The sequence below is a fragment of a genome, unplaced genomic scaffold (genome assembly GCF_019419815.1).
Source record: "Pyrus x bretschneideri cultivar Hongxiangsu unplaced genomic scaffold, Pyrus_bretschneideri_v1 Contig9, whole genome shotgun sequence".
Classification (NCBI taxonomy): domain Eukaryota; kingdom Viridiplantae; phylum Streptophyta; class Magnoliopsida; order Rosales; family Rosaceae; genus Pyrus; species Pyrus x bretschneideri.
The window spans coordinates 2,590,189-2,645,710 of record NW_025999831.1 but is presented as its reverse complement, the minus strand read 5'-3'; the positions used below and the strand labels follow the sequence as shown (position 1 = coordinate 2,645,710).

General features: G+C 36.7%; 6 protein-coding genes and 1 pseudogene across 8 annotated transcripts in view; 2 read left to right on the top strand and 5 right to left on the bottom strand.

The window, feature by feature from the left end:
- The window catches only part of LOC103940452 (nuclear transcription factor Y subunit A-10-like), a 5,080-nt gene extending 184 nt beyond the window's left edge, over positions 1 to 4,896 (top strand). Inside the window, 7 exon segments of the mRNA XM_048576374.1 lie at positions 1 to 96; positions 751 to 1,084; positions 2,952 to 3,034; positions 3,166 to 3,234; positions 3,801 to 3,941; positions 4,064 to 4,209; positions 4,211 to 4,896. The exon segment at positions 1 to 96 is cut by the window's left edge and continues 184 nt beyond it. Coding sequence (XP_048432331.1) covers positions 823 to 1,084; positions 2,952 to 3,034; positions 3,166 to 3,234; positions 3,801 to 3,941; positions 4,064 to 4,209; positions 4,211 to 4,469 — 960 coding nt within the window. The 5' untranslated portion in view covers positions 1 to 96; positions 751 to 822 and the 3' untranslated portion in view covers positions 4,470 to 4,896.
- A 5,043-nt stretch (positions 4,897 to 9,939) lies between these two features.
- On the top strand, positions 9,940 to 11,927 carry LOC103940462 (33 kDa ribonucleoprotein, chloroplastic-like). The gene is given in 5 exon segments (XM_048576467.1): positions 9,940 to 9,975; positions 9,977 to 10,507; positions 10,591 to 10,692; positions 10,888 to 11,199; positions 11,401 to 11,927. Coding segments are annotated over 5 exon segments (1,278 nt in total). The 3' UTR covers positions 11,698 to 11,927.
- Positions 11,854 to 15,694, bottom strand: LOC103941457 (annotated as a pseudogene).
- A 354-nt stretch (positions 15,695 to 16,048) lies between these two features.
- Positions 16,049 to 18,658, bottom strand: LOC103940471 (syntaxin-121). Its single transcript, XM_009350591.3, has 2 exons — positions 17,958 to 18,658; positions 16,049 to 16,609 (listed from the first exon to the last, which is right to left on the bottom strand). The coding sequence occupies exons 1-2, from the start codon at positions 18,481 to 18,483 to the stop codon at positions 16,248 to 16,250; spliced, it is 888 nt and encodes a 295-aa protein (XP_009348866.1). The 5' UTR covers positions 18,484 to 18,658; the 3' UTR covers positions 16,049 to 16,247.
- A 2,022-nt stretch (positions 18,659 to 20,680) lies between these two features.
- LOC103940481 (syntaxin-121-like) lies at positions 20,681 to 22,047 on the bottom strand. The gene is made up of 2 exons (XM_009350598.3): positions 21,303 to 22,047; positions 20,681 to 21,218 (listed from the first exon to the last, which is right to left on the bottom strand). Exons 1-2 carry the CDS (start codon positions 21,865 to 21,867, stop codon positions 20,803 to 20,805), a joined length of 981 nt encoding a protein of 326 aa, XP_009348873.2. The 5' UTR covers positions 21,868 to 22,047; the 3' UTR covers positions 20,681 to 20,802.
- Positions 22,048 to 23,258: 1,211 nt separating this feature from the next.
- LOC103940490 lies at positions 23,259 to 28,443 on the bottom strand. The gene is made up of 6 exons (XM_048576534.1): positions 28,289 to 28,443; positions 26,340 to 26,669; positions 25,217 to 25,868; positions 24,696 to 24,895; positions 24,364 to 24,608; positions 23,259 to 24,249 (listed from the first exon to the last, which is right to left on the bottom strand). The coding sequence occupies exons 2-6, from the start codon at positions 26,606 to 26,608 to the stop codon at positions 23,456 to 23,458; spliced, it is 2,160 nt and encodes a 719-aa protein (XP_048432491.1). The 5' UTR covers positions 26,609 to 26,669; positions 28,289 to 28,443; the 3' UTR covers positions 23,259 to 23,455.
- Positions 28,444 to 29,097: 654 nt separating this feature from the next.
- Positions 29,098 to 42,083, bottom strand: LOC103940501 (trafficking protein particle complex subunit 8). 3 transcript variants are annotated; one of them, XM_009350618.3, is made up of 28 exons: positions 41,694 to 42,083; positions 41,470 to 41,564; positions 40,723 to 40,822; positions 40,387 to 40,491; positions 40,043 to 40,205; positions 38,518 to 38,635; positions 38,334 to 38,396; positions 38,130 to 38,210; positions 37,890 to 37,984; positions 37,636 to 37,786; positions 37,388 to 37,474; positions 36,327 to 36,446; positions 36,014 to 36,142; positions 35,835 to 35,932; positions 35,605 to 35,728; positions 34,926 to 35,033; positions 34,012 to 34,153; positions 33,712 to 33,822; positions 33,560 to 33,632; positions 32,762 to 32,837; positions 31,977 to 32,162; positions 31,769 to 31,879; positions 31,248 to 31,409; positions 30,978 to 31,136; positions 30,626 to 30,859; positions 30,347 to 30,520; positions 30,006 to 30,118; positions 29,098 to 29,895 (listed from the first exon to the last, which is right to left on the bottom strand). In XM_009350618.3, the coding sequence occupies exons 1-28, from the start codon at positions 41,854 to 41,856 to the stop codon at positions 29,352 to 29,354; spliced, it is 3,885 nt and encodes a 1,294-aa protein (XP_009348893.2). In that variant the 5' UTR covers positions 41,857 to 42,083; the 3' UTR covers positions 29,098 to 29,351. The 3 variants fall into 3 exon arrangements, with proteins under 3 accessions (XP_009348893.2, XP_009348901.2, XP_009348908.2); XM_009350626.3 differs by having other exon boundaries at positions 33,560 to 33,617; positions 41,694 to 42,082; XM_009350633.2 differs by lacking the exons at positions 40,387 to 40,491; positions 40,723 to 40,822; positions 41,470 to 41,564; positions 41,694 to 42,083 and having other exon boundaries at positions 38,130 to 38,250; positions 40,043 to 40,183.
- Between the last annotated feature and the right edge of the window lie 13,439 nt (positions 42,084 to 55,522).

The window sequence follows — 55,522 nt, the reverse complement described above, 5'->3', positions numbered from 1 at the left end:
GCTTCTGCTTAGAACTCAAATTAAGCTGCTGTTTCCACTTATTCTACAAGCACTTCTGCAATTGGGTTCTTCTCCATCAACCACACTGTTAAAAGGGTCCGTTCAGAATCTTAGACCTGTTTCTATGCTTTCTTTCTTTTCTTGCAGTTATTTAGCTTCTACAGCTGCGATTTCCGGTTTTCGCTTACATGATTGTTCTCTCTTCTAAGTTATCATATTTTTGCTAATATCTTTCACAATTCTGTATCTTTTGTTGAGTTCAATTTAGTCTTTTGCTATTTCTCATTATTTTCTGTTATCTAGTTTTTATGAGTGCCTATTTTCTTCTCTCTCTTTTTTTTTCGAAATTTTCGTTTTATTTTTTCCCTAAATTCAGCTTGTTTTCAGCTTCTATGTACTAATTGGAAGCTCATGTGGTCAGTTAGACATTCTTTTCTCATCTCATAGAAACATGTAGTTGCATCTTGTTTTCAATTGTTTCATTAAAATCACATATAGTTGAGGCGTGTAATCTCATAGGAACATGTAGTTGCATCTTGTTTTCAATTGTTTCATTAAAATCACATATAGTCGAGGCATGTAACATGTTGTTACCAACTTTTCGCTCGAATAACAACACAACCGCATGTCTATGCAATTGGTATGTTACCAACATATAGTTTTTAACAACACAACATATAGTCCTTTTCTTTCATTAGCCGAAAGGTAGCATAATTGGTATGTTTTTAACATTCAACTTTGAATTTGCAGGCATTGTACGGAATATTTGAATTCGAATTAAGACTGATTCATTGCTGGCATCATTAATTTTGGGGGAACAACATGTCTATGCAAACTGTGTATTTCAAAGAACATGAAGGAATTGCCCCTAATCCCATAGGGCAGTTTTCATCAGCATTGTCAGGGCCTTGGTGGAGTGCCTTTGGATCTCAACCGGTGTATGGGGAATCCTGTGGCCAGTCGAAACCTTTTACGAGGGAACAGCCCAACACCGGGGACCATTTCACCGCCACTAAACTTGCCGGGCAGGGTACTGAACAAGAACTGGAAAAAGGGCACACAAATCTGTTCACAATCTTTCCTGGTAATAATATCCTCTTTACTTTTTATGTCTTTCCTTTTCTAAAAGATTTTTCTTTATGAAATCTCTTGGTCTATAACATTTACTTAGTGACTTTAAAAAGAAAAGGAAATACTTTACTAGCTTCTTTTTATCACTTAAATTTATGTATGAAGATAAGGTCCGTTTCCTTCGTCATGAAGATCCCTCGTTGTTTCCTTGTTCATCATATAGACTGATTGGAGATGGGCTAAAATGTGGGGTCAGGAAACGCGTTTTTTTTTTCGTATCAAGATGTTTAAGGATACCCTTTGGTGAAGAGATGAGTAAGTTAGTACTTGAGTAAGTTAGTACTTGAGGGATACTAGAGGGGGTATGAGAATCGTTCTATGTCATCCTCAAGGTTTTTTTTACTTCATGTGAGCTTGTTGACGAGTTTTCATAAATATCATAGCAGTTCTGCTGCAAAACATGAAGAAACTAAATATAAATTTTAGTAAAACTAGTTAACAGGGTTTGTGGAAGATGAGAACTAAGATAGTAAGAAGAAGGTTTATGAAAAAGACGCACCATTACATGTTCAAATAATGTCCTTTTTGGGATCATATGTCAGAACTAATGCTGCGATGATCATAGTATTAGAGGCTTTAGGAAGTTGAGGTGGACTTTCATTTGCTATAATCTCTTTCCCAATAAATTTGATTACGCTGATGCGATATCCTATAACTTTGAAGTATGATCTTCATCAAGTTTAGAAATAATAAACAGGGGGCTTATCTTTCCCCCAAAGATCGGATCCTGTTTGTCGAACCATCTAGATGCATTGATTGCTTATATATTGTAGGACACTACTAATTGTACCTTCATTGAGTATTCTCATGAATTCTGGGGAGAGTAAGAAAATTATGACACTGGTTGTAAAAGGTTTAGGTGATTCTCCATAACTTAATTTGCGTAGGAGATCAATGATAGCAATAACCATGTTCCTCCACTAAGAACCTCTCTATGCTCCTTCCTCACCACTCATTCGAGCACTTCTTTACCCTGAAGCCTGATCGTGTAGCCCACCCTTGTCCCAGCTTGATTATGACAAACAGGCAGTATCAGATCAAGGGAGAGTCGGAGCCTTGCTGCTGAGACATTATTAAATTGTAACAGTTTTTTTAGTAATCTGGGTGGGAGGAATATGAAGAATCCATGAGAGACTGGTGAGGCTTATGAATCATGAGCAGCCTTCAAAAGCGAGCTTTTATTCCTATTTTCGCATTCTATTCCAAACTGCCCTTCAAATGCTGCCTTGTAGGAATTAGGTGCAAAATTTGGTTGTTAATATCCGAAGCATTCTGAGGGTCATTTCCAATGCAATACTATTGGCTACAATTATAAAAAAAATGAAGTAGATGTGTGCGAGTGTAGTTTGCAGTATTATTACCGGGATTAAATGTAGACTGGGTAACATAAGCTTTTCTCCTGCTGAGTAGACATGCCAGTATGAAGGAAATTACTTGATAAAACAAAAAATGGTTACGTAACACAATAAATGAAACTAGTTTCTCCTTTTATGGACACAAAGTGTTAGTAGTTGATGTTGTCCACTCTACATGCTTTGAAAAATCGAGTTCTTACTCAACAACGAAACGGTTGTTGATAAGTTGACTTGGTTTTTCACTTTTTTTACCTTCTGTGGCAATAGATTGATAAACTGATTTGCCATTACTGAAAAACCTTCTGTTCTCCCTCACAATCCCTGGTTAACTAGAGGGGATACAACTCTTTCGCTTGTCTTTGTTTCACAACTTGTTCAAAATGATTTACTTCTCAAACAGCAGTTATATTAAATCATGGTTAACCAGCCAAGTAGTTTCTCATTCAGTTAGTTGTTAATTTTCAGGGGATGGTCAAAAGTCCCAGGCAGCAATTGGTCCGCCGGGAAAATACCGTGGTCATTTTGAGCTTGGATTCAGCCAGCCTATGGTGCATAACCCTATCTATTCTGATTACTTTCATTTGTTTATCTGTGAATCAATAACTTATTAGGAAGAAGGAATATTACTCTTGTTGCCATTGCTGATAAATCAATTCTTTGTGCGGAACTTGAACTATAGATCTGTGCAAAATATCCATATATGGATCAATGCTATGGACTCTTCTCAGCTTATGGACCTCAAATCTCGGTGAGCCTTCCATCGTTTCTCCTACCTTATAATATATGGAACTATTACATTTGCAATCATGTTAATTCCTTGAAAACAATATTTATGTTTCTCTGTAACCTGCTAATTTTGGAATATACCATCATTTCCTTGCTGATACATTACAATGGAAATATGAGAAATAGAACAGGTTTAAGAATAACTTTCATCCTATTAGTTTTGTTGTGAAGCATGCTAATCTCGATTTACGTTCTTGGTTGTCTACGATAATTTGTAGTTATGTGAACTAGAAACCATTAATGATTTAACTTGGAAAGTCTCTCTTAGCCCCCCTCTGTGTGTTTTCGTGAATAAGACTCAGCACGTCTCTGCTTGTTTTTGAGTTTTACGCTGGTTAAAAGTAGAACAAAGTCAAGACAAGTAGAGAACCGGTTTCTCTGCGAAAGAGGCGGCTGCCACTACTAATCCAGGGAAAATAATTCGGACAACATGAAAAGAATTGATTGTTGCTTTAGATTATTGAGGGTATGTCCTTTAAGCGTAGCAAATTTGCTGATGCACACACTTATCCGTTTGCAATGGATTAGGGACGCATTATGCTGCCGCTGAACTTGACTACGGATGAAGGACCAATCTATGTAAATGCCAAGCAGTACCATGGAATCATCCGTCGCCGACAATCCCGTGCCAAGGCTGTCATTGAGAACAGGGCAGCTAGACTCCGTAAGGTATGATATCCCAATTCGGTAGGATATTTCGGAAACAAAATGCACACCTGAGGAGAAAAATATTTCTCTTTTACAACGACATAGTCAGTTAGAATGACCTATGATCTTTTTTGTTTCTATAGCCGTACATGCATGAATCGCGCCATCGCCATGCAATGCGCCGACCAAGGGGCTGTGGCGGTCGTTTTCTGAACACCAAGACTATGAACAATGGGACCAAGGGAACTGAAGGGAAGCAAGGTAGTGATGGGCAGCTGTTTAGGCTTTCATGGTTCTCAGAGTCCTGAAGTCCTGCAATCCGACAGTGGAACTTTAAACTCGTCAAGGGAAACAAATGGCAGCAGTTCAAACATATCCGGGTCAGAGGTGTCAAGTATGTACTCTAGGGGAGATCTTGATCGCTTTTCAATCAATCATCTCGGTCACTCTTTGCACTCTCTGTCAAACATGATGGACAGTGCACGTGGTATGGTCATTCCGACCAAATGGGTTGCAGCAGGAGATAACCGCTGCAACCTCAAAGTTTGATAGCAAGGGAAAAGATGGGGTTGGTGCTAACTCCACTGCATCATCCCCATCTACTCCGCAACCAGATGGAGAAGGTTTGTTGCAGTTCTGTTACGGTTGTTGCAACAGGCTTTTGGGTCTACGATTGTCCTGCCCCCATTTGGTTGCTATCAAAAGGCAATTCATCCTTGGCTCATGCGGAAAGGTTTTCCTGCCATTCGATGCAGTCATCCTGTTCGGGCGGCTTGTGAAAACCTTGAAGCAGCATAAATTAATCAGTAAATTATTATATACGATTGTCTGGTGTGTGTTTGTGATCTAAAACTAGGAAAATTTGTTCTGTAATAATCTAATATCTGGATTTTTGACCTATTTGGGGTAATGTATAAGTGAATGTTTGTGTTGTATTCTGAATGTTTGGAAGAATAATGTATTATATCTTAAGACAGATTCTTGCACTATTGATATCAGGGAACATGCTCTCTTCGCTTGTAGCGACACCAGGCCAAACACGTAGACAACACATATCGGGTTACATTAATCAAGGCTCATTACAAAATTTACAAAGCAATACTTCACCCTGGAGTTGTGATTATCTTCACGTATGTGTGATTATATAAAGAGTACGGAGTGTCAGGATCATAAGCCTCTTTCGTCGCTCAGGTGTGAAGATAATCAAAACTCCTCTATGGAGAGTCGTCGAACCAAAGATCGATCAATCATGAAATGAGCTATAGACTCCCAGTAACTTATATAAGAACTTTGATTAGGCTTCGAGAGCATCTTAAGCATTTGTTGCAACCTTCGTTGCGACCACTGTTTAAGAAACATAAGCAAAAGTAATGAAGGATACCAAACACTTCCAAGGCTCTAGATCGGATATGGAGGAAAACGAAAAATTAACCTAAATCAATGAAAAACCAATATTTTCAGAAAAAAAAAAAACAATGTCAGATTCACTGTTAGGAGGGTTACCAAGTCAAGAGTTAAAAAAGTTAAGGCATGTTTGGTACTTTATTTGAATCCAAACTTTTTAAACTCAAAAATATTTTTCAAGTTTTAGGCATTAAAAACTTGTTTTTAAAAAGCTAAATTCAAGACTAACTTTAAAAATATAACTTATTCTCTAAAAACACTAAAAGTGAGTTTTTAGAGTTTTTAAACTTAAAACTCACTCATTTCGTTTTTCTCTCTCCTCCCCTCTCACTCTGAATCTCTCTCTTTTCTTCTCTCTCTCATTCTTCTCTTTTTTTTCTCTTCTTCATTCTCTCTTCATTCACTCTCTTCTCTCTTCATCATCCTCTCTGTCTCGTCTGATCTTTTCTCTTTTTTTCTCTCTCTTTCAATCATCTCTCTTCTCTCTCTCCTCTAATCCTCTCTCTTCTCTCTCTCTCTCTCTCTCTCTCTCTCTCTCTCCCTCCCCTTCTCTAGGGACTTCCTTTTTTTGGATCACTTTGTCCAGTTTAAATTTTAAGATTTAAAAATTTTAAATCTCATGCCAAACAAGTTTTTTAGTTTTTTTGTAAGAAAAAATATTTTGAGAAAATAAATTTTTTTGAATAGGATACCAAACGGACCCTAAGTAATTATAAGAAATTTAAAACACATTACATCACAAATGACAACCCGAAGAACCAAGGAGACTTGTACAAGTGCACTCTTGAGGCACAACACATGAGCATTCATTCCACGGGGGAGAGTGTAGGAATATGCACATACAAGGACTAATCCTGCACTGATCGTACCGGAAACAAACGGCAACAGACCCACCTCCTACGTTATGCGTGTGTCGTGCCGCGCAAATTATCAAGCAGAATTTAAATCTGTTGTTATATTTCTATATGTTGTTGTTATCGAATTTCTAATACTATCCTTAGTAGCCTCTTGGCTGTCTAATGTCTATGACTTGTTTACAAAGATGAGAGAAATTTAAATGACGTGTTTTAAAACTATAGGGCCACATAAGGGGTCAATGAAATTGTTCATAAATATAAGACACAGTTTGGGCCTAAAATAACCTTGGGTCGAGATAGGCTGATCCAAGGATCACGATTCTCAACGCAATATGCGTCCTTTAGGCCAATAGGATGTTAACCCATAAATAGGATCGACCGAGCCCTTATGAAAGAAGGATTGTGAAGAGATCAAGCATGGGTTGTTCGGTCAAGTCCCATATGAATAAAATTGCCAGGGATCAAATTGATCTTTGGATAAGTGAGAATTATTAGCATCAAAATGCATGCATGACCAAATAAAGATGAATACATCTCGTAACAGCGCTAGGTTCAGAGTCCTGGCGAGAATCAAAGAAGCTAGGACTGGATGAAGATGAAGTTTCGGCTTATAGGGATAAAGGAATATTCGAGCGAATGTTGAGCCAGCACAATCCCATCAAGATTCTGCCTTGACATGCTTGTTTATCACAGAGGCTTCATCTAGAGAAGGCTCTGCAACATTGAAATTCTCTTCAACTCAACACATTATGCACCAAAGCCCTCGCTCTACGCGAAACCCTTCTCACAACCCTGTGAAAAACATTATCCTAACTCTCTCGTCAACACATCTTCAGTTTTAACTAACAACACTGTGTTGACATCCAGAGACATCTTCAACTTGACTAACATCACTGGACCCGTAAAACCAAGCGATCAAGAAGCACCTTTGGTTTGGACTAACAGCAGTGCCTCTAGTCGGTTGGTTATCTATCCAATTATCGACTGGTGACGAGTTTTCAACTTATTCACCGAAAAAGTCACTTCATTAGCTTCCCAGTAATGAGTAATCTATGATTAATTACTTTCAAGTAGGATGTAATTAGCTCATAGCTACTTGGATTTACATGTCACGTAGGCATTTTTGTAATTTTTAAGGTCAACATATACTATGCAAGGGAAAGAACACAAAAGAAGTTCTAAGAACATCTTCAATGAAAATGTCAAATCATAAAAGTCAATTACAATTGATAGTTGATATGGCAATCTGAAGTTTTATGTCAAATTTGGTATTTCTTCAACCAAATTGTCAAATATTATTTTCTTATTATTGTAGAGCTTTAAATGGTTGTATTTATTAGAAAAATTATTGAAACAAAATTTTTAGAGAGAACTAATAAAATTCCCTCATAAAATTTTTATCGAAAAACACTTGGAAAACTTTTCTTATTATTAAGACATTTTTTGTATTATAACCGCAAAAAAAAAAAAAAAAAAAAAAAAAGAGACACTTTATGAGAATTTTGAATTAAAAAAATATCCTTAGTAATAATAAAAACGTGACCTCAATGTTAAAGAAAATTGTCTAAGAGTTTTTAATAAAATAAAAAAGTTTGGCAAGGTCTATTTAATTTCTATTTTTATTGTTTGAAATTCTAGTGGAATAAGAGACCCACCATTATACTAATAAAAATGAAAATGAAAACTGATGTTAAATTTAACTCCTAATCACAATACTTAGATTCAGTAAGCAAATAACACTTTTATATCAACTATGCATACTAATATCTCCACCTAGAATTTAACATTTACTTTAGAGATCCATTTTCTCTCTTTAGACTTTCTCTACAACACTTGTATAATTATTGACTTATTGTTTTATTAATATTGACCTAATAAGGCATCATGTATTTTCCTACACAAAAAAAATCTACTCAATTGTACATGAATGTAAACCACCATGGGTGGTTTAATGGTTGAGGTGAATTTCAGGCACGTATTTCACATTGTTCATTCTGGGTTCGATTATTAGCGCTGATAAATTACACGATGGTGGAAAGAAAGAGGCTGAAATGTCTCTGTGAGTTTTTCCAGCCCCATATGAGTGAAATGTCGTAGCTTAACCCTGATTCCATTTTAACAAAATAAATAAATAAAGAGAAATTTTATTTGAACCCATCTAACCTCTTGCTACACCCAACTTACTCTTTACATCCATATTGTTTTCAATTAAACTGTCAATATCTCTTTAAACCAAATTTACTACTTCAACTACCCTCAAACCCAATTCAATATGTAAATTTATTTTTATAACCATTTGAAAAATAAAAAACCCAAATCAAAGCATTCTCTCCTTTGCCATTCTCTCCTTCCAACAGTTGCTCTTGATGGCCACTTAGTACTACGGTCTAGTGGTATTCCTCTTCACTTGTAAGTGAGAGGTCTTAGGTTTGATTCTTGTCACGGGCAAATTTGAACCACATTATTACTAACTCATTGTGAGGCTAAGCTCACCCCCTCCCCGTATTATAGATAATATCGTTTGTTCAAAAAAAAAAAAAAAAAAAAAAAAGTTGCTTTTGATGCAGTCTTCATCACTCGCTACAGCGTTGCTCTCGTTAAATCTTAGGTTGCTTTGCGTGACCATGCCAAACCAGTCGTCCCCTCTAAACTACCCTCAGGCATGTATTTTGGCTTCTCCAACACACACGCTAGTGTGTGCCTATATTGAGTTGGAGTTCACTATGTTTGTACTGAAAGGCCTCATTGAATTTGAGTTTTATCCAAATGTTGTAATGTTCTTGGTAGGTCGCAGAAACAACACTAATGAACTTAAAAGTTTTCTAATATCTTTTCGATTTATCAATCTACATAGATTTTATATGAATTATATGTAAGTTGTAATTTTCAAAAGAAACTTGAAAGATTAGAAAGACGAAGAAACGAGAACTATTGTGATGTCAAAGAAAGAAGCATTAAAAAAATGATGAACAAGTACACAAATGTAAATTGAAAAACGGCATTTTCTTATAACATTATGAGTTTATGAACACCACATTAAGTTCAACCAAAAAATACCTTCGATATCATGTGATTTCTAACTAATCAAGGAATTGTCTACACAAAATTTAACCTCGTCAGATAATTAAAAGCATGTGACTATAATGTACTTGGTTTAAAATCATTACTGACGAGTCTAATCTCCACTGTTCTAGGCGGCGCTAAGCGGTTGGTCACCGCTCCAATTAATACCTAGGTATTTGAAAATTAAGAAATGACGCCTAAAACTGCTGGGGCGCCCGCCTAGACAAACTCATCCAGGGAACAAAGTGTTAATTAAATTAAAGAGGTATTAGCCAATTTATTGAGTTTTGTCAAAATAGAACGTAAAAGAAAAAGGGATGTGCTATCCACACACCTCTTTTTACTTCTCACACACTCCTTTTTAATTTCTGTCCGTTGGTATTCTTCAATACATTCGATCCGACGACCGAAAACCAAAAAGGTATGAGAGAAGTAAAAAGGGGTGTGTGGATATCACACCCTAAAGAAAAATTACATGATGATTAGGATTCAATTATTGGTTGTGGATTTATTGATAAATCTAATTTTTATTATTAATTTAATCTTATACTTGTTGTGTAATAGGTTAATAAAAATATTTCATATTTAAAATTTAAATTGGACATAGAAAAAAATTATATGAGTTCACATAAAAAATTTCATAAATAAATTTGTACATGAATGTAAACAAAATACATAAAAGGAAGGTTTATCAAATGAAAATCCAAAAATCCAGGAAACCTTATCCATGCCCCCACATCGGCTTTCGTCAAATGGGAAGCCCCTCCTCCCCGTCTTCTTCCACTTGAAGTGGAAGACCTTCCTTCCCCAAATACCATTTCCTCCCACACAATGCTATCCATGGCTTCCACAAGTACTTCTTGTTCTTCTCCCCTCTGCAACAAAATCTCCAATTTCTCAATCTCCCACTTACTCCCTCCAATCCCCACCCACTTACCACCACACATTAAACCCCTAAAACCCCTCAAGCTTAAAGCCCGTTTCCACAGCTTCCCCCACCCCTCTCCTCCCCCCAGTTTCCACCGCTCGTTGGCGGCGTTCGACGGCTTTGAAGCTGAAGAAGATAGTGAAAGCCAAGGCGAACAAGACCCAGAAGCACGGCGCCATGAAAAGCAAGAAGAAGAAGAAGAAGAAGAGCAAAGAGAGGAAGTGGCAAAGATATCAGACGCTGGGAGGCTATATGTGGGGAATTTGCCTTATAACTTGACTTCAACCCAATTGGCTGAGGTTTTCGGGGAGGCTGGCACGGTGGTTTTTTCAGAGGTTTGAGCTCTTTTTCTTCATGTTTCCATTGTTTGATTTGATGGCTTTGTAGAATTGTTGGTGATTGTGTTTGTGTGGTGTAGATTATTTATGACAGAGTCACAGATAGAAGCAGGGGATTTGGATTTGTTACAATGTCTACTGTTGAGGAAGCTCAGGATGCCATTAGGATGTTTGATGGCTCTGTAAGTATCAATCAAATTTTGGTTCTTGTGTCGATTCTTTTAACACGAAAAAACTCGGGAACTGCTATTGACGCTCCAAAAAGGTCTATCCTTCACTTCACTAAGTGCGGTATGACTTTTTTGGAATGTCAATAATAGCTCCCGGAAACTCAAACTTTCGGTTTTTTCAACTTTGATGGTGGCGATGTTTGACAGCAAGTAGGAGGTAGAACTGTGAAGGTGAACTTCCCAGAAGTGCCAAGAGGAGGTGAAAGGGAAATGTTAGGACCCAACAGACCAAGGACTGGGTTCAAGGTGTACATAGATAGCCCTCATAAGGTTTATGCAGGAAACCTTAGTTGGGGTTTAACTTCACAGGGTCTTAAGGATGCCTTTGAAGACCAGCCAGGGCTGTTGGGTGCCAAGGTCATATATGAGAGGGTTTCTGGAAGATCCAGAGGTTTCGGGTTTGTGACATTCGAAACTAATGAGGCTGCGGAATCAGCTGTCGTTGCCATGAATGGAGTGGTAAGACAAGTTTGTTAACAGCTCATTTGGTACACCGTATTGGACTTGACGGTCTTATGCTGCCAGACTCTGAATATGAACCTATTTGTGTGGCAACATAAGTCCGACAATACATTGTACCAAGTGACTTGTGTTGATCCTTGTGGATTGTATTGTGGTTCCGTAATAATCCGTTTGTTTGTGTGTGAAATTGCAAAACAGGAGGTTGATGGGCGGCCTTTGCGATTAAATATGGCGGCAGAGAGAGCAAGGACCGTTGTTTCCTCTCCAGCAGCATCAGAAACAACTGCACAAGACACAGACAGCAGTGACGTGGTTTCTCCACCAGCATCAGAAACAACTACAGACAACACGGACAACAGTGAATTGGTCTCTCGTCCTGCTTCCGATACAACCACTGACAACACAGACAACAGTGAATTGGTCTCCACTCCAGCGTCGGATACAACCACAGAAGACGCAGACAGCGGGGAATTGGTTTCCAGCGTTAGCATCTGATTTAACATTGCACTACAAGGGAGCCTAGAACAAGAAGTTTTGCCACACAAAGTGATGTTGAGGCTGTGTTGATTTTTCAGTTGCAGGGGCAAAGTGAGACTCGAGTTTTGTTTCCAAGGAGCGAGTAATTAGGCCTTAATCATGTATAAACGAATGGAAAACAATTTCAAAGTAATATTATTAAGTTGGTAAATTCTCAACTTCAGAATAAGATGAAACTTTGATTTTCAGAGCTGGATGCAGCTAGCAGATAAAATACAGAACGTCACGTTCACAAGATATGGCAAAGGGTGACACATTGCCATCACAATAGAAAAAGAGGACAGAACAACCTTCGACACGAAGGATCTTGGTTTTATAACCGAGGGTCATGACCATCAAGTAGACAATCGGCTTCAGAATCCAAATCCTGAGGAAAGAAAACCCTGCACAACAGCATGTTGTTATTACTCAAAGCTCATACCCTACAACGACCCATGAAATCAAGGACTATGGTGGTGATTGGTTCTGCTGGCAAATACGGCTTGGACAAACTGGCCTGATAGTGCTCAGCTTGCGCTAACAAAATTCACAAACGCTGTAATACACAGCAAGAGCTATGATTTACTTCATGAGGTCCACCGTCCACCACACATCTAAAGCAAACACAGACAAGTGCAAAATCCAACGGGTTCCAAGGATTTACCTGCAAGTGTTGTGGTACAATGTCTGGCTTAGCTGACCTATGTCATTGATACCTTTACAACCAGCCACCACCTCAAGAACTTGCCTGAGAAACCGTCACATTGAATGACGAAGTAGATAAATAAATTAGGAGCTAAAACATAATTCACTTCAGATAAACATGCACTTGTTAACAACGAAATTGTCATCATCACTATGTTCAACTTCAAACAAAATTCCATGTCCTTGTAACAAGTTTACGAGAAGATAGATCCACAATGTCTTGATGTCAAGTTGACTCAACCAATAATGTAACAGATTTACAATTCCCAACAAAGATAGATACATGTGTACTGCAGATATCAGAAGTCCAAGGATAGTCATTTCTCAACAAAAGCAGAATATAGTATATTCTCGATATAGCTTGAGAAAGCCATCCATTATAAAAACACTTGTGTCTGACAAATAAAGTTTCCCTACTTGACAAATCACACACATTAATTCTTACACGACACCTAGTAACATCAGCGAATTAGATATTGTAGTACAAAGTTATGCAGTAATAGCACTTCCCAGGCAGTAAATGGTTCAAATTAGGGGAAATAGTATTCACTGAACACTAATATGATGCTTTAAGAGTTTTCTTCATACACTATATAAGTTCATTATTCTTTTTGTCGACAAAGAAATAAATAAAAGAAATAAAGAAGTTCATGATATGGTGGTAAAAAAAATATTTCAACATACCGAACTAAACAAGGTTCATTGCGATCTTTAACGATGCACTCTTGATCATACTTCTCTTTCTTCTTAGAAGGCCAAATGGACTTTACAAACTTAATCCCAGCACTTGTACTCTTGATTCCACAATATGGAGAATCAGTCTCAATCATCCTCTCAATAGGAATGTCCCTCATAACATCAAGATTTTCAGTTGTCTTCAGAGAGCAACCATTTACACCTATTTAGGACCAAAAGGTATTCATGACCTCAATCTAAAGACCAAGATAAAGTGTTCAATATGTCCATTGTGACTAGCATTTAAAAATGAGCAATTTATATCTAAGATGTAAAAGAGGAACTTTGTTCTCTTCTTTCAAACTTTAGAAATAAAATAAAAAATCATAAAAATTATAAACACTGAGGCAAAATTTAGTCGTTCTATTTGCAAAGGTTGCAAGAAAGATATGAGGCCAATCTCTTTGTTTGGAAAATGATTTGTTAATTCAATGACAAACTCATTCTTATGGTGCTCAGTACTCAAGATTAAAATAACAAGTAACCGGAGGTGTTGTTTAATGAGGGAATAGAATCGGTCAATTATATAGGCACTGAGATAGGTTAGACAAAAAATACCCCATTCCTGACCCTAAAAAATTAAAATGTTCAAACCAAAATATCCTCTATGCAAAAGAATTAACTATCTGCTCAACCCCATAATTGCGATTGGGGTCATCTTATTCTCTCATAAAGCCACAATTTCCAAGTACCAAGGATGTAGGCTAATTTAGTCATAAATTCACTACACAATATTAGATAGAGGGTTATGAAATGACAATGCGCTTGGAGGGATTTTTAAATGACTACTTGAAAGAAGTCATTTTAAAAAGAAATCCTTTGTTTAGTGCTAATGCTTATGTAGGGTATTTTCAATCTTTCTAATCTAATGTTTCGTCGTGCATAACCATCAACCTTTAAATATTCATTTAGGCATATTAAATCTATGTTTCTTTTTCCACATTTTACAATGGATTCATACATTAAATTCAAAGAAATTCTACTTGTTAGAATGTTACAGAAAGCAACAGACATCATAAACTTTGCAGGGATTGACAGATTAGCATTAGAAACCATGCTATTTTGATAATATCTTCACCTATGTACATGTTGCTGATGGAAAGAAGTTTATCACCTGCCGCTATTTCTCTCTACAATTTCACAGAAATCTGGAGCAGCTGCACGCATATGCAGAAACATGGGAAGCTTAGTGGTGTGTGCCAATTCAAACTGCTTCTCAGAATACCTGGAGTTCACAATAGAGTATAAGATGGAAAAGACAGAATGTATCATGTAATAAAATGAAAAGTAGAAGCGTGCAAGCGGAAACAGAGAATAAGAAAAAAACTACTTTTTCACAAACGACGTAGTTCTTTTGAATCTCTGCTGGGCAAAACTGAAGCCCGTCATAGTCCAGTCCACATTCACCAATTGCAACCACCTTCCAAGCACAAGAGAGAACGAAATAAGCAATACAAAATATATGCTCCATGATATCAATATCTGAACAGACCATTCGTTCAAAGAAGTTTTAATGACTTGAAACCCTATAATGCACACCTCATGTTCCTCCTGACATAGAGATCTTGGGTACGGGGCACACCTTTCCTTTCTCAATGCCCTCTTTGGCCAATAACAGAAGCGCCTGAAAATGCTTATCTGGATCCCCACTCTCTTTAAATTCCTAAACAGAATAGACAATGACCCTACCTCTCAAGCATCTCTAAACAAAACCGAAAATCAACAATATCAACTTCTTCCGCGAATAAAAATAAGAAGTGAGGAACAAACCCCAATTTGTTGCACAAGTCGACATTTTTAAAACTTGGCAATGACTTATTCACAAAAATACAAAACAGTAACAGTAACAGTAACAAAACAGAGCAAGCGAAAAAAATCATCGGTTTCCGCAATTGTTAAAGCTTCCTTTGATTCCTCAAGTGATCCACCAGTGACCTACATTATCCATAAGCCTAATTCTAATTTCAGAGCGCATTAAACAACAACAATTACTTAACTTCTAATTGAAAAGGAAGGAGAGTTACGATAATCCGGTCGATGCCGGCAGTCCAAGCCCTGCTCAAAACCGTGGCTATATCCGAGACATGGCACTGCTTTCCATTGTAGATTCCTCTGAACACTCCATCTGTATGATCATATTCTTCAAGGTTTCAGGTCCCATAGTCGAATTTAAGAACAATGAAGTTTGGTTTTTGGTAAGATAAAAATGGCATGCCAAGTGTTGGATGAAATGCCTGAGAGACTGACCTGTGAAGTTGACGGCTACATCTGACTTGTTAACTGCGTGTAAGAAGAATGAATTGCTGCAGAAAGAAGGGATTTTGGAAGAGATACTTGCCCATCATGCGGACTGTTGCCATGCCCAAAGCGGACTGCGAGAGGGAAAGGATCAATGTAAATAGGCAAAAGAAATAAAAAAAGAGATCGAAGCGGAACAGGATCAATGTATCACTGTGAGTTTTTGTTGTTTGTAAGGGAAGAAGTGGAATGATTTTCAGTGCGTTTTTGTAGTCTTCACATGACTCCTTTATATAGGCAAAATTTACCGATAAACATCTTCAATCTTGGACAATCATAAACAAAGAATGTTGTAGCCAGATAGTGAGAACTATTTAGATTAACAGTGAAAACTTATCCAATCTATATGGGCATCCATACTTACAACACTCCGCCCACGCATCATTGACTATTTGACTCGTTAAAACCTTGTTAGGAAAAATTTAGTATGAATTTCATGTTTCTATACATTAAAATTTAAGTAGCAAGGTATGCAATTATTTTTGTCATAATTAGACCAACGAAGTTAAAACCTTGCTACTCATATGCTGTTTCGCATTTCTTTCTTTATTTTTTGACATAGATCCCTGTCAAAGGAATGAAACAACTGACCTAACCAAAACGAATCCAGTATATATGCTTACAATACAATATACATAGGCCTTCAAAAGCAAGGAAAAGAAATGGAGTGGAAAATAAGAACAAAAGTACACGTATTGACCGCAGACATAACCAAAAAATACATATCTCAAGCTCAAATGATAAAAACTAAAATCTAAAAATAATATGGTTATCAGACATGGCCTTGATTTCTAATTTAATATTTTAGGCAGTATTGAGGCCAATATAATCCCGATGATAATGAGCAGGATTATAATGCCATAACAGGTCCATTTACGTGTGTTTTTCTGTAAGAATCTGGCTTTCTGCAACTGCTGAGTGCCGGAATGCACAAATGAATTAGCTCTCTCCACGTGGCCCTGAATGTCGTCCAACTGTTCACCTTGAGCTTGCACGAGAACTGCCATGTCCATGAAAACCTGGTGCAACTCGTTCAGATTTCTCTCCATGGCCTTCACACCATCATGTCTCTCTTGAATTTCTTGTATGGTGTCTAAAACTCTCCCTCTTCCTTGCTCTTGGATTGCCTTCTGTAAAAATGTCTCGCTCTCACCTACAAGCATGTATAATTGCTAGTTACACAAATTAGCAATTGATTCTATGAGCATCGATCACTACACCAACTAATTTTGCTCATGTTATTAAGATACGTATGTAAGATTCAAGGATGCTCAAGCGCTAATTAGTAACTTAATTAATACACTTTTAACCACTTATATGAATCACACTACAATATTTCATATAATTTGAACCGATTAATTTTTAGGTCATTATTGAAATATCTCCATGCCAAATTTTATTTCAAGCGTTTGACAAACCAAACTGACCCATGACTTAAAACAGGAAATCTCATTCCAAACGGTCGTATGCTTTCATCAATCAAAAGTCTTGTAAGGATCACTTAAGTAAGTTTACTTGAGAGGTAGCTTTTATGATGACCCACTGTACATTTATTTCAACAATTCAAATTGTCTAGTTTTAAGTCTTGCCTTAAAGATCGTCATAATCAGAAATCATATATATGATCATTGAACTAAAGTGTAGTCATCATTTTAGTGTTTTTTTGTAGCACAATGTCTCAATGGTTTCGAAGTTGTCTTTTTGTGCATTGAAGTGAATACATGAATTAAAATATGCACAGTTCCGATCGTGGAAAAAATTATAAAATCAACTCCACAAAGTTCCCTCAAATAAATTTGTTTGAAGAATTCCTTAATGAAGAGGGTTATTTTCTTTCTTTGAAAAGTCGTATATCCGGTACGTCATGTGACATTGGTGTCCCAAAATACACCCGTATTGGAACATGTGTATCATTATTATGTCAATTCTAGATCAAAACCTCAAATGCATCCAACAACTAGTGTATTTATTATATAGGTATTTCAATCAAAATAATCGTTGATTGACATAATTTTTTATTTTGATCCTTGAGTTTTAAAATCGATAGAAGTTGTCCTTAAGATTGTCCATTATCAATTAATTGGTCATTTTGTGAAAAATTTCCGTTAAGTTGAAAAAACTACCAACTTAAGTAGAGGGCTTGATTTGACAAAAATAGTCTCAATTTAATGGAGATTTTCACGAGAATACCAAAATGATTGATAATAGACAATCTCAATGACAACTACTATTGATTTTAAATCTCAAAAACCAAAATGAGAAGTTATGTCAATTATATTTTAGCTAAAAAACTTATTATACGTGTCATAAATAATCGAATAGATCCCCCAATACCCTTTATCTTATCATTTTGGTATATATTTGTTGAGCTTAGTATTCAAACCTAGATTTACGCTGCACTCTAGGCCAAATCATTTGATTTCTTGATTATATTTGGCGAAGGTAACATTGCGGAACTACTATTTGTAATTCAAATATTTCACAGATGCTATATAAGTTACCTGTAGAGATGAGAAGGTCTAGGGTTTTGTCGTCGGGGTTCTCTCCGGTGACCGTGAAGTACCTACGCTGAACGGTCTCTCTGTGCTCCGATGAGATCTTGTTCCTCAAGTCATTAAAGCTATCCATGGAATCCTTTAGCTTCTTCCTCAGCCCGTTGACCACGGACGTCCTCGTCCGGTCAGATGAGGACCCTGGACCGCAACCAGGCAAGCTCCGGTTGGCAGCGTTGGACTTGTCCAACGCATCCAACTGTACCTTAAGAACCTTAGCGTTCTTGAGGGCGGTATGGACATCCGCGTCCATGCGGGTTCGGAGGTCCTTGACTGCCTTGGAGTTGTGGAGACTCTTGCTCTGCTCGTGTGCGCTTTGCAAGCTCTTATTGATCTTTTGGAGCTCATTGAGCTCGTTCTGGACCGACTCCACATCCTGGAAAAACTTGTTGAGTTCGTTGGACGTTGCAGTCATTTCGATGACATGGTGGTCCGGCGAGGCCTCAGAGAAGGAGCTAGAGAGCAGATCGTTCATTTTTTCGATACCTTAATTTGCTGTAAGATCATAAACTCAGAAGTCAGAAGTTAACCTTACCTCTCTGAGTTTCTGTGACTCAAAATTTATGGTTTAGATACATGTTATACACAGAGAAGTGCTTTGGCAGTCTTTCTTGACTTGTAGTTCAAGTCTTGGCCGCGTTTCAAGTTTTCAACTTCCAACTTTGAAAGGTTCAAACAAACATTATCCCTCAAGTACCAAGTAGATTCCCAACTCCTGTGTAGCAGCCAAGGACCATGTTTTTTTCCAACCTTCTGGTATCTATTTGGAGAAATGTAGGACCACTTTAATTTGTAGACTAGTGAGAATACAGGCTCTTTATTGGATCCATTACACATCGAACTTTAACGATCCGAACTGTTTATATGTGTTATGCGTACCAGTTGGGATGAATTATTTACTAATTCCATGTTTATAACTAGACCGGCCTCTTCTAATAATTTAAAGGTGTATCTTAGCAACTTTGGTTGACAAAGAACATAGTAGTAAAAATTGGTTTTAATATGGATGGTACATGCGTCCCCCTCTATATGGGAGAATAAGAAAGAAAATCGAGGTTTCACTACTAATTAATTAGCAATATGATAAGTAACTCAATTACTTATGACTGTTAGGCTTCACATATTGAACAACCTACTATGATACCATTAAAAATTTGAGGTTCCACCATAAAACTAATTGGCAATATGGAGAGTAGTCCAATCACTTATCCTCAAATAAATATACATAACATATTTTGACATTATTAATTTCATAATCGGTTTAGTTTCTTAATCATCATTCATCCCTAAAAAAAATTCATTCAAATTAAAAATCGTTTAGTCATCCTAGAACAAATTGATGGTTTAATTACTAAATAACATAGTCACTCAATACTACGGTCTAGTGATATTCATGTTTGCTTAAAGGTGAGAGGTCTTAGATTCGAATCTCGTGGATGGCGAATTCGATACCAAATTAGGTTACTCATTGTGTGGTTTAACTGAACTCCCTCCCCCTTAGTATAAAAGTATTGATGTACTAAAAAAAAAAAAAAAGTACTAAATAACATATAAACGGTATGAACCGTTCATTTATAAGCTTAAGTCGTTTTCTTGAAGCCCCTAGTAATAACCATTGCTGACGTCTAACATTTATTAATATTTGGCACCACAAATTATGAATTAAATCTCAAATCTCCTATGGGATCCCTTCTCCTATCCATCAGAGAAAAAAATGAAAAGAAATATAAAAAAAAGGTTATATGGGCTGAAGAGTATTTATATGGTTGATAATTGTCTAGTTGCTCTAGGACGTTTTATTATTGGTATTCAGAAATGTGTTGATCAATATCCAACTGCCCCTTCAATATTCATCTGCCCCTTGAGTCCTTGACCACCAGGCTTCTGTACAATATCTGTTCAGCTAAGAATATCCTTGAACCGGATTGAAATCCTCAGCTTTTTATCGAGACCCATTATGTACCCTCTCCGAAAAAAGAAAAAAAAATCATTATTTTTGGGACAATAAAAATAGTGCATGTCAATACTACGGATTAATAGCTAGTATTTATCTTTATTTATAAGTAAGTTGTCTTGTACTTAAATTTTGTAAAAGACGAACTTGAAAAATACTAGTTTATTTATCCAAAATTGAAGAGTGTGAAAACTGTAAACAGAACAATACGATGGCAAAAAGAAAATAAGGAGGTTAATAGAGCAATAGTCATTGAATGTTAGCTCAAATAGAGTTTTGGTCATGAACTAAGAATCTGTGAGTATTGATCTATAAACTAAAAATTCGTGAATAGTTCTTGAATGTGTTATAAGGTGGATCAGTGATACTTTTGACTAACTTCATTAGAATTTCTATCCAAAATAAAAGTATAAAAAAACAAAACATAGATGAAAAAATTTACGGAACTGGCAAAAAAAATCATTACACTACGTTATAACAAAGTCAAATACAAATGCTCACAAAATTTTGATTCAAAGACTGACACTCCAATTAAACCAAAATTCAAGGAGTATTATTCCAATTTTCTGACAAAACAATATTTTAATTTACTTAAAATAAAATTTAAACTCCACACGATAGTTTGTTTGTTTGTTTTTTTTTTTTTTCTGACAAAACAATATTTTAATTTACTTAAAATAAAATTTAAACTTAAGTGCGAGCAAGCGACACAATCTAATGAAATTGAATATACCTCTATTAAAAAATAAAATCAATGCACAAAAATGTAACACAAAAACAATAGGAATGTGGCGTATGAAGAAAATCACAATACTCTCTCTCTCTCTCTCTCCCCTCCTACTACGCTGGCGGCGGCGGAGAGGCGGGCGTCGGATTGTTGTTATTGCCACCGCCATTGCCCCAATTCCACGGCTTCAAGCTGAGGATCACGATCAGAATAATCACGAGCAGCAGAATAATGGCGTAGCAAGTCCACTTGCGGGTGTTCTTCTGGGAGGCCCTGGCCTTGGTGAGCTGCTGTGTGCCTCTGCTGACGAACGAGTTGGCTCTCATGACGTGGTTTTCGATGTCGTCGATCTGCTCCCCCTGCGCCTGCACCAGCACCGCCATGTCCAGGAACACCTGGTGCAGCTCCTGCAGGTTCCTCTCCATGTCCTTTACGGCGTCGTGTCGCTCCTGGATCTCCTGGATCGTGTCGAGGACTTGGCCCCTCCCTTGCTCCTGTATTGCCTTCTGCAGAAACGTTTCGCTCTCTCCTGCAACAATCATGCTTAATTTGATTAATCCATTACCTCATTAAGCACTAAAATTGGAGGGAGCATTAGGGTTTTCGCCATTACCGGTGGAGATGAGGAGGTCTAAGGTCTTCTCGTCGGGATTTTCGCCGGAGACGGTGTAGTACCTTCGCTGTACGGTCTCACGGTACTCGGATGAGATCTTCTGCCTGAGAGCGTTGAAGCTGTCCATGGAGTCCTTGAGCTTCTTCCGGAGGCCGTTGACGACTGAGATCCGAGTCCGGTCCGAGGACGAACCCGGCCCGCAGTTCGGAAGACTCCGGTTAGCGGCGTTGGACCTGTCGAGCGCCTCCAGGCGGACCTTGAGCACCTTGGCCTTCTTGAGGGCGAGGGTGACGTCAGCGTCCATGCGGGATCGGAGGTCCTTGACGGCGGTGGCGTTGTGGAGCGTCTTGCTCTGCTCGTGGGAGGACTGGAGGCTGAAGTAGACGCGCTCGAGCTCCTTGAGCTCGTCCTTGACGGACTCGACGTCGGCGAAGAACTTGTCGAGGTTGACTCCGGCGGCGCCCGACCCTGCCGTCGACCCCATCTCGATGACGTGATCGTCGCGCCGCGGCGACTGCTCCTCGCTCCGGAACCGCGAGAAGGAGCCGGAGAACAAATCGTTCATGATTTTTGCGAGTTCGTGTATTTGAAACCGAAATCGGAGCCAAAAACCGATCGGAATCGATAAGAAAAATGGGGAATTTGGGAGGAAATTGGAGATATGATATTTTGGAGAGGGGGTATGAAGTATGAAGGGGAAGGTGGGGGGGGTTTAATTAGTCAACGAGGACTCTGAGGCGGGATGTGGATTTTGGTGCGAAAAACGAAAGAGGCGGTTTCTTTCTGTTTTGTGAGTGGGCCAGCTGTCAATGTAGAGAGAGAAAGACGATGAGAGAGAGAGAGATTAATCCTTAATCCTCTGTGTGTTGGTTAATATGCAGCCATTTGGCCTAATTACGCGTGAGGGTAGAGGGGAAACTGGGAAAATTGGAAATTAGGAAATTTAATGATTGAATAATTAAGTTGGAAAACGAGTTAAAAGAAAAACATGGGACTTGGTCGCGTGTTATTCGGGGCTTTGTCTTCTTCTTCTAGCTGTTTCGCATTTTAATGTTGCCATATGGCTGCTAACAACGAAATGAATGAGATCGAATTTTCTGCACTCCACATGAGCGTGGTGTTTCTATGGGCTCGATAAGTAATTGACGAGTATTTAATATCTTAAATTTTTTAATTTGTCATCATAAAATAAACATGTGTTAAATACTTATTGGGGCTATAAAAAGATCGCACATATTTTGAATGCAAAAGATTTAATTTCGTCATGAATCGGATATGAGAGACTTGTTTACACACAAAAAATGGAAGATATCTCAAAAGAATCGAAAGCAATAATCCATTGTCATGTTTGAAATATTAAGAGCAATTAAAATTCTATTTTGAAGAGTAAACTTTTAAAAATGTACCTTCGAGAAATACTGTAAAAGACTCTTTATTATAAATATATAAAAAAATGAACATTTACTCTTTAAATTTAGAAAAGAAAGAGAGCGAATGAAGAAGGCGATGATGGCTTGATCTTGGTTGTCAAGCAAAACCCAGAAAAGAAACAAACGAGACAAAATACCCTAGAATTCGACGAATTAGATAAGTTGGGTCTTTGACTTGTTGATCGAACATTGTCTGAATTGTTAGATTGAATCAAGTAGAGTTGTATCTATTTGTCCGATTATCCGGTTCAAGTTTTCCGAACCAGGAAACTTTCCTCCACTTGTATAGTTCCATCCAACCTTTTGGAAATGTTCAGATTTCGAAATTTTCAAACATGAATTTCCATTCCAACTAGCACCCCACTAAAAATCCATTGTATAGTAATGACTCGTGAAAGCAAAAGAGTACATCATAAATCGGAATCTAATCCCTCAAGTATTTTGATTACGATTACGTAAACGTGCCACAAAAATTACATATTGCCAATTGAGTCTCAACCTGCAATGCGAGAAATTTTGACAAACATTTCAATGTGCTTAAAATTATCATTGCAATGTTAACTCAATTTACAATTTCCCGTGAACATAGAGATCATACTATATACTTGTCACAACTGAAATCAGATTTTCCTCTATAATTCTTCCATAAAGATTAAAGAATATGAAACAAAAGACAGTTGCAAGGCTAAGGAATCCTATATCTCTCTCTCCCAACCCTAACAATCATCTCAATCTCGACAATCTTTTTCGCTTACGGTTCTTTTTCCTTGCTGCGGTGCTCCTTGGATCGTTGGACGCGGAAGGAAGAGTCAGATTAGTCAATGGCTTTCCAAAACTGGTTCTGCCTTTCTTCGAAACCCACTGCAGCGGCAGATTGTTTACCACCATGCGAATGTCATTAGCACTACTCACTTCCACAAGATTTCGTATTTGATCAAGCATCTGCATTGTCCAGGCCATTGAGTGATCTAGAGCAATTGAATCATCCATTGGTTTCTTCAATAGGTTCATCAAGACATCTTTGAATGACTGAGAAGACATGGAAGGCTTGTAACCTTGGCGACTTTCGCAGATCATGTTGACTTTGATGACATGCTTGCAAAGGTTCCCTTGCATTGACCACGCACAATCGCAAAAGGAAAACTCTGATCCGGGATTCCACACTAGATGCATGGTGCCGCTGTCCTTCTGGCTCAAAACCTTGGCAAAGAGGTGGTCTTTATCACCTAAGGAAACTGCAGAATCTGGAATTTGCAGTGCCCTGTGCCATGACGTAGAAGCAATATATTCCTCCTTAACATTTTGGAAAGCATCACATTCATCTGCATAGCGGTCAAGCCAGTAGCTTGAATGCAGCTCGGTGGTTAGCTTGTGCACCAACCAATCAACTCTCTGGAGCGCTCCAAGATGTGAATCATCGAACAATTTCACTTTCATCTTGATGTGATATGCTTCAATGGCACCAGATGCTTCTTGGCTTGCAAGCGGAAGACTCCTCATTGTTGAAAGCCACATTTCTGTTAACAAGAAACATAGTTTCATGCAAAACTTGTAAGACCATTAAACATGATGTGTCCAGGAATGTGCATCAGTGTGTGTCAGAGTGAGTGAGAGAGAGAGAGAGATCTAACCAATCTTCGGTACCCAAGACTGCTTAAAGTATTCCATAAATGCAGTCTGATCAACAAAATCTTGTGTTAGTTCTTCTAAGGCAACCAGGGTATCACTTCCATCCCAAATGCTATACGCAATATTACCCAGACGTTTAAAAATTTCACGCTGAACTTCAATGTTATTGCATTTCTTTACAATATTCCTCAGCCATGATCTACGAACACGCCAAAGGGAAAATAGGACGGGACAACAGAAAATATCTCTGAAAGACCATGAAATGTGTTATTAGAATGCACAATATTCTAAGTCCAGATAAATTTAATGCAGAGAATTACAGAGAGCATCCTGCCTGATGGGATCAATCTCAGCTGCTGCATCATCAATTAAGAAACCATTGATCTTCCATCCGGGCTCAACACTACGAGCTCGATCAAGTAGAGCTTTCATCCATTTAGACACATCTGGCTTTGCAAAGCTACGCGTGATGACCCATGCGACAGGGAGTGCATGTTGTCTTGAGTCAAAGACAAGAAGTGTACACAAAGGATACTGCCATTTCAAACACGTATAAATAAATATCTACTTTCTATGCACATTCCCTAAATCTACAAAAATGTACATTCACGAATCATTTCATGACTCAGTAACTCATATATTCCAAAATGAACCCTGTATTTAATGGATATGTGATGGAAAAGAAAAGTCAACATGATAACAAGATAACTACCCGCAAGAGTTTTTCGTTTATTACGATTCATTCTCTAGGAAACAAGTCCTACTAAACCTAGAAATAAGGAAAGAAATCTTATAGCTCACTAAAGGGTTAGTCAGTTCACAAGCTTGTACAAAAAGCATTAATGATTTGGTTACCTTAAGTCTCTTTATGCCAAATGTTGAATCAGCTGCAATGAGACTGCGGTGGCCAAAACGAATCATTTGTTGCAGCTGCCACTCCGTTTGAATCCCCAGAAGGAAAGGATCTTTCTCTGAAGTATCCTGATAAATGAATATGGATTTTTTGTTGCGTTCAACCCACATTCGGATGCTTGCTTGATCATCAAGATCCAATTCATGGGTAGATCGCTTAATAATCATCCCAAGTTTATGGACATACTGGGAAGCAAGGCTATTTACTTTTGCATTCGAACCACAATACCGCTGAATCCCTTCAATGTGTTTCTCTAGTACATTTTCTTCAGGAATGCCAAGGTAGATCATAGACATTGTTTGCTGTTGAATCTCATTACAGATATATGGAATTTTATTGGCTCCCGGACCAATCGCATCTCTGTCAAGTGGGCCATGGCAAACAAAACCAGATTTGTTCACATGGCGCCTCTCATGATATATAATTAGTGCAAGTGATGGGCGTGCATACAAACGCTTCACTACAAAATTGCATGTACAGCCCCGCATGGATTGAGGTCTAGCTGCACGGTTGCGGGTGTTGAGTCGATATTTTCTGCTAGGCAAAATACCCCCTCCTTCCCCATAATTTTCAGGACCGAAAGAACACCAATACCTTCAACAAGAAAGAATGAACAATTAACAACTGTAGTGCCTAAAATAAGAAAATAGCGGTGAATATGAAATAGAGAGAGATTTTTTTTTTTTTTTGGGGGGGTGGTCCATCCAAAAATTTGCTGCTCATATGACCCACAACATTAAAATTGGTAATCTCAAAGTCACCAGAGCAGAAAACTCTCAACGTTGTCCTCATACACCTGATTTATGTTGGTTAAATCAAGACGGATCAAAATTAAAAGTAAAAGAACATGCACATGCAGATTAGTTCTTTCAGAATGCATTAATAACGAATTAGAACCAGATATTAGATAAGCTGGAAACTCAAAGTGTTGAACTCACTAAAGCAGACTTTACCAGAACAACACTATCTTTTGAATGATTCGTGGAAAAGTAAGCTTTTTGGTCCTCCAGAAGAAGATAATAGAAGAACAATGAGGTGGTATGGTTTAAGAATTTCTTTACTCACAGCTTATATTCCAAATACTCATCATCCTTGTATTCCGTAAAGATGCCCATCTTTCTTCTTCTTCCCCTTTCAATATGAAATCTTGTTGGGCACTCTAAATTTGAGCCTTCTCCAATTATAAAGTCATCCACTCGATCATAAGGAATGAGGGCTGCATCATCATGGTTCTCGGTAGTGCCAAATTTGGTCCAAGTCAAATCAGCAGAGGAGAAATCCTCCTCCGGTGGATCTTGAACTGGAAGATCGTTTATAGATTCAACAATAGCCATAGGGTTGTAGATCCTTAACGCAATATTTAGCACCAAACCAGCTCAACAATTAGCAGCACATCTGCAAATACAGTAAACACAATCCCTTCAATTAGTAACAAAATATCGTAAACACGTCAAATCAAGAAGTTGAATATATAGTTTCATGGTTGTTAAACTTCGAACTCTACTTCGGACATGTAGCTAGTTAAATCAGTGTCACAATAATAATATTCTTATAATCTACATAGAAGAAAGTACAAAATATAAGTATACAATAAATACTCTAAAGTATATGTATGGAGTCTAATGCATAATTTAATAGTCACACAATCCAAATATTTATAAACTAAAATAGAAAAACAGAACAACTAGGCTTTTGGACTAGTGGACCAAGAGAGCAAAAGTATTAGCATATGAAATAGAGAAAAACCCAAAAGAATATTTACAGTTAAAGAAAAGGCCAAAAGATAGAAGTCAGAGAGAGTTATCACATAGAGAGAAAAGGCAGGACATGATTTCAGCATGTGTACAACTTTCTACAACCCTAGAGGTTTCACTTGTTTTGCGAAAACGAAATCAGTGCTCGGAATCCAGAAAAGTAAAATGATATCCATTATTGCTTCACCTACTAAAATTTTTAAAACCTCATTTACTCACTAATACAAAAGATGGTGTTTCTAAAGATGGAACTGCGAAAATCATTAATGCTAATGATCTCAGCTACACTAACTATATTCCTATCAAATAAGCATTTCCTACAAATTACAAATCCAAATTTCAGGCTGGCCTTAGCTGGAACTTCCCACTAAACCCTACTAACAAACCACCAACGAAATTCAATGCTTCTCTCAGTAAGTCAGATTATTACACACCCCAAGCAACCATTTTCTCCCATCTCTATTAGACTACACAGTCAGACCAATAAACCCGTATAACACCATGTTCAAGCAACAAAAATTTACAAAAAACACCATAGTAACCTTAAACCGAAAGAAAAACAAAAAGAAAACCACGATGACCCAAAAAAATGAAAATAAAATAAATAAACTTAAATTGGAAGACAATTCAGTTGCGTTCCTTTGGTGCTTCACATGGAACAACAATGCCTGCTGGCCGAAAAGAGCAGATTTCATACAAAAATACTAATAAATTTGAAGGAACCCAGAAACAAAAAATTGCAGGAAGAACTTAACTATTTAGCTTTACTCCTTAGGTCAGTTCATAAAACCCTAAATGGTCGAAAGCCAATTTCTTTCCACTTGTAATCTTAGCCTAGAACAAAACTTCATTCAGTCAAGAACATTCCTTTACATGTATTCCTGGTGTTCAACTTCAATTTATATTTTGATGAAAACCCAGAAACCCTTTTACGTATATTACTACTGATTACCCTAACTATGTATCACAGCACCCAGAAACCCTGATTACACAGAAACCCATAAACCCTGATTACCCAGAAACCAATAAACCTTGATTACCCTATACTATTTATCACCCCAGCACCAATTCAAAGAAGCCTTTGAAGAATTGGTGCCCCATTTTCGCTAACCAATTAATAAAACTTAAACCCAAAACGCTATTGAGACTACGAAGATCAAAGAAACCCAAATCTTCCAATTATCCAGTTCAATATTTCAATTTCCCAACTAAAAAAATGTTGAAATAAGCAGATAGAGGTTGACAGAGAAGGAAATTTACCTTCTTGTTGGTGAAGAGTGCTCGAACCAGATGAGAGGGAGAGTTCTCGAACGGACTGGACTGGAGAGGAGCGGCGACAGAGATATGGAGAGGGCGCTTTGGAAATGAACGGCTAAACAGACGGGGCAGGATTGTCAAGTTCCATTAATTGTTATTTTTCATCTTTTATTTATGAAATTAAAAAAAAACTGTTTTTGGAGAAACATTTGCTTTCCGTTGCTTTTGACTTATAATTTAAAAAAATTAAATTGTTAAATAATTTTCGTAATCACGAACCGCACTTAGTGGTTCGAGTTGCAACGGTTAAGAATAAAATATTTAAAGTTTGTTAAAAGCGAGAGTTGTTAGAGATAAAAAGTAAAACTGAATAGCTTGCTAATTTAACAAAAGATTTAACGTTAGTCTTGGAAATGTTCTAATTGCGTTATTGGCTTATGAAATCGCAAATATCATACCCGGCATAAGCACTTCATCGGCTTTATACACCCATATGGCAACATTTCTCCTCACAAAGAAAAAATACACGTTACACAAATATTTTTACAACTCCTAATGTTACAAAAAGGAAGAGTTTACAGAGATTACCAATGAAAAATAAATAATTTCCGCCCGCTATCTTTTTCTTTCTGCACATCTGTGTTTTTTCTCGTCTTTTGATTCTCTTTTGATGGCCAGGACAATTATCGTGCAGAAGAGAAAATGAGCAGAATGCACAATTCACGGTGCTCGTCCATCGCTTAATATCTCGTTCGGGAAATCTCAAGTACATAATCGAAACATCAAGAGACGAATTGTTTATACTCAAAAAATGAACAATCATTCATGTATATTAATTTCTGAATACACCCCTAAAAATTAACTGCTCTTATTATTCAGAGAGCAAAAAACAATTTGATATCATCTTTGTAAATCTCCTAACCCTTTCATAATTCCTACTGTGCTAACACAAAAACAAAAATGAAAATACAAGAGATACATCGCGATCGTATAATAATTTACGGGCCAAAGATACAAAACACAGTACACTCGTCGTTATGGAGGACGTAGAAATGAAAGGAAATAATTAATCCGACTGGAGTACAGTAAGGTAATACGGATATCCCTGGCACGTCCCAGAAGACGACCTATCCCGATTTTCTTGATCATTAGAAAGTAAAAGATTCCAATGCAAAACATAGCTCGACAGATCATATGTCCCGGGAGAGAATACACAAACTTGAAGAGGAATTTCAGTTCTTGACATGGGATCAAGATGGACTCTAGTACAGCTTGACCCGGACCAAATAAATGGGGAGACGCTCTCCATGGGAATTGACTTACTGGCCCGGGATCCAAGGACATCGGAAGTCACTTTGATGTCAGTCACTGGTGAGAGGTCATGCCATCCATCTTGGTCGCCAGAAGACGTGGCAGGTTGAACTGGAGTTGCATCACTTAAATGATCACTAGTACTGGAGTCCGAGGTGTTTATGCGTACAGATGCAACTACATCCCATGTGTTGCATATAGTCATGCTAAGATTTATTTCACAAAAAGAAGCAGAGAAGTTATGGTATAAGGTTCGAGGTCCGTCCACTAGCCATGATATAGGACTTGTGGTCGCAGTACTGTAAATTAAACGCCAAAATAGATGTCAGCGTAACATAATATTAAAACAAGAAACTACAAAGTTAAAGTAAAGAAAGCGAGAAAAGATTCATCTTGAAACAAAACGTACCTGCAGTGACATGCATGATGAGAAAAAAGACGCGGTGGCTCAGAAACCTCAGGATTAATGTCATTCTTCAGAGGCCGGGAAATCAATATGAAGTCAACCGGATTCGTGTCTCCCTAATCCATACAAAAAGAAACGGGTCAATATGAAAATAATGCTGAGAAGCATCAACAGTGCACAAAAGCATAAGCTACTGGGTCATGACTTGTATATGTTCCGATGCATAAAATTTAGTTTCCCCTTCAAGACATGGTGATTTACAAGTCAAAACAACCAAATGAAAGCAAAGCGATGAGTAATAGTGAACCAAAAAAGATGGTTATATAGAGCAAGAATATATCAACCTTATTTAAAACTTCCTGGTACAGTCTTTCAGAGAGGTGGAAATCTGCCAGAGTAGAGCTAGCTATATCAAAACGTGGTCCATTATTGCCCTGAGTACCCAATCTCAAATGAGTTCCCTGAAGTCGGGGATGGGAAGATTTCTCGTCTTCAGAAGTTGATGACTTGCCACGACTCTGAATCCAAAATTTCATTCATTAGAAGGAGAGAGGGGTGGGGTAGGGTAGGGGTGGAGAAATTCTGTAAAAAGATAGGACCACAGTTTCAGCTTCTTCACAAACCTTGAGCCTGAAGAAGCATGACAATGCTTGATGAGGTGTTAAAGATTGTGAAGGAAAGATGGCATCAACTGGTTGAAGTAGTGAGATTTCCCATTGGTTCCCAACAGATGACAACTGATGAATTTGGAAACTTTCAGAGCTTGTCTTGTTGACAACATCCATGCGCACAAGAAACTCTTGCAATCTTGATGGACAAGGACTGATAAGGAATGACACGTCCAATGACGGCAATACCTGTGAAAATGAATGTTAATATTGATCATTGATATATTCAAATCAATATATTTGAAGGTACTTCTTAGAAAAGTGAGTCAAATCAAGAAACTTTCACAATTGACAATGATCCACACACCTGCAAATTGTAATGCATGCGTAAAGTGCGAAATCTCATGGTGCTTGAAATATCACTCATCTCATAATATATTGTTATGTACAAGGAAATGTTCCCAGGAACAGCTGCCCGAAACCAAAGAGGCCACAATAATGGTGTTTCCCCATGAATAATAGTGTCCTGAAGTACAGAAAAACATAAACATTAAACACTATAAGACCAGAAACTGGAAAATTACAGCTTCATAACAAACCATATAAAGATACAAATCGGGAGAATTTGGATGCTGACCTCAGGAAATAGAAACAGGGCATGAGAAACATCATTAAGGTTAGCATGTTCAGCAGACTGATCAGAACTTTTCTTTTCTAAGCAAGCAGGAAACTCCAAGTTCAAACTGTCTCGCTTTCCAAGATTCAAGAATCTAGGATGACTAATCTTCATTTTCAAATTCTGCAAGAATATCAGGCCATAACATATAAGCACATTAAACATATTGTATGCATCAATTTACATGGTTAGTCCCTGCCTGACATAAAGGAAAGCTTGGGCTATATCTACTATTCAAGACCAGGAATTAACAGTGCATAAGCATTAGCTCATGCAATGGCATTGAGTACATGACAATCCTGTATGGCAAAGTGATCAGGCAAAGTTCAAGCCGACTACCTATACTACATCCTTAACAATGAATAGCAAATAAACATTTCACAAAAGTTAATACAATGCAAGATACATTCACAAAAACGTACACGAGTAAACCAACTACCTGATTATACAGTGAGACCATAAGTAAGTGCAAAAGACCATACCTTCACAGCAAATTCAGATTTGTTCTTCAACTCCAACACAAGATGCCGTAAATCTCCTGTATATGCCCTTTTAGGTAGTGGATGAATGACACCCTCAAGCTTTGGTACACTCTGACACAGGAAAGAAGATAGTTAGAAGAAATGGATGCCCAAACATAGTCATTGCAGAATTCTGAAAGTGGAAAGAATAGGAGATGGGAGCAAGCACCTTAACAACTACAAACTTTAAATTATCACAATGAGGATGCTTCGCCTTCTGTATTCGGTTTCTGCTTATCTTCTTCATGGGGTTAGTGTCAAATTTATGGAAGCCAACAACAGAGCCTGACAATTTCCACTTTACACCAACAATCTGTAAAATGCCTTCTACTCTAGGAGTAACCGTTAGTTGCACCTGAAAGGAACAGAAACTGACAATAAGCAGAATTCAAGAAGTATAATAATGAATTTGTGAACAAGATATGTTTATAAAATGTGGCATGGGAAATAAGTTTGACTATACTTTTCAAACAGAAAGGATAACCACAGACATGTAAAATAGATCTCAAATAAGAAATAATGTCTTCGAAAAAATAAACAACTGAAGTTGGCACAATGCACACAGGAAGTACACAGGAAAAAGAAAAAAAAAAGAAAAGGAAGAAAAGACATTTAACGACATATATTAACAATTCAGCTCTATTTTTCTATCAGTGCAAAGTTTCATATCAAGTTAGGAATGAGAAGTATAAAAACATTTATTAAATTTTAGTAGCATAACCACCTAGCTTTGTCAGTTTCAATCACAAGCGACTTTCTATCATAAGCATGGATCAAGCAGATGCAAATTAATTCATACTCCAATGACTCCATAGACTAAGAAACATCAAAACATTTCTAGTACTCTGTGATTCTAAAATTTTGCAAAAGGAAAGTCATAATTACTTTAAATTTATGGATGATCTTATTACACTTCATTCTGCAATACTTTAACAACTCAAATGAAGTACTCACCACAATTGTTTCACCTCCTGCTAATGAAAAGTCCACATCAGACAAAGAAAATAAAGAACTCTCAAAGTTCACATCCCTGCAAAAATTAAGTAAACAAATCCACCTTAGCAGGTGCAAACATGATAAGAACCGAGATAGGGATATTGATATAGACAAGTACAGAATATTTTCAAGGCCAAAGCGTAATTATCAAAGCATTTAAGAGTAAGCATTAAGGACACAAAGTTCTACAACAAGAAATATACACTGGTTATGGTTAAGCCCCAAATAGGCTAGCTTATTAAGAAGTCCAAGGGGAAGCCTAAAATCCAGTAAAATCATGCAATAGTGAAGCCCACAAGGACCACTATAAGGCCCAAACTTAGCAAAGCAAAAACTCATTTTACAAACACAACAAACTGGTCCATATTAAAAACTAATAAAAAATAAAAATCAACTAGTTGTGTAGTATAAAGGCATGCAGGCAGCCATATGAATGATAATATTACTACAGGTTGATACAAGTCTTGCCAAAAGGAGAAGAGGAATGGAAACATGAGATTTCTCTCCAAAGGAACTGCTCAAACTTTCAGTGATTGTCTTGATTGAGACCTTACAGAGTCATTAAAAGATAACTTTGGCTAGTAAGTATTCCAAGAAAAAGAGAAAAACTATCAATCCATCAGCCCAGTAATGCAAGAGAAGTCATTGATAAGATGCTAGTAGTGGCCCAAAGGCATTTTAGAGTCACATTGCACTGAGTGCCTCACCAATGCCTTTGACAATACTCAAAGCAATTATAAACAGCCATGTACACACCTATGAATTAAACTAGTAGATTCTCCATCCTGAATCTCCACTAACGAGCTACTTGCATCTGCATCATCACAAACTGATCAGCCAATGATTGTGACATGTTCTTGCCAATAATCAACTTGAAGAGTTAAATTGTGTTTCTGTGGGGTAGTTACCGGATTTCATTTCATCAGAGACAGCAGAAAGCTCGCATAATAGGGAAACACTAGACAAAGGGAGGGGGATTTGCAACGGATTTTTTAATTCAATATCAACCCTGACAGCTTCTGCATATGGTAATGAAGAACAAAATACCAAGAAATGTATATCAAGTTATCAACTGAGCGTATAATAACCCTACAACATACTCTGTCTTCAATATCAATGAAAAGAAGGAGTGCATTAATCCTTAGAAGGATGCAATTTAATATATAAAGTACTAATCATGCAACTTCATATATTGTTCGTGTTCATACCTCCTGCAACACAAACATTTGACTCTTTGTACATCTTTGGGATAAGCTTTGATTGTAACTCCAACCAATTAGTTCTGGCGGTGGACAAATTTGGAATCATTTCCTCCTCTAAGGAGACCCATATTCTTTCTTTGACACTTGCCTGGAATGTTTAGAAACACAACAATGCCAATTACAAGCCAGTCTAAACCACCTTAAAGAAACATTCAAGAAAGTCCATGAGAAAGAAAAGCTTCTCATCAGCATCACAGATAAGTTAAAAGGAATACAATAGGTATGATCGCATTATCGGCGGCTGTGATCAAAACACAAATTACGTGAGTTTTCATGAGTAATTCATGCTCATTAGTACATCATACCATGTTTACCACATTGAATTTTGTACACAGCACTCAAAATTCTTTTCTTGAAGTTCCCAAAATATCAGTACACAATTTGGTAAGGCTACAAAACAGAACATGTCCATAAAGAATAAACAGTTAATTTGTAAATCATTAATTTACCCAATCATGTTGTGCTGTACATAGTGGCAATCTCTACACTTAACAATTTGTAACCTCATTCAAAAACTTTATGCACCCTGGGAATATATGCATTAACATGGAAAGCCCCTCGAGGTTTACAAGAGCAGGCATATTTCCAACTACTTCTGTTCCACTGAAATGTTGTAACAAAATTACTGAAACAGCAACATCCATATATTTTTTTCATAAGGGAGTGCAACCCTTATTTCCAATAAGAACATCATCCTCATATTCTACAACTAAACTTACCAGCCTACTAATAGCTCCATCAAATGAGAGAAAGAAATAATAAAATTAGGAGGAAGTCGTCATTGAAAAAACAAGGAAACAGAGAGAAAAGGAGGAGGATTGAATAGAACATTTATAACATAGAAAGGAAATACAACTTACAGCTGCAGATGATGCATAGGTCCGATGATCCTCAAAAATTACCCTAAGAGATGAAATATTGATCTCCGGCAATTGAAGCTTTGATACTTCAAATGTTTTCCCTGTTTTCTATATAATCCAAGAGAAACCTCAGTTAGTTTGCAGCAAAACCTAGCTGAAGTCATGTAGATTGCTTAAAAGTTTTTTAAGAAATTTTAATTGTTTAATCTAAAAAATATAACGTAAGCAAAAAGTGCAAAAAATAAAAGGGTGCCTTAACAGTCTACTAATTTTTGCTCCAGAAGTTGCTAAAACTTCCATACCAATTTGAATATGTCAGTGGATGCCTAGAGGGCCTGAGAAGTTATTATGTTTCCTGTCAGGATCATATTTAAGTTTACAGACTCTGTGGGTGGAGAGAATCACCTAACATTGTAGCCCACCCTAGGTGGGGATAAGAAAAAAAGTCGTACACATGTTTTCAAAGAACTAAAACTATGACATTAAAGTTAAACTCATTTTGAATGCAGGGTGATGAAAGTAAAATGTCAAAGCCAAACCAGATTATACCTTGAGATCTGAAATGAAAGTTAACTTTTCCTTTTTTTTTTTTTCGAGCAAATGCAAATTACTTTTAAGGACCTTGCACTTTTTCCTTCTCCTCAATCAAGCATAGAATACAAAGGGTACTAGTGCTGACCTGAACAATTTGAAGGAAGTCTCTCAGGAATAACTCCTGTGTTTTCTTGGACTGATGACCACAAGCCAGGACCTCCATCACATGATTTGCAGCCAAATCATATAGCCCAAGAAGAGCATACCACCTAAATCACAGAAATTGTATGAAAAAACGCTACAGATTGTAAGAAAAGAAGCTGGCATACAAAACTACATACAAATTAAAACCGCATCTAAGTCCATATAACTTACTGTCCAATATGGAAATGAACATGGTCTTTGATATGGCTCCACGTAGTTCCTGTATACACAGACATGGCACCTCTATATGTGCGAATTGCATGTTTGACCTGGATGGCTCAAGGCAAGAAATCTTTTTCAAAAGATGCAGCATTTATTAAGTTAAGTTGAACAACCTAAAGAATAGCTACCTGATCAGATTTCTTGTAACGGTCACCAGAAAGAACAAGATGAAATCCATATTTGTGCAACATAGGTGGTCTAGACAGCAAGTAACAATAAGACGCTTGCTCAAGCATTACAGCGGAATACAGTGGCTCCTAACAAAGAATTAGTCAGGAATAAGAAAAAAAGACCTCCGAACTGATTATATTGAAAAGGTAGCAGTAAGACCCTTGCTCAACCATTATAGCTCAATGTAGCAGCTCCAAAAAAAGAATTGGTCAGGACTCAGGAGTAAGAAAAATGTTCTTGTGGCTTATTAAATTGAAAAATAGGCAGTACCTCCGTACAAACACGGAAGTAAACAGTTGCAGCCTCTTTATACTGATGTCGTGCCTTCAACATCTCCACCCACCAAAGACCACACCTAGTTGCGTTTTGCTGGCTAGATGGTGCAACTTTCTGCTTGGATACCAAAAAAATGTGTAAGAAATTTGGAAGAGATAAACCAGAGGGAAAGATATGGGGGAGCTGCAAGTGGATATTATAATACAAGTCAACAGCCTCAAACATTTGCCAATTTAGCCAGTTGCTTTCCAGAAAAAACTACAAAACAATCATGCAAATGCAAACCTGAGAATCTATTGAGATAAAAAATGGAATTGTAATTGAAGTATGCAGCTTCTTTGTTGAGAATCTATTGGTTGCAAGGCCTTTTAAGAAAAATGAAACTTGTAAAGTTCTGTTTGACTATGGAAGGATAAGTCCCTTTGGTTGGGTGGGTTTTCCATGACAGCTTCTCAAGATTGTTGGCCTGTGACTAGAGACTAATCATCTAACAAAATATTTTAAGTATTTTAAGAGAGGGGTTGTGATATGAACGCTAATGCCATTAAAATATGCTTGATTCCTAAAACTCCATTTGTTCAAGTCATGGACTACAGACCTACAATTTGGTTCACTAGTATCTACATGACCTTAGCTAAAGCTTTTATCCCTGAGATTGAGAGAGGCATTGGGTAATGTCATGTTATACCTATTCCTCAAGGGCTTTCGGCGTCGCAAACATGTTTCAGGGCTCGTTTGGTTTAAGGATTGGATTGGAAGGGCTAACTGTCTAAATTCAAGGCATATTGAAGGTAGATGAGAATGATTTTTCATTGTGAGGAGATTAGAAGAGGATTGGACGCGACGAAAACTTCTCCCATCTAATCCTGGGAGGATTAGAATGGATAACTTTTCTTCTTGGGTAATCCTTATCCTACCTCTATGTTGGTCACAATTTTTTTAATTTCTTCTTTCAACATACCTTTAAAATGGCGTCTTATCTATTCCAATCCAATCATGTGTACCAAACAAGGCCTTAATCTCAAACCAAACAGGAAAATAAAAAATATACATACTAAATAGGTAGTAAATGCGTTTTCCATGCAATACTCTGCATCCTTTCTTGACTGGTCTGACATGAAATATGCAAGCCCCATCATTTCCTGCAAGAACAAATGAAATAAGTGAGCTTTGTTACACCATGGGAACATTCACACAACAAAATAAAGACCTTTTAGCCAAGAGAGAGAATCAAATGTAGGAATACATAAGCAGAGGGGTAAAATGAAAATCCAAAAAAGAATCCAGAAGCCATTAAACCCACCTGTACGCCAGCATAGCGTTTCCAGGCTTTGTCAAGCTTGTAATCTGTGGATATTAGGCGATAATTCGACAATGCAAGTTCATAATCACGTAGCATGAAGGCATAATCACCCAAAACTCTAATTTGGGATTCAATGGAGTTAAAGGTGTACCTAAAACATGGAATGTAAACTGCCTATTAGTAAAATAAAAGGATATAACAAAGAACACTAAGTAACAAAATAATAATGAAATAAAATTAATTGTACAGCATACGTAGGGCCACTGGGAGAATCCACCACATCATCTTTTCCTTTTCTCCACCATAGATTTTTTATTTGGTTCCTAAAACCTTTCCTTGTTGCAGCAACCTGAAAGCCACAGAATCAGACATAATATAGTTTTACACATATAAGTGTGCAAATACAGAAAGTAAAAATAAAGAAAGCATTGGACCAATCGTACACTAGAAAGTAAGTACTCAGAAACTGAAGGAAATATTGTCGAGATACATGCCTGCTGATTGAGCAAACGTATTTTTTGCTCCATGTAGGGAATAATGTGTTTAGTTGATAAATCTTGCATCAGGTCTTTTATCTGTCCCAGTTTGTACAAATTGGATATCATGGTAAAAATTCTGACGTCAGCAGAAAATTTTAATTATCAACCTAACATAGGATTATAAGAACATTTGATAATGAGCAACAAAAAGTACTTTACCTCATTAAAATCCTCAACATTAAGGAAGCAACGAAGCGGTTGACTAGGTAAATCTTCAAATTTCTGTCCATAAAATACACAAGCATAGAGCCTCAGCTATACCTCATCTAACAATTTTATATAACAATACCATCAGATAAACCTACAGAACAAGGTAAAAACAGAGGACTTCAGAATAGCTTACATAAAGCACCCAGGGATAATCTTGATGTTCAACCACACCATCTTGAGAAGAATTAATGCACAGTAACTGACAGTCAGAGCCAAAAGTGCTCCTCATTTCAGTTAAAATTTTAGTTGCCCTGCAAAAAGAATAAGACTCCAACAATATCAATTTTCTATTGTTGTCAACTTTGATTATCTAAAGTTACTATTTCTATTAGACTTCATCCAAATACAAGATTTTTTGAAAAAATAAGAGAAGAAATAAGTACAAGGAAATAGAAACAAAATGTCCAAAAACAAAAAGGCCACAATAAAAGATCCTATTGTTTCTTTCCATCCAAAGAGTTCACAAAATTGCCAAACATGACATCACCACAAAATTCAAACTTTCATTTGAAATAACTCCAATATGAGACTCCCCAAATAAGGAGTAGCAATCTCTAGGCAGCACACCCACAATCCCAAACACCTAAAGCAACCTCCCCTCCAATATGAGTGATAAAAGGACAATGCAGGAAGATATGACCAATACACTCGGCATCTCTAAAGCAAAAAGGCACCAATGAGACAGTTTTTTTGGACTATGATGTACACCTCCAAGACAAACTTCTACCAAGATCTACTCATATTCCATTCCCCACCACCAACTTGAACCCCAACTATAAATAAGGAACTGAACAATCCTTTTTTTACTATAAAGAAACAAGTGTATTAATATCACAGGAAGGAAACAAACAAAGAGGTTAGTCAATAAGGTCAAACCAGATCACAGAAAACAATCAGGACTTAAAAAGCTAAAACATAGAAACACCAGCACAAACAGCTGAAAAACACCTAAGACTTTCAACAATCCTTCACCAATTATATTGCAGAAAACACTTATAAATGACAGAACAAAACCATGAATCCTACTTATGAGAAGATCATCCATTTCCCTAAGAGAGGACCGCCTAAGCTGAAGGTTTCAAATCTCTATCCTTTAGAAAATCTCTCTAGGATTTTGTTAGCTTTTTGGGAGTCTGAACATAGACATGAAATTGGTAGGAATAGTATATAAGACTGACTGCATGAGCATGAGGCTACAACCTCTAGGCAAACACTGACATTCCCAGAATTTTTACAATTGATAATCCCAGAATTTCAGAAAGCATGGATTACACTCCAAAGGGAGCCCAAGATAAATCAAAACAACCCACTAGCTTCGCACCTCAGACCCAAACCAGGGACACCCTTATCCTGAATATTGATATCCACCATAACACTCTTGAACATCTTGATTATGAGGATCAATAATTCTAATAAAGTTAATAAGAACTAAGAGGACTACTTGGATTATCAACGTTGTCTTACCTTGTTTCAACTCCATGTACCTTGACGGTATGAAAATACCCGTTAGTACCTTACCTCCTTATATTTACTAAATTCAGTCAAATATGTACACGAATTAATTTGCTAAGTTCTGACCAAAAGGTATAAAAAATTTATGGCCATGCAGATTCTTTATTTGCTTTCTAACATGATTAGAGGGCCAGAAAGGTAAATACTTCTCTAAAGGGCCATCTTGTTTATCATGCACTAGCAAATAATGCTTCAAAATCTTTGGGTCCATTGCCCCATTAGTAAGAAGGGAGGGCAACTTCTTGGTGTTAAAGAGGTCAACAAATCTGTTGATAGGCTGATCATCCTTTGAAGAAACTACAACGAGACCTGCAAGTAAAACCAAACAATATAGTTACAACTGAACCCAACCAATACCCCAAAAAGAAAACAGCATTTTGAGAACTATGATTCTATGACTACGGCATGGACCAGACTTTTTGAGCTTTGTCATTAAAATTGTAACTAGATAGGCAAAAGAATAGTTACTTTATAAGTTTCAACACCTTACATGCCACAGGATGATCAAAAGCTTCATGGTCTGAAAAAGAGACGCTATGTACAAGCTCTTTGTTGAAAAACTGAAACCATGATGGTAGAACTTCAGATTCCGATACTGCAAAGGAAAGCCATAATCATAGTTAAAGCTGTAGATCTGGGTAAAAAAGAATTCATTTAAATTTCAATTATACAAGTAACACAGGTGCATAGAATAGCCTAAGAAAGATAATTGCTCAATCCATTTCATAAATTTTAAAAATAAGAATAAAAGAAATTAGTTAGGTACAACACAACTCCCTTGAGAGCTGAATGTCAACCACGGATCTATATAAGGAATATTACTTACTGGATAATGCATTATCAATCTGAGGCAGGTCTGAGCACAATTCAGAAAGATCTTTATCCGCCGCCTGGTTTATGACTTGTTTCAACCTCTCTTTTGCTACCTAGGTGAAGTTAAACAATATATCTCAGGCTCTAACAGTTGGGCATCCAATAGGAAATTAACCTTTAACTATAAAACTGCATGTGCAAAACAGATCTAATATTCAAATACCAAAACCCACCTAAACTCCAACAGGATACTTTTTTTTTCTCCTTTTGTTTCACTGAGAAACATGTCATTATGGACAGAGCAACACGGAGTACATAATAGATTGAACTGACCAACGAGGAACATTTGAACATTTAACAAGTCAAACTTGTAATTGTTTCAACTCGAGCTTATGTATCTTCCTAATGCTTACTCTGTATACTAAATATCTAACAATTATAGTCCTTTTTCCCTTTTCCCTTTCCCATCTCTCGGTAAATGTCCGTCATTTCAAAATCAAGTCAGATGTTTATATGGGCCAGCCTAGTAGGCTACTAATATCCACTAGTCAAATTAGTAGCCCAGAAAAATTGAGCGAAACTAGCTCAAATTTTGAATCTTTCGCATATCTATTATCCGGGATTTCAACTAATTCACACAATCCTACTCCAACTGAAGTGAAGGTCCGTACTTTCCCAAGTTTTAATGAAAATCTTAAACTCCAATTTTTATCAGTTCCCACATTTTCACAGCAACCAAACAGCACAATCGAAAAATTACCTCCAAATTCGGTTGCCGAATATCCAACTCATAAAACAACCGCAATCCGAACTTCTGAAGCCTGTAGGGTTGATCACTCGCAGTCCGCACAGGCACTGCACCGAAACACAAAAATCTTAATTTCCACTCAAATTCCACCCTCAGTAACCCTAACACACACACACACACACATATATAAATGCACAAATTAGTAGGGAAGTGAGAAATAAGCGGGTGGGGTTCACCGTCGATGTTGTTGAAGACGCAGAAGGGCTTGAGCATTTGGACTAAGGTGAGGCCGTTCTTGAGGCAGGCTTCTTCGACGAGGGGCGTACGGAGCACCATGACAACGGGAGTGATCTCTTCCAAAAGCATTCTGCCAAGTGGCGTATTCGCCGGATCCACCATTTCTCTGGAAATGCGCGGTGGAATTGGCGACGGCGACTCGGGGTGAATGACGGGACTGAGTCACTCACCGGGTCGACGCGGGTCGGGGTGAGTCAGGCGTGGGTTTGGCTTGCTAAGATCCCGAGCGTCAATGGAAGATCGCAGAAGAGTGCTTCTGGCAAATGAAATCTGCATACAGAACTCAGAAGAGCTAGTACGACTTCGTTTTGTTGTATGTACTGTTCTAATGAGCTTTTGCTCTCCTTTTTTTTGTTTTGAGGAAAACTAGGTTGAAAATTTTGAATTTTAACAGGAATAAAATAAATGATAAAATAAATAGTATTTGGATTAATTTTTTAATATAAAAATGTGTTTTTTTATTAAAATAAATAGTACGTTAAACTTCTCTTGTTTTTAGTATTTGGGTTGTGCAATTCTAGAGCTTATTGGGTTTGTCGGTGGGAAAGCTGTGAACACGAAAGTTCCTTGAAACAATAAACAAGAATAACGTGTACAAAATAATACTTTGTGTTTAATGATTTTGGGGTTACGATCTCTCTCAAATTGGATCCTCTGATTCTATCTTCGTAGGGTGTAGGTTTGTGGATGAGTTGTTGATCCAAAGGGCCGTCGGGGCTTGATCTAAGGATGAACAGTTGATGAACGGATGAACACTTTCTTCAAGGGCCGTCGGGGCTTGATCTTGAATAATGGTTGTGTGGATTTCTTCAAGGGCTTTTGGGCTTGATCTTGAAGGTTGATGGATGAGCGGATCTTCAAGGGCCGTTGGGGCTTAATCTTGAAGAACGATTGGATGTGTGGATTTGTTGAGGTTGTTGATCCAAAGGGTCGTTGGGGCTTGAGCTTAGGATGAACGGATGATGAATGATGAACCCTTTCTTCAAGGGTCGTTGGGGCTTGATCTTGAATAATGGTGGGAGTTCTTCAAGGGCCGTTGGGGCTTGATCTTGAAGGAGGATTTGACGAAGAACGAAGAGTGCTTTCTTGATCCTTCGGGATTTTCTTGAGAACTTTAGAACTTTAAGGCTTCAAGGTTTTGGTGTCTGTATTTGTTGATGTTGTTGATCCAAATGGCCGTTGGGGCTTGATCTTAGGATGAACGGATGATGAATGATGGACACTTTCTTCAAGGGCCGTCGGGGCTTGATCTTGAATAATGGTTGTGTGGATTTCTTCAAGGGCTTTTGGGCTTGATCTTGAAGGTTGATGGATGAGCGGATCTTCAAGGGCTTTTGGGCTTAATCTTGAAGAATGATTGGATGTGTGGATTTGTTTGTGTTGTTGATCCAAAGGGCCGTTGGGGCTTGATCTTAGGATGAACGATGAACACTTTCTTCAAGGGCCGTCGGGGCTTGATCTTGAAAGAGGATTTAACGAAGAACGAAGAGAGCTTTCTTGATCCTTCGGAATTCTTGGGAATTTGGATGGTTGGAAGCTTTGGAGTTTCAAAGCTTCAAGGATTTGGGGAATTCCTCTTCTAATTTTGGAGTAGAGAAATGTATTTGTAAATTCCTTGATGCTTGATACCTTGATGGAGAAGCCTATTTATAGGCTTTGAGAATGAATCACCACCACAAAAATATTTTTTTCCTTTCCAAGAGCCATTGCCTAATTTTCCCACTTAATGCAATATTGAAATTGAAGTGGTGTAACTTATGGCCTAATTTCCCACTTAATACCATTTTAAACTTGAAGTGGTGTAATTTATGGCCTAATTTCCCTACATTAACTATGCCTATTCCTTACATTAACTTGAAGTGGTGAAACTTATGGCCTAATTTCCCACTTAACACCATTTTAAACTTGAAATGTGTATGCTTTGTCATTGCCCAAATGAGAAAAACTTGCTTTGATCCGTAATGGATTGAAGTGTGCTTGCCTTGTCATTGCCCAACATGAGAAGAAAAACTTGTTTTGATCCTCAATGGATTGAAATGTACTTGCCTTGTCATTGCCCAAAATGAGAAGAAAAACTTGTTTAATCCTTCAAGGGTATTTCTTCCTATTTTGTTGAGTCACACGCCATGTGTACAATTTGTACAACACGTGGCGTATGCCATGTATGCCTTGACACGTCAAAACTTTAATGCATTGGTGAACATTTGTTTTACTGAAATTTCGATGTCTACAAAAGCCCATATGTTTATTTTAATTTACTTGTTTTAGACCTTTCGAACTCTTTGAATAAAACTCAAAGTTTAGATTCTAAATCTCCCATAATTGCTCTAACATGTGTGTCAAATATGAGTTTTAACTTAAAACTCATTTTTAGGGCAAATTTAGTCTAGTATGCCTGCCTACCATATATGTGTATTTTTTTAATTTTATATTATAAATTTATTGAATCCAACTGTTATGATCTAATAAGATCAAATCTAATGGTATAAAAAAAGATCTAACAGTTCAAATTTAAATTTAATGTCTAAAATAATTAAAAAAAGATTATTTCATATGTTTCATATTCTTTCATAGTGTTCCACAAGTTTCAAGGTATCGGTTTAGTGATTTTTCAATCAGAATCTAAATATTTTTTGTTTAAAATATTCATAAAATTAAATTATGTGGTCTACATAATATTTTTTATTAAAAAGTTACTTTAAGAAAAATAATATCCTAAATTCATTTTTTTTATAACCTCGGACTAAAAGTTTAACCCATAAAGGTTGGAGCAGAAAAAAACTGTTTCTAGGTTAAAACTTCAAACCTAAATCATTTTGGTTAAAAATTTTAGGTTTTAACCCAAGATTGGAGATGGTCTTAGAATAAATTTTTTTTATTTAAACATCAGTGTATCGAGAAATTGTCTTGTAACAAAAGTGTATCGAAGATTGGAGATGGTCTTGGAATTAATTATCACGAATAGCCGGAATAGATACCATGTTCTAGGATTCATGTGTTTGTTGATTTCCATTGTATTATGCTTTCTCATAGTGCAACTTAGTAGATACCATGCTAAATACTTCGAAAATGAAAAGAGTTAGTGTAGACGTCCATGCCTAATTCGTTGTTTAGGGAAATCAATAGCTTAAAGAGTAGATACCATGCCTTTAGGTTGACAAACGTAAAGCATCAATAATCTGTTTTGTATCATAGTGTGTATCGGTTGCTTAGGCGAAAAAGGTTAGAGATGGAAGTCAAAGTCCTAATCGTTCAAACATCGTTTTCAAAATCCTTATTGCCAATTACTTTTATTTGCCTAAGTTCTTTATATTGTGCTTTTATGCTTAAACTTAAGACATCTCAAACTATTTTGTTAAACCTTTACTTGCATATTTGCTAGTTTTGTGAATTAATTAATTTAAATTGTTAGGAATCATACTCTAGTTACATATTACTGCAATACTCGTGGGAATGATCTCGTACTTGCTTTCTATACTATGTGTTTGATCTTATGCACTTGCGAGTTTAAAATGTGCAATTAGTAGCTTTAATATTTAGGTTGCTAAACGCATAACAATTTGGTTGGTTGAAACCAAAAAGTGCATTGGCCTAATTCAGGACAATCATCGACATCATGCAATATAATAAAATTATATGTCGTGATACATAAACTAAATGGAACCATCGAAAGAGGGTACATTTCAAGTACAACCTTATTATCTATTCTAAAATTGAGGAGGGATTTGACTATAATAAAATTATATGTCGTGATACATAAACTAAATGGAACCATCGAAAGAGGGTACATTTCAAGTACAACCTTATTATCTATTCTAAAATTGAGGAGGGATTTGACTGTAACTTAGCTACAATCAAATCTTTGCCACTCGATTTCATCTTATTTGCAAGAAAGCCATCTGATATAGGTTGGGTTGGACGATTATTAATAAAGGTTAGCAGGGTAATTTTGTCTCTTAATAAATTTCAAAATATTTACGATTTTACCAGGCTGCTACTTTTAATCTGGAGTGGATTTCTTCCTCTCTCGTCAGCTTTCTCTTTCTTTTCATTTCATCTTCTCTTCCAAAAACAAAACAAAAAAAAAAAAAAAAAAAAAAAAAAAAAAAAAAACCCTAGCCATTCAAATTTCTCTCAACCCTAACCGTCCCTCATCTTTCTCTCTTCACTCACCATTTCGATGAACTCTACTTGTAGCACGCTCTTCCATTTGCTACACAAACCCAGCTCCAGTTCTCTTTCGCCAGTTTTCCAGGAAGCACAAATCGAGTTCCCTCTTCTTTTTCTTTAAGAAATAAAACACGCAAATATTGTCCCGATTCGAAGAAAAATTCTCATGTGGATTTGATTTCAGGGTAAGTCCTCTTTCTCTTTATAATTTTGTTTGGGATTCTCTCTTCCTCTCTCTCTCTCCTGCTCAATCTCAAAAATAAAAAAAAATAAAAGAATTTTGTTTGGTACTCTCTCCCCCTCTAAAATCTCTGTTGGATTTCTTCCAATATGTCAATTTGTATAATTTATTTTTTGATGTGACATTTGATGGGTTTGATTTGGGTTATAGTTTGAGATTTTATTTGGAATATTTCATTTTTTGAGTTGGATTCATGTTTTTTGCTTAAGATATCTTTTTTTTTATTAGGGAAATTTTATTTGAACCCGTATAACATCTTTCTACACCTAATTTACTTTCTACACCCATATTTTTTTTAATTAAACTATCAATATTTCTTTAAACGCAAATTTATTACATAAACTACCCCCACAAATCCAATTCAATATGTAAATTTATCTTTACACCCATTTAAAAAATAAAAACCTAAGATCATGTCTTGCAATTCATTCAAGGCTTAGCAATCAAATCAAAGAGGTTTACAACAATATGTGAGTGATCATTCAAAAGGGGTAATTGACTCATTGGCTTATTTGACTAATTCATCACTCACATATTGTAGTCTCTCTCCAATTACATTTCCTCCATGAATGTTCTACAACTCAATCAATCTTAATACAAAATAGGTTTGTGTAACTCAATACTAAATTTTCCTATCAATGATTGATTGGGCAACCTTTCCCCGTTGTTCAATCTATTCCCATCCTCTCCCTGCTGTCTAATCGATGCTACTGCGAAGAAATCTGGGATTGATCTTCACAAATTATGATTTTTGGTGTATTGTTTTTCTGTTGTAAGCATGCCTGATCACTAATCAAACTACTTTTTGTTTCTATTCTACCCAAATATTGCGTTCAATCTTGATTGAGCTTTAGTTTTAATTACTGCAACCTACAAGTTCTTGGCTTTCTCTAATGAATGTGCGATGCATTTAGTCTATTTCTGCAAGTGCAATATAGTTGTGTTGTTTTTATTTTTATACCTAAAATATAACATATCTATCAAACAAATTTTAATTATTTTCAAGAGCCACAATATTATTAGTGGGTTTATTAATAAATTTTAAATTTATTGCTATTTTCATCTTGTTAAATCTAGAACATAAAAATAAAAAAGTTAGACACCTACATATGAGACTTATACCTGATACCAAGGGACTTGAAGACTTAAATTTTTTATCCATACAGAAAACATCGTTTTAGAAAATATGTTATAGTTTCTTCCAAAACATAATCATGAAAAAAAAATGATGATAATTGTTTTCTTTTTCTAAATCCACATATACTTTTCAAACTTTAATTCCAAAAATTTTGTCATTTAGCTACAAGTTACTTAACAATGAATACATGATTTAATACACTCTTATCAACATAAATGTATAAGGTTTTTGTTGTTTCCTTGAAATTCAACGGTACAGGGAATTTCATATTGCTTGCTCAAAGTCATCCAACATGCCCATTGACAGCTCACATGGCTCCTCTTCCATGTCAAGTGCCTTGCAAACCTCATTTCTACACTTCGGTAGCATTTATTGAATTGCAAGACATAAAACCTAAACAATTTAATCGACACAAAAAAGAGGAATTAAAAGAAGTATCAAAAAGAAAAAAGTACATAAATAAAATTGATCAGTAATGAGACTTTCCATTAAATCCAAAACCAAAATTAACAAAAATGTCAAAATACCTAAAGAAAAACTATGATGCCTAGGTGATGGTGTACATTCCCTCTTTAGCATGCAATAAAAAATAAATAGATTATAGATAATCACTTGATAGGAGCTAGACCAGTGAGCTATAATGCTTTCTTCAAATGATTGCTTCTTCCAAGTCCACCTCTTGATTGTCATCGCTCAATCACTTCCATTTCCACTAAGTGATTACTTAGGGACGCGTATGATATGAGTTGTTTCCTTCTCAACTTTGGATCTTAACACCGCAAAAGTCTATCTGTACAAACGATCTAGGCTTGTATTCGGAGTTTCCCTAGGGTTGGTAAGGCGAAATGGGGCCACCCTAGCCCATTGAGTGCTCTACCTAAGGCCATCGACATCCTACACTCTACTAAAATAAATTTCGCAGAAAACCAACTATATCCTATCTTGGTTGACCTTTCACTTCTAGCCACAAGTCATCCTCATATTTTTCCACATACGTGGATTCGGTCTCCCAGCCTGCCTCTTCCATGATTTTGCAAGCCAACCAACTTCTTGCGAGTCTCTCTGCTTTTTGGGAGTATTAAAATATAAATCATCAATTTAAATTAGAAGGTAAAACGTAACTATTAACCCTACAAATGTCCCCCAGTGTACAGATTGTTCATTGCAGCAAGTTGTAAAATTTTCTCACACGCTCAACCAATTCATGCAATCGACGTGGAGCAAAATTTCGAAGGTTAATGTTGCAAATGATATCTGGTTAACAGAAGAAACTCTTCAAGGTAACAATTCAAAAAAAAAAAGCTATTTTAATTAAATAACTATGGGACAACATAAGATGAACCAAATTAATGTTATGACTTTAGTTTATAGAAATGGTTTTTGGGATGAGCATGGAACAATGAACTTTATCTGAGGACAAAGAACTCATGTTTTGCAAAAATATATTTATTTTTTTACTTATTATGTAAATGTATGAACCACCGATAATTTTTAGTATTTTAAAGTCATAAGATACTTAAGAATGAAACGGTTTTTGAACATGTGCGTAGCCATCACAATTTTTAACATATTACTTCTAAGTTTGATTTATGTTGTAATAAGAAAGTCAACATACTACCCCTTGATTTATATATTGTTTTGTTTAGTAGATTGTTCCGATATCTACTATAGTCATTGAGCGAGTGTTTTTGTAATGACCCATTCCCAATTTTACAACTTTTTTATAATTTTAATAAGTGAATTTACAAAAATGCCCTTCGAGGTAAATACGTTGACTTTTGTTGACTATTGTGTCGTGTCACGTAAGACTCGTTTTCTTGGCGTATCCTCGTAGAACTTGTCGCTACGGACGCGTGAGCGCAAGCATAATGTAATATGGAGTTATAACGAAGATTCTATGAACCTTTAAACGTCGAGGGCATTTTGGTAGTTTGCCATTTGAAACACAGGTGGTATTTTGTGCTCCTCCAGGTTTTAGTTGTTGAAAGTTCGTATCGACAAGGATTCTTGACGAGTCTCAGTATAGGTGGCTACTTCCAAGGGTATAATCCTTACCTGCTCTATTATACTTTACTTATACTCTGACATCATGTGTGAATGGGTTCATTCCCGTTCACCACCGCACTTTAGTATTTAGGCACTCTTATGTTTAAATTTATTCACATTTTCCACATCACTGCACTTTATGGCTTCGTCACCTTCCAAGTGTCAGCCAACACAGCTCGATTCGGAGTCCTAATGAACATTCTAGGTCGGGATGTGTCAATTTTTATCAATGAATATTGTTAAAACTAAACATCGAAATAAGATAGGAGATGACTTTCTTATTGATTGTATGATTCTTCGTAATAATAAAAAAATTGTTTATGATATTAATTTAGATTGGGTGATCGATAAAGGGAATGCATATGATAAAAAAAGATGAATAAAGAAATATGGTGGGAGGAAGAAATATGAAATAAACAATAATATATAAAACAAAAGTTGATAATGGAAATGACTTATGATTTTCTTTTTCCAACCTTTTGTTTTAATTTTCATGTTGTATATTATTTCATATATAACTTTATCTACATTTCTCCCATCATCCTTCCTCTATTCTTTTTCATTTATACTCTCCCGTGTATATTTTTCTTTAGAGCACTTTTGTCCCTCTCAAATTCCCTATGGGATAGTGGATTAAATCCCCTCCCTCCCCCCCCCCCCCCACCAAAACTCCTCCACCCCATTCCAATTCATTGGGTTGGGGGAGCCTAGTTGCTCACCTAGGCTAAAATTGACTAACTTAGCCTCTAGGCCATGTGGCAAAAGGTTGACGTTAGCTACAATTAAAAAATTAATTAAAAATACATAAATTAGAAAAAAAAATCATAAAAATAATAAATAATATATAATATAAAAAAAACAATATATTTTTTTCTCTAAATACCTAACCATATTCTTCCACCTTACACCACGTTTTAACATTTTCAAATACTTCCAACCCATCTTTTACCATCCGAAATTAAAAAATAAAAAAATTTACTATTTTATAAAATAAAAAAATATTTTAATACGAATTATCTGGGCTATCTAGTTTAGGGGTAAAGAATGAGATGCACTTGAGCAGTTACTGTTCACTAAAGACATTTACTATTTACTTAGGGGATTGAATTGCCTATTTGCCTAAGGAGTTGTTTAGGGATGAAAACGCTCTTATATCTATATACAAAATTTAAAACAAAATAACCAAATAACTATCAACTAGACTAACTAGTATTAGATTGTATTAGGGAAAGACATGTCTTATTCCATATAGATCTCACTTTATAGCTCTTAAGGATGATGAAATTTAAAGTATTAAATGTACAGTTTCAAAGCCATAAAGATTAGTCAAATGGTGAGATAATGGGTTATCATTATTTAAGATATATTTATGGTTTAATTTCCTCTAATGTAATTAACAACAAGAATATAGGTTTTTGTGAGGTGCAAGTGTTTTTATTTTTTATTTTTTGAGAAGAAGTATGATATTGTTATAAATAGGTAAAAGTTGGAGAGATAACATTTACTAGTAACAAGAGCGAAGCAGAGGTAAAATATCACACTGTAACTATAATTCATGAGGATGACAAATAAAAGAGGAAAGAATAGATACTGATGTTAATGATCTTTCATTTTTGCTTTTTGTGTGTTTTGATAGCAGTCAGAGTGCTCTATTTATAGAACAACTCCATGCGAGCATATTCTTACATTTTGAAATTTACAGCACATGACTTTGAAAATACGATCACCATTATTTCCAAAGTCTACATCACTTTTGTGTGGGTATTGAAAAAACTATGTGGGCATTCATTAAGCTGCTAACAGTTTCAACATTACCAATGTTTTCAACACTCCCCCTTGAATGCCCACATATCAACATTAGTTACCTCGTTAAAACCTTTCTTGGAAAAACCCAGTGGAAAAAAAACCATAGCGAAGGAAAAAAAGTACAACTTTATCTGGATTGTTGATATAGAGTTAAGTATGCTAATGTTGCCTCGTTAAAACCTTGATAGGAAAAACTCAGTGGGAAAAATCCTAATCGAAGAAAAAAGAATACAACATGCATGTCTCATGGATACTCTCCCTGATATGTATCTCTTCCTGATTTCGCATTTTCCAAGTTTAGCTGATTGGTAAATTGACGTAATCCGATACTTTGCACTAACTTTTGAAATGTGCACTTTGGTAAAGATTTGGTGAACACGTCTGCCAGATTTTCATTGGAACGGATTTGTCTGACTTCAATAACTTTGGCCTTCTGAAGCTCATGTGCACTAAAAAACTTTGGAGATATGTGTTTAGTCTTATCACCCTTGATGAATCCTTCTTTCATTTAGACAACGCATGTTGCATTGTCTTCATGGATGACAGTTTAAGTGTCTATCTTTGAAGGTAGATCACATAAATTTTGAATATGATGGATCATTGATCTTAACCAAGAACATTCACGACTTGCTTTATGTAAAGCTAGTATTTTCTAAGTGATTTGAAGATGTAGTAACTAATGTTTGCTTTGTTGAGTGCCAAGATATTGCTGTATCTCCATTCTTGAACACATATCCAGTTTGTGAGCTGGCTGTATGCGGATCAGAGAGAAAACCAGAATCTGCATATCCAACAAGGACCTGGTCATTTGTGGATTTCTTTGAGTAAAAAAACCCATGTCTGTTGTCTCACGAAGGTATCGCAGTACATATTTGATTCCCTTCCAATGACGAATTGTTGAAGTAGAGCTATACCTTGCTAACAAGTTGATTGAAAAGACTATATCTAGATTAGTACATTGTACTAAATACAGTAAAGCACCTATTACACTCAAATATGGTACTTCTGGACCAAGGACCAGTTCATCATCTTCTTTTGGACGAAATGGATTTTTCTTAACGTCTAAAGAACGAACGACCATTGGTGTGCTTAGTGGATAAGCATTGTCCACACCAAATCACTTCAGGATTTTTTCAATGTAAGCTAATTGGTGGACCAAAATTCCACTAGCACAATGCTCGATCTGCAAGCCAAGACAAAATTTTGTTTTTCCAAGGTCTTTCACTTCAAATTCACTTTTCAGATATTCAACAGTTTTATTGAGTTCTTCAGGGGTTCCAACTAGGTTCATATCATCGACATATATTGCCACTATAGCAAATCCAGAGTTGAATTTCTTAATGAACACACAAAGACAAATGACATTGTTGATATACCTTTCTTTGATCAAATACTCACTAAGACGATTATACCACATTCGTCCAGATTGTTTCAGCCCATACAATGATCGCCTTAATTTGATTGAGAGCATACCTCATGGTTTGTTAGTTGTTTCAGGCAACTTAAGTCCTTTTGGGACTTTCATATATATGTTAGTATCTAATTCTCCATATAGATACGCGGTGATGACATCACGAAATGTAATTGCGTCTATTACAGGAGAGTATGTCTCCTCATAATCAATTCCAAATCTTTGCGAAAAACCTTGTGCAACGAGTCGTGCTTTATATCTTGCAATCTCATTTTTCTTATTACGTTTCCTTGTGAATACCTATTTGTAACCCACGAGGTTTACACCAGGCCGGGTTTGGACTACTGGTCCAAAAACATTTCGCCTTTCCAAGGAATTTAAATCTGCTTGAATTTCATCTTTCCACTTAGGCCAATCTTGTCTCTGTTTGCATTTATCAACAGAGTGGGGTTCAAGATTGTCACTTAATATGATTTCATTGGCTACTGTGAATGCGAACATGTCGTCGATGATTATTTCATTCCAATCCCACAATTCATTAGTACAAGCATAATTTATAGAGATTTTTTTTGCTTTTATGTACCTCTGTTTCTTCGAGTATATGTGTCTTATCGAGGACATTTACTTTTTCAGAAAGTATAGAATCATGAATTGTGGATTTGTCATTTATTTTCTCTTCTTGATGATTTCATTTGGATTCAGTTGTGCCATTGTCTTTCTCTTTCGAGATGGCTAAATCTTTTGAACCTGGAGGTCTACCACGCTTCAGGCGTGCACCAGATGAATCATTCGCTGCCATTTTATTTTGTCCAACATATCAATTCTTGCAGGTGCATTTGTAGCTGTTATATGTGATTTTGTCACTTTCATAGCATCATTAAATGCACATGACATTTGATTAACAATACTTTGAAGATGAACTATCATTTTTACTTCATTTTCACATTGAATGCTTCGAGGATCAAAATGAGATAAGTGGGAACAACCCATGTCAGCTCTTGTCGTTCTTCTGGGACAGTTTTTTCTCCCCCTAACAATGGGAAGACTGTCTCATCAAAGTGACAATTAGCAAAATGAGCTGTAAACATATCACCTGTCAAGGGTTCCAAATATCTAATGATAGATGATGAATTAAAACCCACATAAATTCTCAGTCGGCGCTGAAGTTCCATTTTAGTGCGTTGTGGTGGTTCAATAGGTACATAAACAGCACAACCAAAAACTCGTAAATGTGAAATGTTTGGCTGATGTCCAAACACGAGTTGTACTGAGGAGTATTGGTGGTTGGCTATATGTCTTAATCGAACCAATGATGTAGCATGTAAGATGGCATGTCCCTATGCAGAAACTGGTAATTTTGTTTTCATGAGCAGCGTGCGGGCTATTAACTGAAGCCGCTTGATCAATGCTTTTGCTAAAACATTTTGAGTGTGGACATGAGGAATAGAGTGTTCAACATCAATGCCGAATGTCATGCAGTAATCATCAAAGGTTTGAGAGATAAATTTACCAGTGTTATCAAGTCGGATTGACTTAATAGGGTAATGGGAACTGTGCTCGCAACTTAATTATCTGAGCAAGAAGTCTCGCAAAAGCTACATTCCAAGTAGACAAGAAACAATCATGTGACCATTGGGTAGATGCATTAACCAAAACCATAAAATATCGGAATGGTCCACATGATGGTTGAATAGGCCCACATATATCCCCTTGAATTCTTTGCATAAATGATGGGGATTCAGCATCAACCTTTAATTGTGATGGTCTAATTACCAACTTCCCTTGAGAACAAGCCTTGCAAGGGTTATCATTTGAGATAATGATGTGTCTGCTCAATAATGGATATCCATTAAAGTTGGTAATGATCCTATGCATCATGGTAGATCTTAGGTGACTCAGACGGTCATGCCAAAACATGTAAACTTTTGAATCAATGAACTTATGGTTCATGACAGTACGTGATTCAACTGTCTTTATGTATGTATAATACAATCCACTTGTCAAACCATGCAACTTCTCCAATATACGCTTCTAGGTATCATTGGAGGTAATGCATAGATACTCCACATTTTTTGCACTATTCATTTCAATGTGGTATCCATTTAAACGTATGTCTTTAAAAACTCAACAAATTTCAAGTAGATCGAGTAGCGTACAACGCATTCTGTATGGACAATATTGTTCGATTTGGTAACATAATCTGGGCTTTCCCTGAGCCTTCAATTACATCTGAAGGGCCTGATATTGTTGTTACCCTTACTTTTGTAAGCATCAATCTTGAGAAATACTTTTGATCTCGAAGTATTGTATTTGTGGTTACGCAGTCTGCAAGACAAATATCTTTGTCATTTCTCATCAAAGTTTTTGGGAGCATTATTCATTTGAGTATTGCTTTTGTGGCGATTCACATTTTTAAAGCTCCGGCCTAAATTATGCCTTGGAACCTAGTTATGAAACTGGACACCATGATTCTTGCCTTTTCCGTTCCACTGTCCTTGCATGTGGCTACGTCCTCGTTTATGATTATTGCCATCAGAGAATGTGGCGTTCACTTCGAGGGAAACATCATTCACTTCTGGGAATGATGCAGATCCAGTAGGTTGAAACTGATGATTTTTTATTATGACCTCATTGTTTTGTTCAGCTACCAGGAGCACAGATATCAGCTAGCTGTATTCAGTGAAACTTCGCTCTCTATATTGCTGCTGCAAGAGCACGTTTGATGCATGAAAGATGCTGAAAGTCTTTTTTAGCATATCTTCCTCAGTGATGGTTTCCCCACAAAGTTCCATCTGAGAGCTAATTCTGAACATCGCAGAATTGTACTCAGCTACTGACTTGAAATCCTGGATCCTTAGGTGAGTTCACTCATAACGAGCTCTTGGAAGAATCACCGTTTTTTGGTGATTGTATCTTTTTCCCAATGCCTTCCAGAGAGCTAACAAATCTTCAACCA

Bases quoted from the DNA above. Each gene is read 5' to 3' on its own strand.
- LOC103940471 (XM_009350591.3), bottom strand. From the start codon at position 18,483: ATGAACGATCTGCTCTCTAGCTCCTTCTCTGAGGCCTCGCCGGACCAC. The intron at 16,610-17,957 runs GTAACTTATATA...ACATGCTTGTAG, and splicing joins AGACCTTCTCATCTCTACAG to GTGAGAGCGAGACATTTTTA.
- LOC103940481 (XM_009350598.3), bottom strand. From the start codon at position 21,867: ATGAACGATTTGTTCTCCGGCTCCTTCTCGCGGTTCCGGAGCGAGGAG. The intron at 21,219-21,302 runs GTAATGGCGAAA...TGATTGTTGCAG, and splicing joins AGACCTCCTCATCTCCACCG to GAGAGAGCGAAACGTTTCTG.
- LOC103940490 (XM_048576534.1), bottom strand. From the start codon at position 26,608: ATGGCTATTGTTGAATCTATAAACGATCTTCCAGTTCAAGATCCACCG. The intron at 25,869-26,339 runs GTGAGTAAAGAA...TTCTTGTTGAAG, and splicing joins GAGTATTTGGAATATAAGCT to GTATTGGTGTTCTTTCGGTC. The intron at 24,609-24,695 runs GCAGGATGCTCT...ATGGTCTTTCAG, and splicing joins GCTGAGATTGATCCCATCAG to AGATATTTTCTGTTGTCCCG.
- LOC103940501 (XM_009350618.3), bottom strand. From the start codon at position 41,856: ATGGTGGATCCGGCGAATACGCCACTTGGCAGAATGCTTTTGGAAGAG. The intron at 37,985-38,129 runs GCATGTATCTCG...TGTGGCTTTCAG, and splicing joins TACGTTTGCTCAATCAGCAG to GTTGCTGCAACAAGGAAAGG. The intron at 35,933-36,013 runs GTAGCTATTCTT...TGAGCCATCCAG, and splicing joins GTTACAAGAAATCTGATCAG to GTCAAACATGCAATTCGCAC.